Source organism: Eleutherodactylus coqui, chromosome 3 (assembly GCF_035609145.1).
Source record: "Eleutherodactylus coqui strain aEleCoq1 chromosome 3, aEleCoq1.hap1, whole genome shotgun sequence".
Lineage (NCBI taxonomy): Eukaryota > Metazoa > Chordata > Amphibia > Anura > Eleutherodactylidae > Eleutherodactylus > Eleutherodactylus coqui.
The window spans coordinates 16,248,232-16,320,320 of NC_089839.1; the positions used below are offsets into that span (position 1 = coordinate 16,248,232).

Below are 72,089 nucleotides of genomic sequence, written 5' to 3' on the forward strand. Positions count from 1 at the left end.
GACTACCTGTGTGACAGCAACCGTGGTAGAGTGAGTCCCTTGAGAGGAGAGAGAGCATGAGTAAGAGACGGTGCATACGACCAGGCCTAGTGCAGAGGTACTCAGTGATTATTTTTCCTACGAGGCCGTCCTGAGTTAAGGGTACACCCATTTGTTTTCACATCCGGCCATCCTGAAGTCTGGGATAACAAGGCAGAGGTACTCTCAAGTCTGTTTCTTTACCTGCACTGCCAATTTTGTGTAAATTGTACCATTACCTGGAACTTGTATTCAGTAAAGTTTTGCCAGGCCCTGCCCATTCCCAGTGACCTGAGTTACATTATTTTTGTCTGCGGCTCCATTATTTACCACCAAGGTTCATAGCGGTGGGTAACGGAATGGTGGCGTCACCCGTGACATCTGCTATTCTTGTCCTCCAGTTTATGGGGCATCCCTATCCTAGGGGTGTCTGAAAGAGGCCCAGCACTGCTCTGGCAGAGACTACATGTGTCCCTCCTGGAGGGAGCCTGGTAAGTGCCACCATGACAAGTGACCACTCTACTCTCTCAGCTCCTCAACATGCGCGTTGTGTCTGCGTTCACCCTACGGGAAACTGCACAGTGCTGTCCAGACTGGTTCTAGCGAGTGCCAGTCTCCTGTCTCCTCCTCACGGCTGGGTCCTAGACTTCACTAGACTGACTGAGCCGCAGTCAGATCGGCCTAACTACTCCAACTCAGCAAGGGGTTGCGGAGCACCACTGATCCCCCTTTAGACATGGCCAAGTCGGTTCCTCCAGAATGAGTGACACTCTTTGTAGCCATTCTCCTCTCTAGCTAACAGGTGAAGAATCTGAATGGTTGACGCCAGATTATTGACTACAGATTGTAAGATTTCATAGTTGCCTCATGGTGGTCATGTCCTTAACAACGTGAGAAACATTTTCCCTGAAAGCTTTCATAATCAGCTCAAACATATTATCCTATTACACCATTATGGAAGAGTAGATGGAAATTAAGTTTGTTTCCCAGAATTAAAAAGGTTTGTCCCATAAGGAGAACGCCTGTCCATATGCCCAGTTAGGGTCTATTGAGGGGGTTCCTTGTTCAGACCCTCCACTCTATTGGCCAAAGCAGAAGGCAGCTGTGAAGAGTAGCTCTGAAAGACTCCAATGGATGCCATGTAATGCCATGTACATTACTCCTTGAGCTTTTATCACCAGGAGTTACAGGAGATGGACCTGTACTGATCAGCCAATTGTTGTCAAGACCTTATATAGAGAATTGGTTTCCACATAAGACAACCCCATTAAGACCTTATATAGAGAAGATGGTTTCCGCATAAGACAACCCCATTAAGACCTTATATAGAGAAGATGGTTTCCACATAAGACAACCCCATTAAGACCTTATATAGAGAAGATGGTTTCCGCATAAGACAACCCCATTAAGATCTTATATAGAGAAGATGGTTTCCACATAATACAACCCCAAAGAAACACAAAGAAGAAGAAACAATTCCATAAATACACACAGGACATAATGACGGAAAATAAAACTACTCGCCTCGGCCACCATTGACGCTGTTTATTTGTTATATTCCATTGTATAGGCAGGGGTAGATTTACTATTGAAAATGTGACAGTTTGCCAAAAACAGTGTCTTACATGCTTAATATCACATTTGTTAGAGTGCGATGTAGGCCAGCGAAAGACTGATCATATCACCTGTGATCTCACTGAGTGTTCGTTTTCGTAGTTAAAACACATGATTTGTACCAGATATACATCTGTTCTTCACGTGCGAAAAAAAAAAAATCAATAGTAAAATGCTTGAAAAACGCACTCACATGAAAATGGTATGGCATGCAAGTGCGATGCATTTTCTTTCATGTTCCCATAGAAAATAATAGGCGATTCTTGCAGCAGAATTACAGAAAAATAGGAAATGCGACGATTTTTTGATCTCGGACTATTGATCCAAGAGAAAAATCGCTCATGTATATTAACCCATTAAAATCAATGGCTTCTTTTCACATGAGGGCTCCATCAATCTAACAATCAGCAACAATCAACATTTGCGCGGGAAAATCGCCCTTGTAAATTCATCCTTAGGGCTCCTACTCACTAGCGTTTTTTTAATGCCGCGATATAGCTGCAATTTTTAATGCAAGTGTCAATGGGACTTTCTAATGTTAAAATCGCATCGCACAAAAATCGCAAGTTTGCGCTTCGATTTTTACCATTAGAACGTCCCAATGACATTTGCATTAAAAAAACCGCAGCGGTATCGCAGTGTTTAAAAAACGCTAGTTGGTAGAAGCCCCCAGTCCAAGATTGAAAAATCGCAACATGCCCTATTTTTCTGGGATTCTGCTGCAAGAATCATCCATTATTTTCTATGTGAGAGTGAAAAAATAAAACACATTGAACTTGCTTGCCATGTGATTTGCATGTGAATGTGATGCGTTTTCAAGAATTTTTCTATTGGAACAACCTGCCTTTTTTTTCATGCGGGTGAAAACCATGCATTATAAACACAAGTGAAAAACGTATGAACAGTGATTTTGGAAAGTCTTCAGGCCCTTTCACTTTGTTACATTTTGTTAAGTTGTGTAGATTAAAAAAAAATGTCAACTTCCCCCATCATTCTGCACTCAATACCCCATAACAACAACGTGACAACAGAATTTTAGAAAATTCATAAATCCATGCAAACATGAATAAAATCATCAAAGCCCTCCTAAGGGCTTGGCATCCACTTAGTACCTAGCACTGCAATCACAGCAAAAACATCAATACAACAACTTAAAGTATCTGGAACAACTCTGTGACGAGTCTTTGGAGTTGGCGACATCGTCTTCTAGGCCAGTGTAGCACACAGCCACTGAAAAGAATAAAACAATCCAAATCAGTACAAGATAAAGTCACAGTATAGGAACCCAAATAGGCATATCTATCAAACTTTGTACTGGCATACAAAAGTTGCAGTTTAGGTTCATGCATCAAAATTGCAACTTTTATTTTTTTATGCCAATCCTGATACTTTTTTTTAAAGGGGGCATGGCATAGAATCAGGGGGCATAGCCATGTGTGGCCTGCATGTGGCATACATTATAGCAGAAACCGATGCCAGCTACTAGCTGGAGTAGGTTAAAGTCTGGAACTCAAAGGTGCCATCAGACTCGACAAATGTATTGAGGCTTACGCGTCTTCTTACATTTGTCAACACTGCCACCAGCTTACATTTTACTTAGACCAGTGAGTGAAATGCCAGTCTAAGTAAATATGTCCCAATGTCTCTTTAAGAATTTTCCCACAAATAACATTATCTCTCTACATGATAGTTGCTAAATTGTGATCACTGGAGACCCCACCGATGGGACTTCACCAATCACTCGAATAAAGATGCCAGTTAGAGTTTAAACAGCGCATTAACATGCCTGACCACCACTCAATCGGGCTGACAGTAATAGCCAAGTACTCTACTCAACGGTCTTCGTCAGTCTCATAGACTATGGATGGAGGCGGACAAGCATTCTAGTGACGGGGGAAGTCGAAGTGGTTGGACCCGAAGTGATTATACATTTATCACCTGTTCTGTGAATGGTTGATACATGTTTTTGGTGAGAAAACTCCTTTAAGGAGGTCATTTCCATAATTCACAGAACCACAATCTTTTAATTGAGAAAATAAATCATCGATGTACCTCTGTTACGTTGAGTGTAATCGTTTCACTTTTTGTCTTGTCCAAAAGATAAAACACTTCTGTTAAGAAAAGTAAAATGTCAGAATTGACAGCAGATTTATAGAGCTAACGGCCGCGATCAGGGTTATCACCATGACTGATGTAGACTGGTGTCAACTCTCAAAGCTGGCCGACAGACACTCCTTACAATGACACCTGATTGTTCATATACGGTGCACATCAGCAAGGGGTTAATTACAGGTGAAGATTTCCAAATTATCCTCATCATCCACCTTCAAGACAAGCAGGTTTTTGTAGCCAAATTAAACCATTAAATAGTTGTGCTAAGACACCTTTGAGAATGTAGGGCTCGGGGTGATCAGCTAATTGCTCCAGGTCCTGCTATCGAGACCCCTGAAAATAACCTAAGTAGTAGACCCTAATTTGTGATGTCATATGCCCACCTGCATCTTGGCACAAGCCGTTTAAGGTGTGGCCTGCTGGATGGGTGGAGTCTAAGGTGCAAGACAATTTGTATCTATAGGCTCCTGAAATGTAAATTCGATACCAAGTCCTGAGGATTTCTATCAAGCACAAGCAGTAAAAGTACACTTACTCGTTAAGGTGTCCAGACTCCAGATGTATCATGCAACGAATGAAAGAGTCAAAATCGATGGTCAGGCCACTTTTGGAATAGCGCTGAAGAATAGCCTCCTGGACTTTGGTAGTTACAGTGAAGCCTAGGAAGATAAGGATAAGGTGAAGAGCTCATCCCATAGACTGAATGGTTATAATGAAAGGGTTGAGTTATCAACTATTTGCCAGGAGAAAATTCCAATGGCTGCTCATTTTTCCTACAGTGCCCACTACAGGAGAAAAGTAGAATTACACACAGCTATTTAAATGATTGGGTCTGCCACGATTACTGCTATTCATTGGTCATATAGGGGAGTTCCAAATGGGGTCATATAACCGGTCATCTAAGGTCATGTAGCCGGTCATCTTCTGGTTGTGAGATGCCAGATTAAGATAATTATTTTATTGTATAAGTAGAAAAACAATCACCTGCGTCCTTCAAAGCCGATCTCATTTCAAAAATATCCACACTTCCCGATTTATCCTTATCAGTTTTTATGAAGATGTTCTATTGGATGTAAACAATGAAAGCTGGTTAAAATTCAGTAATACCCATAAAACATGGAGACGCTCATTTGCATAAGCCCAACCCTTTTACATATATTTAATGGGAATGTTGAGAGGTTTGTGACAACAAAGAACTGAAGCCATTATGTGAATTAAAGGGCTTATCTTACTATGACAACCCAATTACTATGTTGAAGCTAGCCCATAAATCAGCTTATCAGTATAGGTCTGGCTTCAGAGACCTCTGGTGATAATAGCTGGAAACTCTGGAGACCCAAATATAGGGCTATTCAAATAAATGGATGAAAATAAATATAGTACATTAATGGGGCCAGGTTCATCAAAGTTACTCCTTTTTAGCCTCCCCCCATTTGCTTATAGTTAAAGTCTTAAAAGGGTTGTATGAGAAAAAAAAACAACATTTTAATGGCAAGCGATGAAATATAAACAGAGCCCATACTCACCTCTGGGAACCAAGTTGACTGACTGTGCTACCCCTTCCCTGTCCTCTGCCCCAGACAGCCGCCTGAAGTCGGGTGACCACTGTGGCCAATCAGAGGCTGCAACATCACACTGCAAACTCCTGGCTTCAACACTCACATCCCGAGCGTCATGATGCCAGAAGTTCGCAGAGACCTTTGATCACCTGACTTCTGACAGCAGAGGATGGAGACGGAGCAGCAGGTGCCGGTCAGTTTGTTTCTGGGGGGTGTGGAGGGTTCAAATACAGTTGAGCATGTGCTCTTTTTTTTATTACCTGCCCAATCATTAAAATTATTTTTCTTTTTTTCACACATCCCCTTTAAGTGGTGGGATTTCCATCTATCATGTCCATATGCCTTTTAAGGGCATAAGGATGGGGTTCTCTTCATGTGACATTCCCTTTAAATTAGGGTCTTTAACCTGGAACATATAGGCCCACAGCCTGTACATGTAGTCTATGAGTCACATGATATAGTCACATTTCTGCATCATCCAGTGACTCTGATGTTGGGTGACTCATCAGCGCGCCTATATATTTTCCATCGGGCTGATGTTGTGTGGAAACGGCAGATAAGACAAAAATTTTCAGAAACACTCAAAGGAAAGTGGATTTTTTTTGAACATGTGACAGATTACATTCTGTAACCCTTGACAACTAGAGATGAGCGAACGTACTCGGATAAGCACTACTCGTCCGAGTAATGTGCTTTATCCGAGTACCTTCCCGCTCGTCCTGAAAGATTCGGGACGCGCTGCGGAGCGGGGAGCTGCAGGGGAGAGCGGGGAGGAACGGAGGGGAGATCTCTCTCTCCTTCTCTCCCGCCCGCTCTCCCCTGCTCCCCGCCGCGACTCACCTGTCAGCAGCGGAGCGCCCCGAATCTTTCAGGACGAGCGGCGAGATACTCGGATAAAGCAAATTACTCGGACGAGTAGTGCTTATCCGAGTACGTTCGCTCATCTCTATTGACAACCCTTTAAGCGATGTTTATTACAGCTATCCAGCTTCTATGACAAATCAAATGACTCCCCCCCCCTCCCGTCCCCCATTATATATAATGCACGGATGAGAGAAGATTCTAAGGATTGGCCGTACTATGTATTTCTGCAACTTCAGCCATAGGATTTTGAATTCTGCAAGACTCAGAGTCTTGGTTCCATCCATCTGGTTGGGTTTTAGTTAAGGTGAATTGGTTGACGATTCGCTTCTTAACTCATTCATGATGCAGTCCATTTTTGGATTTTCCTCCCCACCCTCAAAAAAATTATAACTTTTATTTTACCATGGATACAGCTATCCAAGGACTTGGTTTTCACGGGACGAGTTGTATTTTGCAATGGTACTTCTCAACGTACAATATAATGTACTGAACATTTTTTAAAGTGAAGTGAAATGGAAAAAAATACGCAATTCCACCATCTTTGGGAAGTCTTGTTTTAATGGCGTAGAAATGGCAGCAAAAAAAACGCATGATAACCGTATTCTGTGGGTCAGTGCGATTACGCTGATACCAAAGTTACATCGTTTTTTTGTTGCACTACTATTAAAAACTAAAATATCTTGGGAAAAATAAAATAATGTTCTACTGCCATCTCCCATCAATGAAGTTGTGTGAGGGCTGTTTTTTTTGCAGGACTTCCTGTAGTTTACATTTTTTTAAACTTGCAATCATTTGATCATTCATAGAGTATAATGCAATACCATAGAATTGCATTCTACTGCATTCTGACAGGCAGCCTATCAAGAACAGCAACTGAAAGGCACCTCACAATATCACCATGGAGAGGCCAGTCCAGATCTCTGAATACCGATCGGGGCATTAAAATGCCTCTTTCAGAATTGACAGTGGCATTTAAAGGGTTAACAGCTGCTATCATTGTTCATGCTGATCGCGGCTGTTGTGGTTGGGTGTCAGATATCAAAGATGGCTAATACCCGCTTGTATGGAATAGGATCGGCTCCCGATTCCACTCCATGCAAACTGTTTGCAACCAGGAGATTACTGAACACCCTAGGGCAGAGATGGCGAACCTTTTAGAGACCGAGTGCCCAAACAGCAACCTAAAACCCACTGATTTATCGCAAAGTGCCAACACGTCAGGGGGCGGGGCTTATCACGACGTATGATTTTACCCCTGTTGTTCTAAAAAGGACAGGGCTGCTTCAAAATAGACAGGGTACAAATTCTGACTGCTTTTTGGATGCGGAAATACTGCAGAACGTCCTCAGCGGAAATTTCTGTGGAAAATTCTGCAGCATTTCCGCATCCAAAAAGGAGTCAAAATCTGCACCCTGTCTATTTTGAAACGGCCTTGCCCATTTCCGCCACCTATAAACATACCCCAGCGGTAATAGTGACATCCCCCAGCAGCCCCAGCAGTAATAGTGACCCCCACATCACAGCGGCCCCAGCGGTAATAGTGACCCCCACCCCACAGCGGCCCCAGCGGTAATAGTGACCCCCCACAGCGGTAATAGTGACCCCCACCCCACAGCAGCCCCAGCGGTAATAGTGACCCCCCACAGCGGTAATAGTGACCCCCACCCCACAGCGACCCAGCGGTAATAGTGACCCCCCACAGCGATAATAGTAACCCCCACCACACAGCAGCCCCAGTGGTAATAGTGACCCCAGCGGTAATAGTGACACCCCCCCCTCAGCAGCCCCAGCGATGATAGTGACCCCCACCCAGCAGTAATAGTGACCCCCACATCACAGCGGCCCCAGTGGTAATAGTGACCCCCACAGCGGCCCCAGTGGTGATAGTGACCCCCACCCCACAGCGGCCCCAGCAGTAATAGTGACCCCCCCCACCCCACAGCGGCCCCCAGTGCATTAGGGACACCCCCCAGCGGCCCCCAGTGCATTAGGGACACCCCCCAGCGGCCCCCAGTGCAGTAGTGACATCCCCCAGCGGCCCCCAGTGCAGTAGTGACAAACCACAGCGGCCCCCAGTGCAGTAGTGACACCCCACAGTGGCCCCCCAGTGCAGTAGTGACACCCCACAGTGCCCCTCCTGAGACCCACATACTTACCCCCTCCTCCTCCTCCTCCTCCTCCTGGAAGCTCAGCTCCTCTTCTGGTCAGCAATGTTCTCGGCATGCATATTAACTTTTTCTTACCCACTTCTGCCTCAATAGGTAACTCTCAGCAACCTGATTGGTTGTTTGGTGGATCAGCCAACCAAAACAGCCAATCAGGTTGCTGGGAATTGCTGATTGCGGCAGAAGTGGGGAACAAAGAGTTAATATGCTCCCGGAACACACTCTGACTTCAGTGTGCTGCTGGACGCCTGCCCCCTCCCGGCGGAACCAAGTAGTAGGAGACTTCGGGGCAGGGGGGAGGGGGATTCCAGCTGCACACTGAAGTCAGTGTGTGTCGGGATCAGCATGGCTAGCAGTGCCGTTTGCGAATGCCGGCAGGGGAGCCGCGGCCCCTGCTGGTATTCACAAGTGGTGAGCGGCCAATGGGGCGCGTGCCAGTAGGGAGGGCTCTGCGAGCCGCCTCTGGCACGCGTGGCATAGGTTCGCCACCACTGCCCTAGGGTATAAAGGGATTAAAAGGCATGTGCACCCCAAAAAGTTTATTTGTCCTCTTGAAAAGTATGTGCCCACCTGAAAAGTAAACCATGGGCAACATGCAAAAAGAGGTCCACATCTCTTGCTTTGGGACGATCATCATTCTGCATTTTGGGGCTTATTGAATTAGATCAGCATTTCATACGCCGGTTAAGGTAAGCTAAGCGCCAGCGTAACTCTGTAAGCAGGTGTAGGCTTCAGCTATAATTTATGGCAGTTTCTGCAGTAAATTACAGTAAATCTCATGGGCCGTGTGCAATCACATCACCTACTGCTAAACCCACCCACTTTTTTAAAAAGCAGTGGGGCCCAGCTTGAAGAGGTTTTCCAGTTAAATACTACTGATGATGTATCACCAGGATAGTTGATTGGTCGGGGTCTGCCGTGCCTGCAGTTACAAACACCGGCCACTACACAGAGGTCGGCAAGGAGGCTTCCGCTCCGACCTCTGTGTTATTGCGGCACTGACAGCATTCGCCTGTACAGCTGATCGGTCGGGATCCTGAGCAACTATTGATGACCTATCCTGATTATATCATCAATAGTATTTAACTAGAAAACCCCTTTAACCCTTGCCAAAAAAAAGTCACAATTTTGGCATTGGTTACAAAATTATGACTTTTGTACGCCACTATTCTGGCACATATGCCCCGTTGTACCTCTGTCTTGACATCTTAAGGCCTCATGTCCACGGGCAAAAGAAGAATTAAAATCCGCAGCGGATTTTAACTCCTCTCCTGCCCGCGGATCCGCACCCCATAGGGATTCATTGACCACCCGCAGGTAGATAAATACCCGCGGATGGTCAATAAAAGTGATTTAAAAAAAAATGGAGCATGGAAAAATCCGGACCATGCTCCATTTTCATGCGGGTCTCCCGCGGGGACGGCTCCCGCGGGCTTCTATTGAAGCCTATGGAAGCCGTCCGGATCCGCGGGAGACAAAAATCGTATTTTACTCACCGCTCCGGTTCTTCTCTTCGCCGCGGCGCCATCTTCTCTCCGTCGCGGCCGGATCTTTTTTCTTCGGGCCGGCGCATGCGCGGGGCATGTCACCGACGTCATCCTGCGCATCCGCCGGGCCGAAGAAAGTAGATCTGGCCGCGGCGCAGAGAAGATGACGCCGCAGCGAAGGAAGGATCCGGAGCGGGCGGGAGGTAAGTTTATTTTGATTTATTATTCTTTTCAGCGCTCATGTCTGCGGGGCAGGAGGGACCCGCTCCGGATTCTCCATGGAGAATCCGGAGCGGGTCTGATTTTCCCCGTGGACATGAGGCCTAAGGGCCTGGATATATTTTCAATCATTTTTATTGCTTAAATGCATTAAAAATATTTAAAGGGGTATTCCAGGACTGTTTTACATTTTCTAATGATAACTGACGTTTCATCAACAGATGATCATCAAGGTCTAACTACTCGGATCCCTGCTAATCAACTGCTTCTCAGGGCCGCTGTCTCTGGCCCCCAGGATCAGCTGATCGGCGAGGATCAGAGCGGTGGGTCCCTGTTGACCATCTACAGTCGGTCATCAATAGAAACTGTAATACCCCTTTAACCTTTATAGTCTTAATTAAGAGTCTACCACCATTTTGTGCATGCAGCACCCATGCACACTTATGTTTCTCCAAGCTTACAGACTACACTGTTGTATATGTAGTCTCTTCCCATAGCTCTTCTATCTGTTACCTCTATTTTGTGCCAGAGGAGGTAGAGCAATATACAATTGTAGAATCAGACTACACAGAGTTTGTTTGTGGTCTGTAACCACGGAAACGCATAGGTTTCCATAAGATCTGCAGAAACATAACAGTTGGAGATTGTATATTGGGAAGTTTTATTTTTATCTTTATGATAACTTTCTCTTGTAGTCCCAGCATGCTCTGCATTAGCTGCCATTTAAAGGATACATCCATGAGGGAAACCATATCTCTGCATGTATCCAGGGTAAGGCCATTTGATTTCAAGTCTGGATCTAAAAAAAAATAGAAAACCATAGACATTAATGAAAAAAAACCCACCCCCTTAATGCAAATTCATATAAACCCACCCCTTACAGCTTCTGGCTCTGATTTTTAGTGATAAACGCGTTACTTACTATTTGACAGATGTTCGTTCATGATAGTCTGAATATCCTTCGCTGTGACTTCATCTTTCTGCAAAGAGAATTTGAGAACTTTGCATTAGACACTGTATACTCTTAAAGGGCCAGTATGCCTATTAACGGCAGCCTATGCAGGAGTGCTGCAAGGGGAGTGTTTAAACATATTACTAGAGGGTTCCATTACTAGAGCTAAAGTAGTGGTCAGGGATTTTTATGGATTTCCTGTTATTCATCCCCTAGGCACACATAGTGGGACACGTGTAACATTTCACTGTCGATTATTATAGAAATGATGGGAATTTTCATACATCTCCCGCAACTTTTTGGAACACGTCCTTGATTTGCTTGGTCATGGCCAACTCTGAATCTTCAGGCTGAGAACAGAATAAAACTTTATTAGCCACTTCATACTATGAGAAAAAAAACTGTTCATTAAAACCGCTATATTGTCAAAGCCTTTACATAAGAGGTCTGTATGGCGGCACACGGATAGCCTACAGCTCTGTATTATAGTCCTATGGGCACTCTACATGCCTCTGTACAGCACTACATTATACACTAGAAGCTATGCAAATGCCTATTGGGTGGAGAGACAATTTAAAGGCAAAGGGGATCCCAATCAGAAACCCTGACACCTTGTTATTGATTTCAATGCATTGCTTACTGCTTATGTCTTGATAAACTATGAATAAACACCATATATTACCTCAAAGGGATCAACCTTCACCACGTTGCCAACTTCCCTAGTAGACAAAAAAAGTTACAAAAGTTTATCCAATACTGCGATGTACCAAGCACCAGTTCTTAAAGGGGCGTGTAGCTCGCATAAACCACCACTTATTAATTAGTAGAGGTACAACTACCTGAGTCCCAATCGATCCTCAAAATGAATGATGAAGGACCATCTGTCCCTCTAGTTTAGAGTTCAGCGGGAGTCCCAGAGGTCTGAGCCCCACAGATCAGAAGGGCACATCCTAGCCAAAGCATTATAACATAGAAATACCCCTTTAAATGGGTTGGTCGACCTTTAAACAATATCGTATAGGGACAATTTATTTCACAGTGCTTTCAGGTAATTTATTTATTACCCCCCACAAAGTTTGGTGCTCATTTTACCGACCGCGGAAGGTTGAGTCAACCTTGAGCCGGCTACCTGAGCCATGCAGGGATTGAACTTGCAACCTTCAGGTCATGAGCGAGAGCTTAGGACCGCATTTCTGCTGCCTTAGCATTCTGTGCCCCACACATAAGACAGCATTACTCATCCTTCTACTGTGCCTCTGATCCAGGGCCACCAACCTGGTTCCCTCTGCTCTGGTCTCTTCTAAAACAGGAAGCAATGACATCACATTCATTGTTCACGTAACTGCTGCAGCCAAGACTGGATTATGTGTTTAACCATGTGCATCCCGTAGAATGGTGGGCAGATCGAACACATCATATAAAGCACTTTCTAAAACTTTGTCCTCACTTAAGTACTAAACAAGTAAAGTCAGGGCAAAACTGACACTTCCAGTGTGTTTCTAGCCAAGATTGATATATCACATGACACCCTCCCCATTTGGTAAACCTGAGCTGAATTCAATATGGCAGAGTTCAAAATGGACGCTGAAAATGTCTCCACCACCAAGAAATGCTGCCGCCTCCCTCCCACTAATACTTTTACAGATTGGAGGTCCATTTTATTGCAGTTAAATGGGGGTGTCCAGACTTTTGCCTCATCCTGTATTACATGATAGAAGCACTGAGTGGAGTTCATTTATCCAACTTCATCTTCAAGAGTCAAACCGGAAGGACCAGGGACTCTTTCCTTCACAGTTGCCCCAAGATACGGGTCAGTAACGTCTTTTAGAATCCCTCTCCCTCCCTGGGAAGACCCCGTCCTGTTACTATAGATATGCACAGTTAGTCGATCCAAGCGGGCATCTTTATGGGCATAAAGGAAGAGATATCTCTCTAATGCAAAAACATGGCTACATCCTTCCAGAAATAGCGCCATACCTATGCACAGGTTGCTTGCGGCATTGAAGCTCAGCAATGAAGTCGAGCAGCAGTACCAGACACAACCTATGGATAGATGTGGCGCTGTTTGTGGAAGAAAGCACCCTTTTTTAAATTCCCGGACAACCCCTAGAAGAGTCTAGTTATACAAACAATATTCATAAAGTGTGCAGAAACAAATAGAAGAACCAATAATGAGTTTTTTGTCAGGCCTTTTCCCTCATGCATGACGTCTGTGCGCAGTCCTCTTACGTACAGCATTACTACAGATTTCTCTGAGAAGATTCGAAGGAGGAAATCTCCGGGTTTAAGTGGCTCAAGGGTGGAGGGTACAATCAGATAGTCTCCGACCGGTAACTTCATCCGTTTGGACACTTCCCGCATGTTGGTGAATTTGCTGGAGTGAGGCTCTATTCCAATCATCTGGAAGTCTTTGTTGAGATGGATGTCAGGTTTGTTCTGCATCTATACAGGGAAAGACAAAAAGCATTTATCTATGATTTACCACAGGATGTGCCCACCTCAGGGCCTAACAGGAGACAGGGGGTCTTAGCAAGCTAAGGTGGCTAGTAAACCAAATGGAGAGGCGGCTAAACCTATGCTATCTCCATTGAAATCTATAGGAGTTACAGCAGAAAAAGCCCCGGAGTTTTATCAGATTGGAGACATGGCCCAGCTCTTGGCCAAAAGCAGTGTATAGTATGGTAGATTGGCCTTAATTAAGTGAATGCAATACCAGACACCATCTATGGAGGAGAGAGGCGCTATTTTGGGGAAAAAGCAGATCTTGTGTGCATGCTCTGTGATCAGTGCAGGGAGCGAAAGGAGGTGAGCTGTAATTATGCAGCATAAATGACACAATACATTTGTTTTCTGCGGGCCGGTACGATTACAACGATACTAAAATTCTTATATTATTTTGAGGTTTTTCCACTTTTCTGCAATAAAAACCCTTTTTTTGGAATATTTTTTCTTAATCGCTAATTGTTACAGCGATCACAGGCGGCAATACAGGACGCCAGAACTGTAGTGCATTAAAATAAAATTTAAAAAAAGCACAAAAGTTCTTTTAAAAAAATCTGTTTAACATAAAAAGTACATTTCTGCAAGAGGTCGTTTTCTGATTACAAAATCCCTGTTAATATAGTTAGTGCGTTAAAGAGAAAGTGCAATTTAGAGAACCCATTTGCATATCCCCTGTTAGGAAATTCTAGGGTAAGACAGGGGTCTTCTGATTAGGGTCCTCATGCCTTGGAGCCACAGTAGAGAGTGATTACTAAGACCATCTCTCTCTCTCTTGAGGACCTTTCCTGTCCAGCATTGGACTGACATCACATTGTTGTAAATAGACACCGTGCAATGCGTCTTTTCTCCTGCGGTGGCACTGCAGGGAAACTGAACGCTTATTGCCAGGTTTCCCCAGAAACTACAGCTAATTACTTAGGGTCCCAGCAGGAAAACCCTTTATGACCCACTCATTTTTAAAGGACTCTTCGAACAAGAAGGGATTATGCAAAGCGAAGACCCCTTTTATTAACTCACATACCAAATCCAACATTGCTCATCCATTAAATGGATGACGCAGTGAAACAATAATTCTAGGACCAGTAAGTTTATCAGAAAATCATTGAGAAGACCGAGTACTGAAAATCATTGTACCTCTTCGGGAACCTGTGAAACAGAAACAGAATTTTTAGAACCTTCATATCACATTTATTAACATGTACAATATTTTTGTGAAATATGTAAAGCTTCCATGTCTGGAGTAAAAGGGACCAAAGCACCCAAAATGGAATAAACTACTAGGTGCTTACAGCTCCCACTATACAGTTCTCAAAACCATAGTCTGTGGGGGGTGTATACTGTGACTTGTATCCAGCTGAAAAGGACACTTGAGCTGTTGTCTGTGTGTCAAATGCTCTCAGCCAATCACCATTGCTGAGTGCATATCAGCTGATGCTGATTGGATAAAGAACTGGGCCAACAGACACAATGCTCCTCCCACAAGTCCTTTTCAGTTAAATATTAGGAACAGTATAAACCACTAAATAAGAGATTTTAGCACCCAGTAGAGCACCTATTTATGGATAAAGGTATTTTATGTGCCAGCATCTACTTACCCGGAACACGGCGTAGCCGATAGTTAACGTGTCATCTCTTGATTTTTTCTGTGAAAACTTCTGCATTAGTCCCACAATAATTGTACAGCAAGGGGCATCTGTAGGTCCATCATGGTCATGATCTGGATCTGTCAGCCTAATCCAGAACTGGGGATTTGCCCAAAATGTTTCTGCATGTAAAGAAAGTATGAATTGTAAGATAAGATTACTTTTGTCATGTAATTAAAATAAAAAAATAGGTTTGCTGTTCAAATAAAATTTAGAAATATATAAAATATGAAACATTAAAAGGTTATGTCCTGTTATATATAGAGTTAATACCATATACATTAACAACTCTACATTACTTATCCTGTACTGATCCTCAGTTACAACCACTCACTATTCTGCTGGTGGAGTCACTGTGTACATACATTACTTATCCTGTACTGATCCTGAGTTACATCCTGTATTATACTGCAGAGCTGCACTCACTATTCTGCTGGTGGAGTCACTGTGTACATACATTACTTATCATGTACTAATCCTGAGTTACATCCGATATTATACCCCAGAGCTGCACTCACTATTCTGCTGGTGGAGTCACTGTGACATACATTTCTTATCCTGTACTGCTCCTGATATACATCCTGTATTATACTCCAGAGCTGCACTCACTATTCTGCTGGTGAAATCACTGTGTACATGCATTACTTATCCTGTACTAATCCTGAGTTACATCCTGTATTATACTTCAGAGCTGCACTCACTATTCTGCTGGTGGAGTCACTGTATACATACATTAGTTATCCTATGCTGATCCTTAGTTACATCCTGTATTATTCTCCAGAGCTGTACTCACTATTTGACTAGTATGTACATACATTACTTATCCTGTACTGATCCTGAATTACATTCTGAATTATCCTCCAGAGCTGCACTCACTATTCGACTAGTGGAATCAGTGTGTACATACATTATGTATTCTGTACTGATCCTGAGTTACATCCTGTATTATACCCCAGAGCTGCACTCATTATTCTGCTGGTAGAATCACTGGTTGCACATCTAGTAAATTTTTAATGCCAGTTTGGTGACATAAAAAAGTCGTAATTGTTGCATACACGCCCAAATGGTGGGTGGCTCTTAGGACTTTTACACTGGGCCTTGCCACTTTGTCAAAAAGTGGGCATGGACTAGATTTTGGCGGCATGGCTATATGTGGCCCATCACATTTACTACAATATATGCCAGAAATTGGCATACATGGTAGCAGAATCCAACACCAGCTCAAAGCTGGCCTAGGTTTCACTCTGGCACATAGAGGTGCCAACTATGCAAAGTTTAATTAGACTGAAGTACATATGCATTACTTATTGGGTATTAGTGTACCTTGAGGCCACCAGAAGATGACAGGAAGAACGCCACTGTCACACCCCTAGCTCCCGATAGGGTGAAGGTACAAAGGTCCTACCAGGCAGTGGAGATATTTTTGCAGGCTTACGGTGACGGTTGCAGCAGTTGGTAGCCTTACATTATTACCTGTAAATGCTGGCAGTAAGATGGCAGCATTTACATGTAATTATGTAAGGCTAAGAACATTATCCGTCTCGCTAAACCTCCACGGCCAGCAGAAATGTCAGCACTGACTGCAGCGTCTGAGCTCAGTAATGGCAGGCATTTTTCCCATTGCTTGCCACCCGCCCACCCTGGTGGCGTCAAGATACACTAATACCTACTTATTGGGTACTGTACTGCAGAGCTGCACTCACTATTCTGCTACTTGCTTTTAAATTGTAAGCAAGTTTGTCATGAAACACCCCTGTAACAGCTTGGAGGGAGGCCGTAACTTTTACATATACTGGATGACTGTACAATTCACTGTATAAAGACGTCACTTCCTACAATGCAAATTACCAGCAAAGGATTCTGGTAGATTTCGGCTCTGAAGCCTGCAGAGTTATGAATGCAGCTTTGAATGCATTTTTACATTGACAATGTGTACTGACACCGCAATAGGCATATCACCTGGGTAGTCCTGAGACCCTCCTGCTGTAGATCCCCGGATCCAGTTGCCATTGAACATAGTTGTACTCCACTTGTGCTGCTCGTTACTGGTCAGGCTGTCAGGGTGCAAACTGCAGATGTCCAGCTGAGTGAATTCCTTTACCCAGTCTGAATACGCCATCCTGCAACCATGACATTACAGAATCACACAGAGATATGTAGGATATCCCATCCAGCAAGTAGTATCCTTTTACTGTGTCATCCATGCTTGCTGTCAGGGAATGGAACACGTCTTTGTTAAATCCACCTAATACTTCTCACAGCTAAGGGTTTGTTTAAATTGTCAGCAGAACAAAACTGACTCCTGGCTTCATTGTTGTTACAATGTATCAGTGCAAGTAAATGTATCAGTCTGGAGTTCAATACAGCGTATGGCTCCTTCTTCTTCCATGACAAAACAATCCCAGGGATTACGTACCTGGACGCTACAGATATGGCTTCTGCCGCAACTGGAACAGCGAACCCCAGGTTTCATCTTCCAACAGGACAGGGCGCTCCCCATCCCTCCCATTTTCACAATGTAGTCAGAAGTCAGCTCAATAGGCGATTTTCAAACAGATGGATTGCAGATGTGACCTTCTTCCTCGTCCTCCATGTTCCCCAGACCTTACACCTTGTGATTAGAGTCTACATACCCCCCTTACCGCCCATGATGACCTGGGACATCCCAGAAGCCATTGCATCAGTCAGTCGTGATCCGCTACAACCTGTACGGCAGGAACGGGACTCCAGGCTCCATGTGTCCAATGACAAAAGGCGCCGCACTGACACCGGAGGGGGAAACATTTTTGATGTTGTGCAACAAAACCTTTTTGAGTTTTTGTCTCCATCTATATCAAATTTACGTATCTGAGTGTTATTAAAGGGATTTTCCAGGCACAAATACTATTGATGACCTGTCCTCAGGATACGTCATGAATAGTTGATTGGCTGGTATCGGCTACTCCAGAACCCAGCAGATCAGCTTATTGGGTGCCTGCTGTCAGTTTGAGCGCAAGCCATTGTCCGATTACTGGATTGTGGCTGGCGCTTGTAACTGCAGGCTGAAGTCTCATTGAAATAAGCAGGAGCTGCACCTGCAATCACTACACAGGGGGTTTCAGCAGCAGCTTCTGTTTCGACTCCCATGTATAGCAGCGCTGACAGTGGGTATCTGATCAACTGATCTGCTGAGTTCCCGAGTAGCGGACCCCGGCCGAACAACTATTGAGAACCTATGTGCCTGGAAAGCCCCTTTAACACTTTGCAGTCCAATTTCCCTGCCCACCGCACGCTCCACAGTGCTTATTTATTTTGGGTGGGAAAGCGCTTTGTGGATTCCTTGTAATTACATAACAAAAACACATAAGATTGAACTGTTGTGGTGATTTTATTAGCAATATTTTGAAATTTAAACGTGCGTTAATTCATATACTACACTATACATATTAGGGTGCTTCATTTTTCCAAAGATGTGATTTTCATATGACTTTGCTTACGCCCTGAGTCTCAGTGATGTAAAAGATATATATGCCAAATTTCAAGAAGACTGGATAATATTTAGGGCTTGCACACATTGATCACTTTCATATCAAGCTAGTGAAACTTCTAATATTGAAGTGCTTTGTTCTAATGGGCTTCTCATGTATTTCTCTATTTCACAAGCAAGTAATTAATTTATAGCAACTGCAAAGAGCCTTGCCCACAATGTTTCAAAAACTTCCCTATCTCCAGCTACCGTTTACCGAGCTCGGGCGATCAATTTTAGTAAAATGGCAAAGAAAATCGACCTCTTTTGGTCTTGCATTGGAATAGTAAACTGTTGCTCTCAGTTGCCCATGGGAGTGTCAAAACTTTGGAAGACAGAGTTGCAGTTCTAGTGACTGGCAAAGATTTTGAGCATTTGCTTGGCGTACCTGTTGCCCTGAAAGGCACTGGTGAGCAGATGGCTGAAGTAGTCTCGGGAAGTGGACCGATTTGGGCTACGTGACAATATCATCAGTATGTCTTTTGATAGTACAGCATCTAATACAGGACTGATCCAAGGGGCATGTACCAGAATTGAAGGGGAATTCGGACGAACATTGTTGTGGTTGGCTTGGCGTCATCACACCCATGAACTAATATTGAAAGGAGTGTTTGAGGAGTGTTGTGGCATACCCATCAAATGGTCCTGACATCCAGATTTTTTGGAAGTTCGAAAGTCTGTGGGCTTCACTTGATTTGCAATGGGGAGAGGCGGAACGGGGGTGGGGCTTATTATCAGAACTTAGCCCCACCCCCGCCCCACCTCCTTTCATTGCAAATAGTGCAGAGGGGAGGAGAGGAGGCAGAGAGGGGGCGGGAGCTCAGTTCCTGCTCCTGGCTCTTCCATCCTCCCCCCCTGCAGATGAGGACGATGTATATCGGCTTGGCGTGAAAACCGAGCCGATATACGTTCGTGGGAATGCAGCCCAAGTCTGTGATTTCTAGTTTTCCCAATAAAAGTAATTACAATTGAAAAATTTTATTTTTTGCGTACTTTTACAAAACTGATCAAAGTGTGCAACCTCTAAATATTATCCAGTCTTCTTGAAATTTGGGATCTATATCTTTTACGCGTAAGCAAAGTCTGCAAAAAGTTTTCATTTTATTTTTTGCTTTACAAAACGAAACAGCCTAATATATGTGTGTGTGTGTGTGCGTATATATATATATAAATTATTATATCTGTACAATATACACATGTGTATTATGTAAGTATATTACGTAGGACCTCTGTCCTGCATACTGTGATTATATATATGCAGAAGAGACCTCTGATGACGGACCTCTCTTCTGCATGGTTGTTAGAAACATGTGTCAGACCTCGCCCGACATGGGAGCTATGCATGGAAATCTCAATATCAGACAAGGTCAGACACTGGATTGAAAGGGTTAAGCGTGAGTTACGAGTGTTTCAAATTGAAAAGATCATTTGTAGTAACCCTGTATTCCTCTATTTTTTGTTATACTGGATATCATTGTAGCAGACCCTCAGCTGTGAAGATAACTAGTTTAGTACAAGTTTTCAGGATGTGAACACAAATGTTTTCACGCCCGGCCGATATACGCTGCCCCCCGGATGCATTGGCTTACAATGCATTAGTGCACAGGGGTGCTTTCATGCTGCCTGGAGCAGCTACATAGATTCCTATGGGAGCCTATGCTAGCTGCCAGAGAAGGGAGGTGGGAGGGAGTTTAGCAGTGTGACTGCTAAACTCCCTCCCCCTTCTCTTCTCCTATCCGCCCCTTGCTGCTGTTTGCAATGGGAGGGCCAGGACAGGGGCGGAGCTAAGCTCCATCCGCTTCGCCCACTTCCATTGCTGGCTGCGGACAAGGGGAGGGGGTGGGAGCTTAGCTCCACCCCCTCCCATTGCAAACAACCGGAGGGGAGGAGAGATGAGGTGAGCTGGCGAGGGGGAGGGAAGGGGGAATGTCTCCCCAGGGCCCATGACATTGCGGCCTTGGCGTATATGTGCTGGGCTCTTTGCCGTTCAGTTGTTTTTATGGCGCCGGCAGGTGCACGTTAAATGCCTACGGCCGTGTAAACAGGCCCTAAAAGAAACAGATATTAAAAGTAGGAAAGGGAATACTAAGTCTATTACAAAGTTGAAGAACTTTCTGTTATAATATGATGAAGCTTCTTATCTAAATTATGGATCTTCTGGTCATGAGTCGGACTACCAGATATTCTAAATACTGGTCAATGTCAACTGCTCATGTTTAGCCTCCAGTTTCCCCCAAGTGCAGATTGCATTATGCATGTCTACCAACCGTCCTGGATTCAGTGGGACAGTCCTAGATTTTGGGGGCTGTCCCAGGAGGTAGGAGACATTCCCCACAGGGGCAGACAGAAATAGAGTAAAATAAGAAACAGCCTCTACTCCTCTCACAGCTCCTTTCACAACTCCCTTCACATGTGCTCGTTGCCTGGGAGGCCTCTTTCGCACTGGCTACAAAATCAGAGCCCTAAACACTTCAGCCAATTACTAGCTTCAGCCATACCAATGATGAGGCTGGGGGTTGGCTACAGCGATCACATGATCGTGCTACCCATAAATGAGTGGTAGACCTGAGTGTAACAAAGCTCCAAGGGGTTCAAAAGAGGTGAGCATAGGCTGTTTTTTATTTTACTTTATGAAAGGGGACATTATTACTGAACATGGGCATGTGGAGGCATTTGTACTGAGGAAGGGACACTAAGGGACACTATAACTGTAAAGGGGCACTATTAGTGGGATGTGATCACTAGAGGCATTATGGTGAGAGGGTCACTAAGAGGCACTAATACTGTGAGGGGGTCATTGAGGGGCACTATTACTGTGAGATGATCACTAAGGAGCGCTATTACTATGAGAGGTCACTAAAGGGAAGTATTACTGTGAGGGGTCACTAAAGGGGGCGCTACTGCTGTAAGGTTATCACTAAGTAGCACTAATACTGTGAGGGGTCACTGAAGGGGGCGCTACTGCTGTAAGGTGATCACTAAGTAGCACTATTACTGTGAGAGGGTCACCATAACTGTGAGTGGATAGTACCGGGCACTATGGTTGTAAGGGGTCACTGTGAGAGGGTCACTGATGAGCACTATTACTGTGAGAGGATCACTAAGGGGTACTATTACTATGAAATGATCACTAAAGGGCACTATTACTGTAAGGGGTCACTACTATGTACTATTACAGTGAAGGGGTCACTGAGGGAGGGCAGTATTACTATGAGTTGACAGTAATAGCACCATTACTGTGAGAGGGTCACTGAGGGGCAGTATTACTATGAGATAATCACTAAGGGGCACTATTACTGTGAGGGATTACTGTGAGGGGATCACTAAGGGCCACTATTACTGCGAGAGGGTCATTAAGGAGCTTTATTACTGTGAGAGGGCCACTGAGGGTCACTAGTACTGTGTGAGGAACACTAAGGGGCACTGTGAGAAGGTCATTAACAGGCACTATTACTGTGAGGTGATTACTAAGGGGTACTAGTACTGTTGATTGAGGAGCACTATTACTGTAAGGGGGTCACTAAAGGGTAGTATTACTGTGCTAGGGACACTAAGGGGCACTATTACTGTGAGATGACACAAAGAACGTGGCCTCATGTAAAAGGGCATGGCCTAATGTGAAAAAAAACATTAGCTGTGCTACGTATGCCACAGAAATGGGCCCTCTTTAATTGTTTAAAGGTTGGGAGATAAGCATGCAGATGATCGGCGCTCTTACCAGAATTCTCCGTCATCGGCCTTGCGGTTCAGAGCGGCTCTTACGTTTGGATCTACATCATTCCACTCTGAGGATCTAGAATAAAGAAAAGCAGAAATCACTGGATATCTAGTATGTTCTCCTACGTATCTATCCATATTCCTGTAGACTGTGGCCGACATTGCACTATTCTACTTATAGATGCTGCCACGTGGTACTTGCTTAACAGAATCCTTTACCCCTCTGTCCACTGATATACACCTGTGTGATAGGCTGAGTCAAGTGAAGAATACTGTTTCTCCTTGTAGAGAGCACATAGTAGATGTAAGAAGACTTATACACCATGCAACGCTCTCCTGAGAAATTTAGCATGCATATGGAAGATAGTATAATGCCTCTGCAGTGCCACCTACTGGAAGGTAGCTTCCATTTCAGGCAGTGTCTGACCTTCTAAGGGTGCCTGCCCATGGGCGAGTTTGAATTGCGTTCCCCGTGACGATAATCCGGCTGTGGGGAATGCAGTGAAAGCTCTCCATAGCATCGCTATGGAGAGCGCTTCCCCCCTGTCCACAAGCGGAGAATCATTACGATTATCCGCTCGCGGCCGTCAATTCGCAGCATGCTGCGATTGGCCGCGATACTCCGTGGTCAGCCTATCTGTCAGATAGGTTGACAGCGGAGATCCGTCTGCCGGCTCCTGCTCCATACCACAACGCCCGTGGACAGGCAGCCTAAGAGGCCCTGCAATATGACTAAGAATCCTTATATCATATCGCAAGGCCTGTTAGAAGGTCGGAAAGTGACTTATAGGGAAGCTACCTTCCAGTAGGGGGCACAGCAGAGACATTGTACCATCTATTTGCATAATATGAGATATAAAGAGTATGTGAATTCCATATTTACTCATCACTCCAGGGTCCATTCCATTCATAATCTCCCCAGGGATTCCTCATTCTAACCAGCTGCACATTCTTTCCTTTGTAGGGAACCTGGAGGTGAGAAGGCAAGATAAATGTCATATATAATCATTCCCTACAATCATGGAGCTAAAGGCTATAGAAACCTTTGTGCATGAAAAATCAGTACACGCATATCTTAACCCCTTAGTGACCAAGCCTGTTTGCGCCTTAATGACCAGGCCAAATTTTGCAAATCTGACACGTGTCACTTTAACATGGAAAAACACCAGAAAGGTTTTGCATATCCAAGCGATTCTGACATTGTTTTTTCGCCACATGTTGTACTTCATTTAGGCGGAAAAAATAGACCGATAGAATTTGTGTTTATTTATTAAAAGCGCCAAAATTGGGAAAATTTTGAAAAAATCGTCATTTTTTCACATTTCCAACTGCAATATCTTAAATATGTGCAAACATCATATAGAAATTTTTGCTAAGATTTATATTTCCACCCGTTTACTTTATTTTGGGCGCACATTGGAAAACCTTTAGTTTTTTTTTAACCATTTAGGAGACGTACAAATTTAACATTACTTTTTAGCATTTTGAGAAACACTTTGTTTTCCTACACCAAGCCAAGATTGGAAAGGCTCGAGAGTGTCAAAATAATAGATACCCCCCCAAATGACCCCATTTTAAAAACTACACCCCTTAGTGTATTCACTGAGGGGTGTCATGAGTATTTTGACCCCACAGTTTTTTCTCAGGAATTAATTCAATTTAGAGGAGAAAAAGTAAAATTTCATATATTTGCAAATCTATCATTTTAAAGACATATTTTTTTCCTATAGTTTACATGAAAATGAGGATTTACACCCCAAAATGGATACCCCTGTTTCTCCCGTGTGCAGTAATATACCCATTGTGGCCCTAATATTATATCTGAGTCCACAACGGGGCCCAAAACGAAAGGAGTAGTCAGTGTCTTTCAGAACAGAAATTTTGCTTGAAGTCCTTTTAGGCCCCATAGCACACATGTAGAGTTCTTGACCGCCCAAAACCATAGAAAACCCCCACAAATGACCCCATTTTGAAAACTAGACCCCTTAAGGAATGTATCTAGGGGTGTACTGCATATTTTGACCCCACAGTTATTGAATGAATTTAAGCCAAGCAAAAGGAAAAAAATTGAATTTTTGTTTTTTTGGCAATTCTGTCATTTTAAAAACAGCTTTTTTTGTACAGCACACATATGAAGGAAGACTTGCACCCCAAAATGGATACCCCTGTTTGTGCTGTTTTCAGAAATATACCCATTGTGGCCCTAATCTTATGTCCGCATGCACAACGGGGCCCAAAATGAAAGGAGTAATCGGTGGCTTTCAGAACATAGATTTTGCTTGAAGTCCTTTTAGGCCCCATTGCCCACTTGTAGAGTTCTTGAGCGCCCAAAACCATAGAGAACCCCCACAAATGACCCCATTTTGAAAACTAGACCCCTTAACGAATTTATCTAGAGGTGTACTGTGTATTTTAACGCTACAATTTTTGAATAGATCTAAGCAAAGCAGTAAGAAAAAAATTACGATTTTCATTTTTTGGGCTATTGCGTCAATTTAAAAACAGGTTTTTTTGTACAGCACACATATAAATGACGACTTCTACCCCAAAACGGATACCCCTGTTTGTCCCGTGTTCAGAAACATACCCATTGTGGCCCTAATAGACTTACAGGACACATGGCTAGGCCTACAATAAAAGGAATACCCGTTAGATTTCAGGGTACAACTGAATAAATTCCAGGCCCCATTGCCCACTTATAGAGCCATTGAGCGTCCAAAACGATAAAGAACCCCCACAAATGACCCCATTTTGAAAACTAGACCCCTTAACAAATTCATCTAGGGGTGTACTGCGTATTTTGACCCCACAGTATTTGAATGAATCTAAGCAAAGCAGAAGGAAAAAGTTACGATTTTCAATTTTTTGGGCAATTTTTTAAATTTAAAAACAGTTTTTTTGTACAGCGTACATAGGAATGAAGACGTTTACCCCAAAATGGATACCCCTGTTTTTCCCGTGTTCAGAAACATACCCATTGTGGCCCTCATCCACTTACAGGACCCATGGCAAGGCCTATAAAGGAGGGAACACCCGCTGGATTTCAGGGCAAAACTGAATAAATCCCAGGCCCCATTGCTTATTTGAACGGAATAAAAATTGACTCCCTAAAATTTTCCCCCCCGCCCACACCCACTCCGCGCCCTTTTTGGCGTTCGCAAATCTTAGATAAAAGTAATAATGTGAACTGTGTGGTATTTCCGAAGACAGGGGTAATTACCGGTTTTATTGCCTATGGGGCAATAAAACCGGTATCCCCCCTCCTCTCATGCTTTTTGGGGGTCATTTCTTGACCTCAGTAGTGGGTATGGGGTGTAAAAAGTGGCGTTCCGTGGGTCTCCGTAAGCTTGATGAGGTGCAGCGGTCTCACATAGAAGGCGCTCAACAAGGTGCTCCTGGAACTGCAGGAAGGCGAACGTTCCCGGGGCTTCTTGTAAAATACGTATCACAGGTAGCGGTCTGAATAGCGCCAGGCTCACGCAGCCGTAGGTGGAATCTGCTTGCGGAGGCCCGCAGCGGATCCCATCTGTGAGCCCGGCTGTGACCCTGCGTACGGCCGCGTAATGTACTGCGCATAACTGCATACTCACACAGGCGGTCATGCGCAGTACCTTTTTTTTGTTTGTATTTCCCGCACCGTCGCTTAGCGATGACGCGGGTACCCGCAGCCCGTATACAACGTAGTTGCGTATGGGCTGCGGGTATATCCGCGACCATGGAGCACAATGGGCTCTATGCTGCGGATAGCCGCGGTAAAATAGAACCTGCTGCGTTCTCTTTTCTGCGAGTGGATTACACAATTCCGACCCGCTAATGTGAGCGGAATTGTGTAATCCAATGCAATTGATCTGCGTATTACCGCTAATCAAACGCATGCGGAATCTGTAATTCCTATCCGGTCATGTGAGACCGGCCAAAGGTAGATCGCTACCTTTTTATCACGTGAGCGGGGACCGCTCAACGAGGCCACCCGTCACTGCTTTAGGCTCTCGGCCACCGTTGGTCGCTGGGAGCAAGGAGATTTTAAGTTTCCTGGACTCCCCGACTCCTGCGCATGTGTCCGGTGTTTTGCCGGCGGTCGCATGTGCAGAATCCGGGTAAGTTCACGGATGAGGATTGCATCGGGGTTCAAATACGGAGGCCTCCGGTAAAAAGTTTCATCTCCTCTCACCGATCGCATCGGTGAGGGGAGATGAAACTTCAAATTTTTAAAAAAACTTTTACGTGATCGCCATTATCCATTGGATAACGGCGAACACGTGATCAGGAACCGCTCACCGCGGCCCGCCGTGAAATCTCCGGGCTCTTGGCTCAGTTTTGTAGCCAGGAGCAGGGAGATTTTCAATTATCCTGGCAATCCACAGCTTTTGCGCATGCGTCCGCCATTTTGGCGACGGGCGTGTGCGCAGAAGCTGGGGTAAGGTCCGCGGATAAATCTGGGGGCCTTATGTGCGTACTTTGATCCTCCCTCACGGATATGATCCGTGAGGGGAGATGAAACGTACACTTTTTAAACTTTTTGTAAACTTTTTAAACTTTTTGTAAACTTTTTAAACTTTTTTTTTTTTAAACTTTTTCACACTTTTTTTTTTACTATACATGATCACTGTCATCCATTGGATGACAGTGATCATGTTTCCAGTGACATCCCTCTGTTCCAGGCTACACATGGCAGCCTGGAGCAGAGAAATTTTAAATTCCCCGGGGCTCGTGCCCCCCTGTGCACGCGCCCGATGACAATCATCGGGCGCGCATGCGCAGACGGGGATTCGGGCACCCGGGACATTGGGGACGACTTAGGTGAGTATTTTCACCTCCCCTCATGGATCCGATCCATGAGGGGAGGTGAAACTAGCACTTTTTTTTTACTTTTAAAACTTTTTCGCGATCGCCGTTATCCGATGGATAGCGGCGATCGCGGGCCTGGGGACCGCTCACCGCGGTCCCCGGTAACACCTCCTGGTACCCGGCTACCTTCATGAGCCGGGAGCCAGGAGGTTTTGAATTTGCCGGGGGCTTCCGGGCTTCTGCGCATGCGCGTGACGTAATCGTCTGGCGCGCATGCGCAGAAGGCCGCCGGCGGGTCCGGGAGGACCAGATCTCCGGGGGACACCGCCGACAAGACAGGTGAGAATTTTCAGCTCCCCTGATGGTTCCGATCCATCAGAGGAGCTGAATATGTAACTTTTGGGGCACTTTTTTTTACTTTTTTGCGATCCGCACTATCCATTGGATAGCGCCGATCGCAATTCCGGGGGTGGGGGGGTCCCCGCAGCCCGGGATGACAGCTCCATGCTGTCGGCTACCTGCGGGCACCGACAGCATGGAGCTGTCACGTCCTCAGCCCACGGGGCTCTATTCTCTGCAGGACGCATGTTTTTACGTCCTCAGAGAATAAAGCCCACTTGCTGAGGACGTAAAAAGGCAATGGGCTGGTCGTTAAGGGGTTAAGTCTCTGCAAAAAAAGAAATTATACACTTATCTGCTTTTTGCTTTGAGTTTTCATTGTGATGCACAAAGAAAACATAATACTTGCTTTGCCTCAAGTCCTCCACTGAGATTTCTGGCTGGGGGCATTCCCAGCACTGACTAGCACCAGCTCACCTTTCCCTCTCCTCTCCTCTGCCATAGGCTGTGTAGCCATGCCCCCTCAATACTGCACATTGCTATCTCTCAGTTTACTATCTCCTAGTGGAGGCTACATTGGTGAGGGTGGAGGAGATAAGCACTGTGTAGTTGACTACAACACAATGCTATCCCTAGATCAAATGACAAGGTGGTGAGAGATGAGCTCCACTAAAAATGGAGCATCATTTTACAGTACTGTTGTATCTTGACGCCATGTGGTGGGTTTAGTCAAGTGTGAGGCTGTTTGACAGTCAGGTGATGCCCCCCGTGCCCGATTGGCTGCAGATGTCCTGATTGCCTGAGCGTTCAAGGAGTTCGTGCTGTTATGGAGGGTTAAGGTTAGCGGTAGTTTAACAGATAAGCTTACACTTTTATCTGTAAATGCTTCAATGTTCATGCGGGAAGCATTTACAGCAAATTATGTATGTCTAACTGCTAACCTAACCCTAACCCTCCATCCCAGCACAAAGTGCTTCCTTGCTCCTAGCAACTTAGCCGTCGGTGTCTAAACCACCCCTCCCCCGCGCCGCTGCCGGTAGGACCTCGGCGCCCATGTCTAATGTCCCCTGCAGTGTTAACCCCCTTACGCCGCGGCCGCCGCTGCTGTGGTGACCCGGGAGGCCACATGTGGCAGCCTTAGGGTGCATTCAGACGAACGTATATCGGCTCGGTTTTCACGCCGAGCCGATATACGTTGTCCTCATGTGCAGAGGGGGGAGGTTGGAAGAGCCCAGGAGCAGGAACTGAGCTCCCGCCCCCTCTCTGCCTCCTCTCCACCCCTCTGCACTATTTTCAATGGGGAGAGGCGGGGTGGGGGCGGGGCTAATTCCCCTTAGCCCCGCCCCCATCCCGCCTCCTCTCATTGAAAATAGTGCAGAGGGGTGGAGAGGAGGCAGAGAGGGGGCGGGAGCTCTGTTCCTGCTCCTGGGCTCTTCCAGCCCCCCCCCCTGCACATGAGCACAACGTATATCGGCTCGGCGTAAAAACCGAGCCGATATACGTTCGTCTGAATGCAGCCTTAGTTTGACAAGCTGCCGCCGCCAACCCGGCAGCCCACACGCCAGTACATTACTCACAGCAGCACTCTACAGAGAAGTCAGAGGAGGAGGAGACAGGAAGCCGCTGGGCCCCAGCCCGCCGATAGCATTCTCAGGAGCCCAGCAGACAAAACCATGGACGGAGGGGTGAGTTCAGCCAATCAACCCCAGAGTAGTGAGTGTAGCCAATCAGGTACTGGGGGCGTCACCTGCCTGTCAAGCAGCCTCACACTTGGCTACACCCACCACTTCCAGTGACGTCGAGGTATAGTAGTACCTAATTTACTATGGGTAGGTGGGGAAGAGGATGATGCAGATGGAGAGTGTTAGGACCAGCGGGTGTGAACCCACTGTGCCAACTTACTGGTTTGACTTTGGGCTAAACCTGACGGCGTTATCCTAATGGTTCCCCAGTATTAACCATTAAGCCTTGTACAGGGATCGGTCCTTCGCTGCGGGGAACCGAACAGGCCGCTACTCCTGAAATAGTCCCGTTGTAGTTTACAGCTAACCCACGGGGGTCAGCAACACTGAGATAGGTTGAAGCGAACAGTCATGTAGTGTTTTAGACTACTGATGCATACTTTGTATAGTAAATATCGAGTAGTCAGAGAAGTAATCCTCTGCCCGCTAGAAGAAGATTTCTGTTTCTTTTGGGTACCCCCTCGAATATGTTACGGGTTCGCTTTACCTCTTCAGCACCAGTGATGGAATATGCATGTCCTTTCACCAGATTCCGGCTTGTGGTGTCTTCAGTTTCATTAGGATTTGTTATCTGTTTGAAAGAAAATGTGAAAATTTCAAGAAAATGTTGCGACATCACAACCACATTCCTGCAGAATCCGACCGACTGCACCAGTGATGGAATATGCATGTCCTTTCATCAGCCCCTGGCTTGTGGTGTCATTTTCATCAGGATTTGTTTTCTGTTTGAAAGAAAATGTGAAAAATTTCAAGAAAAAAACTAACAAAAAGCATTGCCTGCTAATTGTACTTTTTCCACTAGGGGGAGCCAGAGTAACAATTATATCATATCTGCAATCTATAGTTTGTTCACAAGACCACTGAAGATAATGCATGTCACTTGGGGATAAACAGCAGCAAAAGCAGTTAGAAGGATATTCTGATCCCCCTTGGGCTATTTGGGTGGAAACTCAATACCAGTGAAACAAAACTTTAAAAGAGGTCTCTAACTAGAGCCTTGTGTGGCGCAGAGTGTAAGCTCTTGCCTACGACCTGAAGATTGCAAGTTTGATCTCCACATGATTTAGGTAGCCAGCTCAAGGTTGACTCAGCCTTCCATCCTTCTGAGGTCAGTAAATTGAGAACCCAGCTTGGTGGGGGGTAATAATTACCTGAAAGTGCTGCGGAATAAGTTGGCGCTATACAAATACCAAGATTTATTTTTATTTTATTAACCCTTTCCAATCTACTGTCTGACATTCTGATTGAAGGCTGTACAGCTCCGATGTCGGAAGACTTCCGGCAGTGTATTCTTACTGTATATTACTGGCCGCTCTGTTGTCGGGGGCCTCTCCAGCATGTTCCATACTGCGGTACTGGTTCTAGCCAGCAGATGGCGCTATTGTATAATGGCAGAAAGAGACCCCCCCCCCCCCCCCTAGGAAACCCTGAATCCAAAATTGGATTGCAAAGGGTTAATATGTTGCAAGCACTTTTATTGGTCAATTCCCAAATCTGAGACCAGTATTCATCAGTAAGACTGTTTCCCATATCTGTCTCCCATCCAGAGACATACGTGAATTGTGCACAATAGGAAGAGTGGACCAGTCTGGAATATATTTGTGAGATAAGGCCCCTAGCATGCAGGTATTTAACCCGTTAATGCCACAGGACGTAAGTTTACGTCATGGCTGCAGGGTACTTAATGCAACAGGACGTAAATTAACGTCTTTTGATGGCGCAGGTTCAGAAGCTGACGCAAAACAATCCAATTGCAGGAATACAGCTTTTTGTGGAAAAACTTGCTTTTTATTTTCTTTTTGGTGCTTGAATAATACAGAGAACGCGTTTCGGTTATGAAACCTTGTTCACCTCTGACTAACAAATACATTGTGCAAACCTTAAAAAGGTTTAGTGAAAATAAGTGAATTAAAAACACATGTGCAATTAACCCATGGCAATCTGTTACTTCAATTACCAGAGCTCGTTCCTCCTGCAGGAACTTGCTCTGATTATTTTATATATGCATGACACATTATATGGTACATAAGAATAGCATATTCATATACATATACTGAGCGCTCCACTGAAAAGAGTAAAGTATGAAATCAGTACATCATTGTTATAGAAACAAAAGGAGAATAACCTTTCTGACAGCAACATCAAATCAAGACACAAATTATTAGTATGGAATGTTACTACCAGCGATATATAGTAATCCATAACGCTACACCATACACTTCCAGCATAATGGAATCATGCTGGAATAAATATGTGTTAGTTGATGAATAATATTTATTACACCTAATAAATGTATAAAAGGTCCGTTTTATAATTCATTCCTTTCGGGAATCTTGTATTTAAGTTTAATATCCAGAACGCTTCTCTTTTAAACACTTTATCCGGGTTGATTGTTCCTTTCTTTTTATTTACGACCTTTTCAATTCCAAAAAATGAGAAAGTATTTAAATTTCCTTTATGCTTATCACAAAAGTGTTTAACCGCACCTGAACTGTTCACATTATCCTTTTTGATGTCACGGATGTGTTCATTGATTCGGGTCTTCAACTTTCGTGTAGTGCAACCTATATAATTCAAATTACACTCTCTGCATTGAATCATATATACTACATTAATAGTGTTGCAGTTAATATAATTACAGATTTTATACTCTTTATTATTGTCGCTGTCAGAAAAAGTTTTTCTCCTATCAGTTAAATGGCAAACGGTACATCTAGAATTACCGCAGCGGAAAAAACCTTGAAATTTCATCCATTGCGGTTTTCCCTGATTGGAGGAAAAAGTACTAGGTGCTATCAGATCTCCCAAATTTTTACTTCTTTTTGCAACACATTTAATTCCCTCATTCAATATCTCATCAACAATATCATCTTGTCTTAAAACAGGCAAAAATTTGAAAAACATTTTTTTAATCTCATAAAAATTTCTGCTGTACGCTGTAGAGAAAACCATTCCCTTACTAATATTTCCTTTTTTGCTTATACATTTATCCTTAAGTAGCTCTTCCCTGCTGACTGTTTCTATTTTAGTACATGCTTCATTCAATAATGGTTGTTTGTAACCTCTCTGATACAGCCTATTTTTGATGTCCATTTTTGCTGCATTAAATGAGACATCATCAGAGCAAGACCTTTTTGCTCGTATGAGTTCCCCTACGGGAATAGCTTTAATGGTGTGTCTAGGATGACCACTATTTGCATGTAGTATGGTGTTACCCACTGTTACTTTTCTGTATAAATTGGTCACTATTCCTTTAATGCAATCACCTCTTAGGGTTAAATCCAGAAATGGTACTTCTACATCACTATGTGTTACAGTGAACTGTAAATTGACAGAATTATTGTTGATATAATTTTCAAACTGACTGATTTGTTCGTGCACCCCATTTCGTTCCAGACCCTTATTCCAGATAATTATTATGTCGTCAATGTATCTTGCATACCACACCATGCGACCAACAAAGGGATTATTGTGACTGAAAATAAAGGAATCTTCCCACCAACTCATAAAGAGATTGGCTATAACCGGAGAAAATTTAGATCCCATCGGGGCTCCAGAAATTTGCAAGAAAAATTGTTGATCAAAGGAGAAAAAATTATGCGTTAACAAAAATTCCGTAGATAACAAAATAAATTCCTTCAGCTCATTACTGTAATTACTAAAATTCTGTAAATGAAAACGTACTGCTTCTATGGCCGCATGGTGTGGTATACAAGAATACAGATCCTTGACATCACATAAGATCCAACACAAGTCATCATTCCACTTCATATTTTGCAATTTTTGTATTACATGCTTACTGTCCCTCAAAAAACCCGGGGTCCTATATACTAACGGTTGCAGGGATCGGTCCACCCACGAGCTTAGATACTCCGCTGAATATTCTGCTGTGTAAATCCCAGCTTGGTGCTTTGAAAACCCTTTTTTCTCCAACCAATATGAACTCAGAAGCAGACCAGAGACTGGCCAAATTAGCTGAACTATTTGGCTCCACAACAGGCAATGTTCCTAGAAATAGTAATGTGGAACAGCTTCTATTTGAGTTGGAGAAGGCAAAAAAGAAAGAAACTAAAATCTGGTGGGATATGAATAGTTTGGATAAATATATACAACTCAATATGATACCAAGAGGTTTAAGATTAAAAAAAGAACCTACATTTGAATATTCCACCGAATTTAAAGAAAAATGGTATGACATATTATCTGAGTGTTCCATTAAATTAATGCAATTAATAGTAAAATTTGAAGCAGAAAAATTGAAGCAACTGGAAATTGATATAAAAAGTATAGAGGAATCACTGATGAAAATGGTTGAAACGGAGGAATGGTGTCATATGGATAAAAAATAAAAAAATAATATTATAAAGATGGAAGAGAACATCATGTATATAAAGAAAAATAAATTGGAAAGAGACAGAAAGGATTATGACACAAATAATGTTTATAACTGGACCAATAAACGCATGTATAGAGGAGAATTCAGACCTATACTGAAACGTAACAACAAAGATAAAAAAAGAAAATATAACAAAGTCACATTTTCCACAACTGACACTGAAGGACACACTACAGAAAGAGATTCGTCCAGCTGTAGTATGTCAAGTCCAGAACCCGGTACATCCGGTATGAGCATGAGAAAGAAAATGCAAAAAAACGAGGCAACCATAAGCAAAAGATATCCCAGCAGGAATCGGAGGATGTGAATAAGAATGTTATTGTTCTAACACCGTTTATTGTTTCAGAACAACAAATATGTCTTTTGAACAAAGGTTTAAGTTTTTCTCCCGAAAATGACTTTTCTTTATTTGACACACTATTGGATGTAAACAGGTTTATTAGATCCTTGACTGTTAAGAGATATTTCTCCAATAAGGTCTGGAGCACAAATATGAACTCACAGGATATCTCTTCTAACTATCAATATATAAATGAATTTGAAGACTGTACCTTTAAAGAAATTTTGGCAACCAAGGATTTAACAGAGTTGGAAAAAGAAGGTGGAAGCGGATTGGATGACATAAAAAATGTGAATAAGATCAGTTTCCATGTCCCCAATCCAAGCTTTTACCCCCTGAGTGCTAGAACAAAACACATGGATGATTTTCAACTGGCCATAGAAAAAGAACTTTTTAAAATCAAAGAAACCAACGCACATAGAAAAAAGAAGAAAAATAATCTCACTGCTAGAGAAAAAATCGGTTTGAAGGAATTTATGGAGAATAAAAATTTAGTGATACGTAAATCTGATAAGGGTGGTAATATAGTTTTGCTGGACTCTGACCTCTATGCAAGCCTTGTTAAAAATATATTGAATAATACTGATATATATAAAAAAATTGATACTAATCCGCTACAAGGTTGTTCAAAGGAACTTAACAAGTTGTTGCATATGGGAAAAGAGTTTGGCATATTGGATGATAAAGCTATCTCATATTTGTCTCCCCCTAATCCAGTCATGGCTTTATTCCATGGCCTTCCTAAAATCCATAAGGGAATATTCCCGCCTCCATTGCGACCGATAGTTGCAGGGATCGGCTCACCCTGTGAGCATCTAAGCTCGTGGGTGGACCGATCCCTGCAACCGTTAGTATATAGGACCCCGGGTTTTTTGAGGGACAGTAAGCATGTAATACAAAAATTGCAAAATATGAAGTGGAATGATGACTTGTGTTGGATCTTATGTGATGTCAAGGATCTGTATTCTTGTATACCACACCATGCGGCCATAGAAGCAGTACGTTTTCATTTACAGAATTTTAGTAATTACAGTAATGAGCTGAAGGAATTTATTTTGTTATCTACGGAATTTTTGTTAACGCATAATTTTTTCTCCTTTGATCAACAATTTTTCTTGCAAATTTCTGGAGCCCCGATGGGATCTAAATTTTCTCCGGTTATAGCCAATCTCTTTATGAGTTGGTGGGAAGATTCCTTTATTTTCAGTCACAATAATCCCTTTGTTGGTCGCATGGTGTGGTATGCAAGATACATTGACGACATAATAATTATCTGGAATAAGGGTCTGGAACGAAATGGGGTGCACGAACAAATCAGTCAGTTTGAAAATTATATCAACAATAATTCTGTCAATTTACAGTTCACTGTAACACATAGTGATGTAGAAGTACCATTTCTGGATTTAACCCTAAGAGGTGATTGCATTAAAGGAATAGTGACCAATTTATACAGAAAAGTAACAGCGGGTAACACCATACTACATGCAAATAGTGGTCATCCTAGACACACCATTAAAGCTATTCCCGTAGGGGAACTCATACGAGCAAAAAGGTCTTGCTCTGATGATGTCTCATTTAATGCAGCAAAAATGGACATCAAAAATAGGCTGTATCAGAGAGGTTACAAACAACCATTATTGAATGAAGCATGTACTAAAATAGAAACAGTCAGTAGGGAAGAGTTACTTAAGGATAAATGTATAAGCAAAAAAGGAAATATTAGTAAGGGAATGGTTTTCTCTACAGCGTACAGCAGAAATTTTTATGAGATTAAAAAAATGTTTTTCAAATTTTTGCCTGTTTTAAGACAAGATGATATTGTTGATGAGATATTGAATGAGGGAATTAAATGTGTTGCAAAAAGAAGTAAAAATTTGGGAGATCTGATAGCACCTAGTACTTTTTCCTCCAATCAGGGAAAACCGCAATGGATGAAATTTCAAGGTTTTTTCCGCTGCGGTAATTCTAGATGTACCGTATGCCATTTAACTGATAGGAGAAAAACTTTTTCTGACAGCGACAATAATAAAGAGTATAAAATCTGTAATTATATTAACTGCAACACTATTAATGTAGTATATATGATTCAATGCAGAGAGTGTAATTTGAATTATATAGGTTGCACTACACGAAAGTTGAAGACCCGAATCAATGAACACATCCGTGACATCAAAAAGGATAATGTGAACAGTTCAGGTGCGGTTAAACACTTTTGTGATAAGCATAAAGGAAATTTAAATACTTTCTCATTTTTTGGAATTGAAAAGGTCGTAAATAAAAAGAAAGGAACAATCAACCCGGATAAAGTGTTTAAAAGAGAAGCGTTCTGGATATTAAATTTAAATACAAGATTCCCTAAAGGAATGAATTATAAAACGGACCTTTTATACATTTATTAGGTGTAATAAATATTATTCATCAACTAACACATATTTATTCCAGCATGATTCCATTATGCTGGAAGTGTATGGTGTAGCGTTATTGATTTCTATATATTGCTGGTAGTAACATTCCATACTAATAATTTGTGTCTTGATTTGATGTTGCTGTCAGAAAGGTTATTCTCCTTTTGTTTCTATAACAATGATGTATTGATTTCATACTTTACTCTTTTCAGCGGAGCGCTCAGTATATGAATATGCTATTCTTATATGCTATTTAATATGTCATGCATATATAAAATAATCAGAGCAAGTTCCTGCAGGAGGAACGAGCTCTGGTAATTGAAGTAACAGATTGCCATGGGTTAATTGCACATGTGTTTTTAATTCACTTATTTTCACTAAACCTTTTTAAGGTTTGCACAATGTATTTGTTAGTCAGAGGTGAACAAGGTTTCATAACCGAAACGCGTTCTCTGTATTATTCAAGCACCAAAAAGAAAATAAAAAGCAAGTTTTTCCACAAAAAGCTGTATTCCTGCAATTGGATTGTTTTGCGTCTGTCAGAGCCAGGAGTAGCTGGATGGCAACAGCTTATGAGTATACTTGCTAGCGGTACTGAGGTGTGCAGCACATGAAGACAAGGTGGGACTTTCCGCAGTGTGAGTCGGCTGTTACCCATAGCCGGCCTCCAGCTGCAACAGTGGGAAAACATATGAGCAGTGATCCATGCCGTTAACCCTCTGCATGCCGAAATCTATCTAGATTGCAGCATGTAAAGGGTTTACAGAGGGAGTGTGCTCCCTCTGTGACGTCATTGAACCCCTGCAATGTAATGGTGAAGGGACAATGGCATTCCAAGGCAACAGGACACAAGATACTGGTGATACTTGCCATTGCCTATGATCGCTATTGTAAGCGATAAGGCATTGCAGTACAGAAGTCCTGCAATGCATTATCAGAGCTGTTAGGGTTCAAGTCCCCAACAGGGATGTAAAAATTGCAAAAAATAAAATAAAATTAATGTGCATTTCCCCCTATTTGTATTAAAAAAAACAAAAAACAATTTGGCATCATTGTGTCCATAATGACCTGTAAAATAAATTGAACACACTATGTATCCTGCACGGTAAACCCCAAAAAACTGAAAATGCCTATTTAGTTTGTTTTGCCTCCCAAAAAATGCAATTAAAGCAGACAAAATTCAAGCCCTCCCAAAACTCTGACCATGGAGAAATAAAGGAGTTATGGGACCTTGAATGTAACTATGAAAAATAATAATTTCCAAAAAAATGGGTTTTATTGTACAGAAGTGGAAAAATCTAAAAAGTCTAATTATTTTAGTATCGTAATTGTACCGACCTGCAGAGAAAATGTATCACGCCATTTAGGCTGCGCGATTAACGCTGTAAAAGAACTATATATAACAATGGCAGAATTGATGCGTTTTCTCTCCCTACTCTCAAGAAAAACATTAAGAAAAGTTTTACAATAAATTATTAGATGCACCCAAAAATGGTACCAATAAAAACTACAATTTGTAATGCAGAAAAACAAGTCCTCATACGGCCGTGCCGACGGAAAAATAGAAATGGCTTATGGCTTTTGAAAAGTGGAGATGGAAATCCCCCCAAAATCATTGCAGTTTCATTGTAAAAATAGACCAGGTCGTTAACGGGTTAAGGTAGAAAGTCTCAAAGGGCGTTAGAGTCAGTGGGGAATTCTTATTCTTAGGCCGCTCTCACACAGGCGTTAGCAAAACCGCGTTCGATGATGAAGTGCTAAAACGCACGAAAATAAAGGTGACATCCTCAGACGTCTTCAGGCAAGATGGCGCCCGCCTGTCTCCTCATCCACGTGCCGTCTGGAAGCAGGACCCGTCCTGTTAAGTCCTCTCAGTGCCGGTGAGTCCCCAGCGAAGGCAAAGAGGCCCTCACCAACCGGGTTGTACTCACCCAGTAACTTGGGGGAAGCACAGGCTGCACTGGCAGCGGACACGCTCTGGGGTCCCAGTTCTGATGTTCGGGATTCAGAGGCTCGCCTCTGATCAACCGCAGTATGGTTCCGAGGAGAGTGGACGCCATGTAATTACAGAGGGAAAGACTAAACTACCTGTGGCAAAACATTTTTGTGGTCAGGGACACAGCATAGAGCAGATGAGAGTTATCATACTGAAGGGCAATTTCAAGTCGCAGCATCACAGAAGAATTTGGGAGTACAAATGTATGGTCATGTTTGTCACCCTTAAGAATGGATTGAACCTCAGCCTGGGATTCTTGCATAAATGGAAAATATGAAAATAAGGAGGTCAAGAGGGATGTCCTCCTCCAAATATATATTTTTTTCATTTTGCTTTAAAACTTCACAAAAATTCAGAACTTGACTTGTAATAATGTTGCCATCCACTAGGTGGTGCTGCATCTCCTTCCATGTGCAGGTTAAAGGAGAGATAAGACACATCATAAAACTGTCCTGTGTTCAGTGGACTGATTTACGCTGTATGTCTCCACTCTCTTTGTTTGTTGTTTTAGGTTTTGAGTGCAAAACAGTCACAAATTTCTATATGTGAACATTTATTTAGATCAAGAGGAGTGTGTTCCCCTCCCCTCTGCATCTGTATGTTATAATTATGTGCCATCCAAACTAGTTTCATTCAATAGCCTGACAAAGGGGGCGAGATATCCCCGAAAGCTTGCTTGCTGTAACATCATGCATTTTTATTAGCCATTAACAGGGAATCATATCTACAAGATTATGTGGTTTCTCGCTCTAAGAACAATCACACATTGCTCTACTGGCTAACACGGTACAAAACCATTTTTTTTTTCTTTTTAAGCCTGGTACTGTTACTGAGCTTGTGATTGGCACTGTATATGGGCTGCCTATGCTGCACTTGTAGTTGGGAGTTGTTTTGCAGTATACTTTGGGGAGATCTATATATTAAGGATGTCTTCCATTATACTGTATATTATATAATTCCTTCTTACATTAATTGAGCATCCGAGCAAGGACTCTGCCTTCGTAGCTTTCAGCATAATCTGGTACAGATCATCCGGTGCTTTCTTCAGGTCATAAATCTCGGAGATTCCTCCAGTGAAGTCTTCCATAGCCTCATTAAGGGTTCCTCCTGTCAGAACTTCATAGGATCCATTCAGTCTGCCAGCACAACACATGGACAGGGTTAATGAAGGAGCAATATTTTGTTCTTTAACTCTCATGCTGTGATTTATCTACATTGTGCCCTACATTCAATTCTCCACTAGATAGAGCCATTGAGTTAAATTATGAATTACTGGTTGCCTGCAGCCACCACTAGGGGGAGCTGACTGCATATGGAAATACACAGAACTCACCAGTACATCCATATTCATTGTATTCCCCCTAGTGGTGGTCACCACTTCATGTAACTCTGTGGTTGGTCATTTGGATCTCTCTAAAAAAATGGAGCTCTGACCTTCATAAAGACACATAAGATTAATCAGAACTGAATCTTGGACCTAACTAACACAGTGTTCACATCTGACGTGTTATAGTAGCTGTACAGCGATGTGTATATATAGGGGGTATGTCTACTCATCAAATACATGTCCTGCACCCACACTGGTTGGAGGTTGTGGACTTACTTGGCATAGGCCTTCTCCAGCAGAGGACTCCAGACCTCATTCTCCATGTCTGAATAGACAAACTGCAGACTGCCCTCTTTTGTGGGTAACAGATCATCCACGACAACCTCCACCCACTCACCATATTGCCAGAACTAGAATATGGAAGGACATTGCAGTAAAATGAACAGAATCCTAAATCTTCATCTATGTGAGTAATGATGCTCAGACTTTGCTTTATTTATGTGCATCCTGATGAATCCACCTCCCCTGGCATAGGTCCAGATAAATTACATCCTACGATACTAAAGGAAGCAGCGGAGGTAATTGCTGAACCACTCGCCATAATCTTTGAAACTTCCTGGAGAACAGAAGTCCCAGAAGTTTGGAAAAGGACAAATGTTGTTCCTATCTTCGAAAAAGGGAAGGAGGTGGATCCAGGAAGCTACAGGCCTGTGAGCCTGATTTCTATACCGGCAAAGTTTCTCATACCATACTTATTGAAAAAATGACCAAATATGGTATTGATAAGGCAACTGCTTGGTGGATTCACAACTGGCTGAGTGATCGTACTCAGAGTGGTAAGAAATGGCTGCACATCCAATTAGAAGAGTATGTCAAGTGGGAAGCCACAAGGACTGTCCTAGGCCCAATGTTGTTCAACATTTTTCTAAATGATCTGGAGCAGGAAATTGAGGGGAAACTGATCAAATTTACCGATGACACAAGGCTAGGAGGGATAGCTAACAGATAGAGAGAGTATTCAAAAAGATCTAGAAAAGCTTGAACAGTGGGCAGCGACTAACAGAATGGTATTTGACAAGGAGAAATTCAAAGTCCTACATCTGGGCAAGAAAAATGAAAAAAGCACATACAGAATGGGAAGGGCTAAGCAGCAGCACATGTGAAAAAGACTTGGGTATACTAATAGATCATAGACCGAACATGAGTCAACAATGTGATTCAGCAGCCAAAAAGGCAAACACAATTTTGGGATGTATTAAGAGAAACATAGAGTCTGGATCACGTGAGGTCATTATCCCCCTCTACTCCCCCTCTACTCTTCCTTAGTTAGACCTCATCTGAAATACTGTGTCCAGTTCCTGGACGCCCCAATTTAAAAAAAGACAGACAAACTAGCGCAAGAGTTACCAAGATGGTGAGCGGTCTGCAAATCATGTCCTATGAGAAACGGTTAATGAGAATCTCGTAGCTCCGCCCCATCACGTGTGCCGATTCCAGCCTCCTGATGGGCTGGAATCGGCACACATGACAGGGCGGAGCTACGCGATGATGCGTAGAAGGGGGCGGAGCCAGAACGCCGCTCGTGCCGGACCGAACAGAAGGCAGAAGACCCTTCTGTGCAAGCGCGTCTAATCAGGAGATTAGACGCTGAAATTAGACTGAGCCATGGAGACGGGGACGCCAGCGCAGGGAAGGTAAGTGAATAACTTCTGTGTGGCTCATATTTAATGCACGATGTATATTACAAAGTGCATTAATATGGCCATACAGAAGTGCTTAACCCCACTTGCTTTCGCGAGACAACCCCTTTAAAGGATCTGGGAATGTTTAGCTTGCAAAAAAGAAGGCTGAGAGGAGACTTAATAGCTGTCTACAAATATCTGAAGGACTGTCACACTGCAGAAGGATCAGCCCTATTCTCATCTGTACAAGGAAAGACTAGAAGAAATGGGAGGAAACTGAAATGGAGGAGACACGGATTAGATATTAGATAGTGAGGGGGATCAATGAGTAGAACAGCTTAGCACGGGAGGTGGGGAGTTCTCCTTCAATGGAAGTGTTCAAACAAAGGCTGGACAAATATTTGTCTGGGATGATTTAGTGAATCCTGCACTGAGCAGGGGGTTGGACCTGATGACCATGGAGATCCCTTCCAACCATTCTATGATTCTATGTCTTATACTCCATTCAACTTCACTGCTGCATTTAAGACTCTGCTAGTCTGAGGGGAGATTTCTGGCTGCAGGATACCACAGATTTGTGCAACCCCACCCCCCAACCCCCGGTCTGCTCATACACACTACTTGTATTATGTGCTGCTGCTATTCCTTCACACAGCTTGCGATATGTTCAAGTTCATCTTGATGACTCCTCCTCCCTTGGCAACGGTCTCAGCCCAGGTCTCAGAACATCAGAGGGGAGGAGGATTCATCAAGATGCACATGACGATGCCGCACGCTGCACCGTGGAAGTTTAGCAGTGCATAAAACAAGTAACTCTGGTTTCCTGCACACGAGCGGATTTGCATTGCAAAATCCGGAGAGGGATTCCGCCACTGGATTCTGCAGCAAATCCAGCACATAGCATGCTATGAGAATCCGCGATTTTCTGCCCACGAGTGGAAATCGATTGCAGATTTTTGCTTGCGAGTGAGAAATCGCAGTGAGCACTGCAGAAGTATCGAAGGACACGCGTCATCGCAGAGCGCCAGCGGCTACTACGCATGTGCAACGGAGTGCTGGCCAGCACATCCGCCGCGCTGAACAGAAGACACCGGACAGGTACGCAGGGGTCACCGGCCAGGCACCAAGACAAACTCTACTGTGGGAATCTCGCATGTGGGGCCTGAGCCGCCCGTGTGCAGGAGGCCTTAAAGAGAAGTTGTTGTGGTAGTGAGTTCCTGATGTGGTTCCACTCATCTTAGGTAGCGAAGATGGCGGTCCAAGGGTGACTAAACCTCCAAGTTCTTGCAGCATGCAAAGAAGCAATATAGCCTAATGTGGCCACAAAGTGGGCACCATTACCCAGTGGATATACGAAGAGGCCCTAGTACCTAATAAGGGCACTATTAGCTCATTGGTACAAAGGGCACTATTACCTTATGGGCACAAAACAGCACTATGACCTTATAGGGGCACAAAAGAGGCACTGATATGTATGGGAACGCAAAGTAGGCACTATTACATTGCAGGGCACAAAGAGGACACTATATCTATGGAGGCAAAAAGGCGGCACTAGCAACTATTACCCTATGAGGCACACAAAGGGGACACTGTTACCCTGTGGGTTAGTTTAACTTTGTGACAGTAAGGGGAATTATTACCTTGTGAGGGGCACTTTAACTGTGGGGCACTGAAGGATCATTCTTTTACTGTTTAGGAGGTGTGGTCTTTGGAAAGGGGTGTGCTCTACAAATTTAAAAAAATTCCTCTCTCTAATGCTACTGTATTAGCGGGGCCCAAACACGATCCTGTTACCTTGAAGTGGAAGATTCCGGCGTAGTCTTTTTCAAAACTCTGCTTCTCTGGAACAACACGAGCCAAGAGGTCCGGTTTCATAGTGAGAGACGCAAAAGCAGCCAAAAACCAGCAGTTCCCTGTATGGAGAGGACATTAGATTCACTGTCTGACTTGCAGCTACATCACAATGCCAGGCAGCTGCACAAAGCCGCAAACCCTTTTGAAAGAACATTCCATTCTAGTTTCCACTCCATAAACTAAAGGATTGTGGCCCTATTAAAATGTAAAAAGTAATAGGTGGTGAATTCACATGCCATACTCCTTAGGCCGCTTTCACACGACCGCGAAAATGGTGTGTCCAGTCTCACCTACCTGACTCTATTCATTGATATGAATGAGCTGTACTGTATCTCCACATGTTTGCCTCTTTAGTTTGTCCCTTCGGGTGGTAAAGCTCCTCTCCTTCCTCCTGCTAGGGAGTTTCCTGTCTGTAGTCCACGTGTTAAGTCTCTACTCCGTGCTTTGGCTCATCATCATTCTTTTTACCTACTGCTGAACGTCCATTCTACAAGATTTCTACATGAATAAACCCTGGAATCTTTTCACATGGCTCCGCGGTCGAGTTGATACTTTCTGACAAAATATACCTGGTGTGAGTACTGGTACATAACAACAAGAGCAGTTTCCTCAGCCAATACGCTTGCAGCCATGTTATTGAGTCAGAATAGTGTGTTGCAAGACGAACAAATCTCGCATGGGGTCATATACATGAGCAATTTTTTCCAGCATCGCGGAAAAAAATTGCAGCATGTCCTATCTTTGGCCACTCTCTCAGAACGCATCGCCCAATGTTTTCAATTGGGCCATAAAACACATCACATGGTGGGAGATGCAAGATTTTCCATTGAAAACAACAGGAAACACCTGCCGATCCTAAAACGCGGCTGTAAGCCCGTGCAAAAAAGCACGCTGGCGAGCGCGATATTGGCGAGGCTTCAAGGCCCGTGTGTAGGAAGCCTAGGTATTAATTTTCTAGCACAGTCTATACGTCCCTGTGTCATTGATCATCAGGTATTACCCAGCAGCTAATTTCCTAAATATACACCTTTATGAACCCTTCATTATAGACAACACCCGGCGGCAACAGCTCCAATCAGGCGCGCAGCTGTTTGGGGCTGTTAACACTTTAAATGCCACTGTCAATTCTGACAGCGGCATTTAAATCCCCTGAAAGATGCTCATGGTCCCGTATGGCCCCCCGCCATGAGATCACAGGGAGCTGTGTGGGTGTCATGGCAGCCGGGGGCCTTCTGAAAGGCCCCAGGGCTGACTTGGCAGACTGCCTATCAAACCATTCCTGTGGGGTGGCTTGATAAAAGGTCTTTCAGATTGCAGTATGATGTAATGTTTTAGCATTACATCATATTATAGGAGCAATCAAAGTATCACAAGTTGTTGTCCCCTCTGGGGACTAAAAAGAAAAGTAAACATAAGAACAATAAAGTTTTACTAATTATAGAAAAAAAGTACTAAAAGTAAAAAGAAAAACTTTTGCCATATTTGTGATAAGAGAATCTAAATAATAAAACAAAAATTCATATTTTTTAAGTCATCAGAAAAAAAAATAACGCCAGTAGTGCACTTTTTTGGTCACCCTGTCTCCAAGAAAAACTGCAAAAAAAGCGATGAAAAAGCCCTATGTATTCCAAAATGATACCACACAAACTACAGGGCTTCCCACAAAAAATGAGCCCTCGCACAAGTATATCAATGGAAAAATAAAAAAGTTATTGCTCAGTAGTGGATAAGAAGTCAGTTCCGAGGCGGTGGAGCCTGCGTCAGGGATTCTCTCTTTGGTCATCTTTGTATCTCCATCCTCCGCCCCCTAGGGGCATAAAGTTTTGCCAAAAATGCTCTTACACTTGATTTACAATGATTTCAACAATATCTACAACATCAGACCCGCGATCTTCTCACTCACCCAGTTTCCCTTGGCGGATGTCTGCATGTGTTGCTCCATCGATAATGAATTGCGGTTCATGATAGATTTCCTAGGAAATGATGAAGTAAATGGCCAGTTATTATAAAGAGGTAACAACCACTGCACAAAATATAGTAGAAAACCCCGTAGCTACGGGATCTGGGGAGCAAATATCTAACGTCTATGGGCAGCCGAAATGGGAGGTAGCAAAGATCACTACTTCCTTACTGCAAACATCGTTCATATCAATGTGCTATATAGGAGTTATACTGGATGATCTATAGGGTTGCTGTGTATAGTCTATAGGGTGTCCCTTCAGCTCCTTTACCACTAAGTCAATTTTCCACTGTTGACCCGCCGTTGGCTGCATAACTTTGGGATGCTGGACATTGGCAGTTTAGTCTCAGGCTATATATAAGGGGAATGTCTACGGAACCCTCCTGAGGTGGTATGTCATGACAGCGCACCTACCCACACTCAGCACTGTAGCACATCTGCATGCAAAATCTGCAGCATTTACAATGCGTTGACATACGTTGCAGTTTTAAGATCCACAGCATGCCAGTTGTTTAATGCAGATGTGTGCAGATTTACCCGTATGTAATGCAGATCCCGCATTCTGTGTAGACTGCAATAACCCCGTTAGCGTGCATTAACACGTGGCGGAAAGCAGAAAATTCAGCAGCATTTCCTTTTTAGAAACTCAATGAAAATCCGCCATGCTTTCCACCATGTGAACATACCCTCAGCTCTTTTTAGTTTCCACATCAAGAAGTGTCATGTCACTTTTTGACACTGAAAATTGCAGAGACCTGATTTTCTGTGTCAGAGTTCTGTCCATTGACTGGGAAAATTCAGATTGCAGATCCATATCTGTGCCAAAAACCACAGCAAAAAGCCGCTGATTTTGACACGGTTTTTGAGGCAGAATTCACTGTGGAAATTTCCATGGATTTTCAAAATCTTGTCCACATGATGGGGCCATTACGGTAGTTTGGAATACGCCAAGCCCTTGTCATGGCCAGCGACTGGTAGAATAGCCATGTCATGTTGCGTCTTGCGGTAGTAATGTAGGTGCTAGGTGATAACACGTTACATAGAGTGGGAGCGCGTTCACTGAAGCCCAGGACATGGTTTGGCTGGTGAGACCCCTGGACTGTTATATTGATAGGTGACACTATGCAGGCATCACCCTTAATAGTTGTCGTCCAGGGATTGCTATCTTCTCTGTTGGCAGCACTTAACTCATCCTGAACTACTTCTCCTAAAACCTGACAGACTAAATTCTTTTATTTCCACACCATCAATCTCTTCCTGTGCCGCCGGACTCATCAAATAGCAGTTAGCTGTCTAGAGATCTTAGGATTTTTGGTCACAGGGGAAGCACGCCATTTACATTGTCGTCTTTAGTGGTTACTATTAGTTTTTTAGATTCTAAAGGCTTTCTCCCACCGTAGACATATACAGTCAATCCAAGGGATAGGTGGGCATCAAGAGAGCAGAGTTCCCCCAGCACGCCCAATTCACCCAGGAGTCAATATATATTTTTAGACAGCTTCCATAGGAGTGTGGTGCTGGGCTACTTTTTCGTGGCCCATACTATAGATGCTATGGTGATGTGAGGCATAATGTGTAGTTGTACATAATCTAATATATATATATATATACACATCAACAATTTACACACATGAGTTCCGTCTGATTGCGATACGGAAAAAACTCACAAAAAATAACCCATTCATCTCAATAAGTTAATTTACATGAGCAATTTTTCAATTGCACCGATAGTGCAAGATCGAAAAATCATGGCATGTTCTATTTTTATAGTTTCATTCCCCATTTACCATTTTCTTACTATTGGAACATCAGATTTCCAGTCAGTGGCCCCAATAGTAATACCGCCCCTCTCAGTGGCCCAAGTATTAATACTGCCCTCTCTCAGTGGCCCCAGTGGTCATAATATGTCCCTTTAGTGGCTTAAATAGTAGTAGTGCACCCCTTTAGTGGCCCTAATGGTAATAGTTCCCCCAATAGTAGCCCCAATAAAAATTGTTTACCCCCAATATTGGCCACAACAGTAATGGTGCACCCCCTTAGTGGCCCCAAAAGTCATACTGTTCCAGTAGTGGCCCCAATAGTAATAGTGCACCCCCTTAGTGGCCTTAAAAGTGCAACCAATAGTGAAGCCAAAGGTAATAGTGGCCCCAAAAATAATAGTGCATCCCCAATAGTGGCCACAATAGTGGCCATTGATATGGCCGGTAAAAAAAAAAAAACGGCATCGGCCTAGGAACTTACTTACTAGTCGGGTGACAGCACTAGGTCTACACTGTACAATAAACTTCATGCCTCACATCATCTGCATTCACTCAAGCAGTGTGAAGCTAACTCTCTCAATCAAATATACAAGCCAACATCCTAAAATGTACTCTTCTTCATCACACTGAATACTTTTCCTGAGCATGGATATTTGTATATATAGATTGCAGTCGCCAATATACATAATTAGTGCACTGTTTCTCACCGAGGGTCTCTTCCACTCAATTCCTTCAAATTGATCAGAGTTTGGTCCTAAGTCCTTGTAGCCCAGGGCAGAGTCACCTGCAGGAAACTTGTCATCTCTGAAGAGCGTCTTGGATGCCAGGCACTTTGCCCGCAGTTCTTCGTAGTCCTGATCTAAAAACTTCACTGGGTTCTTGTTAGTACCAAGACCCTCAGCTACAGCCCTGTCTTTGGCAACTTTAGCTGCAACCGCTGCCATGATACAAGCACTGAGTGTCAGTTTTAGTGAATGTGACTGCTGATGAACCGGCAGCCGAAGGTATAAATAAGGGATCGGGCGGGACGGCTCTGTAGTACTAGGTGGAGACAGCAAATCTGGGAGCTTAATTACAGCAAACCTGGGAGCTTAATTACAATAGTGTAAATATGTACACAAGACAGTCAGGTTGGAAAGAAAGTTACTATCACATATGACATAATATAATGTAGTTAACTGTTTAGACTCCACACTACCTGAAAATAAATGCAATTAGCCCATAGGATTATAAATGGTAGCATAGTTCAGGTCTTATGGGGGTATGGTTATGGCGGCATCATCAATTAGTCCCTAGCAACTACCCATTCTGGTTTGCCCAAGGAGGCAAGCTGATGACGTCATCGCCAGCTTGTCTAGTCTGCTAAAACTGCATGAGACTCATTGAGAATTGTCCAGTTCTTGTGCATTAGTCGTTCCTATGTGAAACATGATCAGTCTTTAAATGGCACGATAAGTGACCGAGACGGCGCTGGTTTTTATGCCGGCTGAAACCAAACGACAAGCGAGAACCCCACGATTCTTGCTCGTCGTTCAGTTGTTGCCTGCATTTAAATTTATTGTTCAGTTTCGCTTGTATGAACGATTTTCTGAAGAATAATCTAAACTGATTATTATGCATACAAAAAAACAAAAGTCAGCACGAACAAAACATTAAATGTCAGTGTGTGCCATGTAAGCCATGGCTGCAATAACTACAGTATCAGAAACACACACCTCAACACTCATACATAGTAAATATCTGAATAAAATTGAACAACTCTTGTCCATACCAACCACATAACAATACAAGATTCTTAGCACATGTTTTGATCAAAGTATGTGGGCCCATCTGCCACATCCAGGCGAATCTTATTGGAGTTTGAGCCCATATACTTTGATCAAAATATATGCTAAGAACATTTTATGCACTTAATATAAAGAACAAGTTGTGTCATTTTATTCAGATTATTAAATATGAGTATATAAGAATACTTGTATTTATGAATGCTGAGGCGTGTGTTTTTACTACTATGATACAACTAATATCCCTAGAAAGAATCCTCCTTCACAGGGTAAAGCAGAGAGCAGCAATTGAGTTGGAGGCTCACACAAATGCACAGGATGTATTACATACAAATACTATGGCTCATGCTTTGGTTTGCCAACCATATTGGCTGGTTGCAGTTTTTGCATATTTTTGTACTTTTTTTGGTTGTGATGCACGGAACCTCTTACTTTCAATAAGTGTACAATAGCTTTGCACACAATAAATCATTATACACATAGAATTGACATCAATGTTAATATTCTCGACCTTGTTCAAGACGTATTACCTTCCTAGAGGTTGTCGATAACCAAAAGTAGATTTCAAGTTAAAGAAAGCTCACGTCAGGTGATGTATCATATATCTGTTCAAATGCTACTTTTTATAATGTTTGCACTCTCACAGTTATGATGAACATAGAGATGGCAAATTGATTATTGTCCATTAATCAATCACATTACTTGTGTTAATGGCTAATAAAAGACAAGTAGCTTTTCGCCAAAATTTTGATCTTTTCTGGTGGTAGTTGACCGCAACCTAAAATTATGATACAATTATGGACAATTAATGACTAAATGGATCTAATAAAACCAGATATGGTGATGGCCTAAGACCAAAACCAGAATATGGTGAAGAACTCAGGACCAAAACTCAGTGATGGACCTAAGACCAAAACTTGAACATGGTTTAGAACTCAAAACCAACCAACACTTGGTGATGGACTTAGAGCCAAAACAAAGCGCTGGACCTAAAACCAAAACCAGAAAATACTAATGGACCCAGAAACAAAACATGGTGGTAGAATTAAAATGAAAACCAAAACATGATGATGGACCAAAGACCAAAACTACTACATGGTGAAGAACGCAAAACCAAAACATGGTGATGGTTTCAAAAACAAAATATGGTGATGGATTCTTAACTAAAACTAAAACATGCAATGAACTCAAGACAAAAACATGATGATAGATTCAGAAACAAAACAAGGTAATAGCTGCAGAACTAAAACAAAAATATGGTGATGGACTCAGGAATACCACCAAACTTTTGTAAGGACCTAGGACTAAAAGAAACACACAGTGATAAACTCAGAACCAAAGCATGGTGATAGACTCAGGACCAAAAATAAAAAATGGTGTTGAACTCAAGAGTCAAAATTAAATTATGGTGAAGGACTATGAACCAAATTGAAAACATTACGAAGGACTAAGGACCAAAACCAAAGTAATGAATTTAGGACCAAAATTAAAACACAATGAAAGACTCAGGACCAAAACATGGTGATTGGTTCAGAACAAAAAAGCTAAACATGGTGATGCACTTAGGAACAAGACTAAAACACGTTGATGGACCTTAGACCAAAACCACTACATGATGAAGAACTCAAAATTAAAACATAGTGAGTGTAACAATCTGATTCTGGGTTGGATCCTCTTGTTGCAACCAGTATGAGCCGATAGCATAGTCAAGGTAGCCAGTGGTTGGTACACAGGTGTAGTGTACTGGAGTAGTACACTCTATGGAGCAATGTATGTATATTTCTTTAAATGCTTTATTTGTTTGATACTCACATGTGCCCCTGCAAGCCCATCCTGTACACCTTACTGATTGTTCACAGTAGTATGTTTACTAGTCTATCAATCACCCAGCCCAGGTATTTCCTAGCTAGACAGTAAGATGTTAGTAGACCTGTGGTTGGTGGATAAGCTCTTCGCGTGGGTTGGCTTGGGTAAAGCAGATAGAACAGAGAGGGGGTGGTCTTGTGTGAAACAGTCTATAGAAACATGTAGACAAAAGAGACAGAAGCAAGAGAAAAGGAGAAAAGAGAGTGCGGTAAGAAGGAGAAAAGTGTGAGTACAACAAAGAGTATTGAATTAAGTAGAAAAAGACAGTTTATGGAAAGATTGAGGAAGAAAACATCAACTAGAGAAATAGTAACTAAAGAGAAGAGAAAATTCTTGTTTAAAGAAATAGTAACTAAAGGAAGAAAGAGAAACAGAAGGGCAAAGCATTCCGTATAGGAAAGATTCCCATGCTGATTTCACTATTATAGAGCCAAGTGTACCAAATGACTACTGTACTTGAATGCCTGCATGTTAATAGATATGTGTATCTATCTCAAGTAACGAAATAATGATAAATGTAGTCAGGGCATAGTCAGGGTGAAGCCAGTTGTCGATACACAGGTAGTATTGGTTGCAGTACAATAGAAGCAGACTACAGGCTTGGAGCACAATAATCTCGCAAGGAGAGAGACAGGGCCAGGTTTATATAATGTAGCTAATCAAGGGACAGGGTGGGATCAGGTATTCAAAATGTCCATATCTAGTTCTAAAAGAGGTCTTCCATTCTTTCCCTGGGCGGATCCATATGAGTTTATAGGCCCCTCTTAGATTGAGTTTGGTAAAGATCTTGGCAGAAATGAGAATTTCCAGCAACGAGGGTAACGATTTTTGACAGTAACGTAATTTACTTCCCTATAATCAATGCATGGCCACTAGGTCAAGCCTTGTTTTTCTACAAAGAACAAAGGTGCCCCAGCTGGTGATGAAGAAGGTCAATTGAAACCTTCCTTTAGATTTTCATCCATGTATTCTCTGAGTACCTTTAATTCTGGTTCGGAAGGATTGTAAATTTGCCCAAAATGAATGGGAGCAATTTTATTGGTCAATCATATGGCCGATGAGGGGGTAGTTGATCTGATTTTTTCTTACTGCAGACATCATTGAATTGCTGGTACTGAGGTGGAAACTTATCAGGATACCCAAACCTCTGACAATCCTCAGGGGTTTGGGTATGTTCGAGGGCAGGTAGTGACATCTGACATTTTTCTTTACAGTACTCAGAGGGGAAGGTAATGGTCCTTAAATCCCAGTTGATGGAAGGATTGAAAGCCAAAGGTTTCCTAGAATAACTAGAAACTTGGGAGAAGTGATAAGATGGAAACTAATCAATTCATGGTGATCAGGTTCAATAATGATTTCAAGTTTGATTGTCTCATGAGTTAACGGGCCCTGAAGACAACGGTGATCCACGGTTTTCAAATCGATGGGTATAGTTTTGGTCCTGATTGAAATGTTATTATCAAGAATGTAAAGTCCATGAAATTCCCTCCAGCTCAAGAACCTAACATAGTGGAGCATTGTAATTTTTGGTCCCGATTAGGACCTGTATGAGAATGACAAAGTGAAAAGATGGGGGACGTATGTCATCTTTATCTTGAGTTATCGATGGGATGGCCTGTGACACTGAACCCGGCTGTTTAGGAATGTCTGATTTGCCTATCGTCTTAGCACTGGTAAAGGCAATAGTTTTTGGAACTTGGGGCAATTAATAGCATAATGTTTCCCCACAATAGAGACATAGATTCTCTATACGGCGCCATTCTCTGCTAAGGAAAGGTGTTTGCGGGTGACATCAATCTGCATTGGCTCAGGTTCACTTTCAGTCCTTTGTTAAATGCTGGTTGACTGAAAGAATAGGCAGGATCGTTCCCAAAAACCCGCAGCGTCTCCTTTCATTCTATGAGTTTCTGATCAGTTCGAATACATAACCAAATAAAGTCTACTGGCTCTGATAATTCTCGTCGAAACTCACTCTTTTGGGCGGCTAAGTTCCATGTGGTATCAGTCATTCAGCGACCAAATTCTGCCATATATTCAGCAAAAGAGCATCACGCTTGTCATCGAGACTGTTGAGGTGGTTACTGTTGGTTTCCACATACGGCGAGACCCATGCAAGTGCCTCCTCTGTGAGGAGATTGACGATAAAAAATACCTTCTTCCTGTCATTGGTAAATGGAGTAGTTTTCATATGGAAATAGATATGCACTGGTTAAGTCGATCCTGGCAACGATCTCCACTGAATTTTGCTGGCAGTGGCATGTGGACATCTGAACCAAAACCAGAACATGGGGATGGACTCAGAACCAATACATAGCGATGAATTCAGAACTAAAAGCAAAACATGGTGATTGACCCAAGACCGCAACCAATCATGGTGAAGGACCCAGGACTAAAACAAACTCATAGTGATAAACTTAGGACCAAAACATGGTGATAGGCTCAGACAAAAAAACAAAACATAGTGATAATTTCAGAGCGAAAACCAAATTATTCTAAAGGACTCATCACCAGTCTGCCGGATCCTCTTCTTCCTGGGACGTTACGTCTATTCATACGTAGTCACCCTTCTGCGGGTCAGGGAACGCTATGTCACTAGTGATGTAGTGTTCACTGCCTAGCAGAGAATGACGAATCCTATGCTGGGCTAATGCCAAGACTGCGCAAAACTCAAGACAGTGTGTATGCGCAGTCTCGCAGTAGGCCAGCATTCCCTGCTAGGTAATGAACGTTACGTCACTGACCTGCAGGAAGGAGAATGTCGAGAATCGACGCTTCATAACAGGAAGAACAGGATCCAGCAAGCTGGAGGTGACGTGACCCGGGGGACTGTAAGGGCAAGGAGAAGATCGGTGGGGAGAAGATGTGGTAAGAAGACTGACGGGGGAGGAATAGGTAAGTATAGATTTTTTTTTTGATGACTGAACTCCTTTATTTAACCAGGTGCCGGCTGAATTTACAGACTTGATCCTTGACAGCTACTAGAACAGGGCGCTGAAGTTGCACTGCTTGCAAGACAAGCGCCTGCTACAAAGGTCTATTGTTCTCGTTTTGCAACGTTAAACGCAGTGTACCTCCGATTATGGGCGCTTGTTAAATGAATGGACAAGGTCTTCTTTACTTGGCACAAACCGCTCTCCCTGCTGTTTCAAAGTTTTGGTCACACAGCCTATGCTTTCTGTAAAAAGTTAAGTAGAGAGACCATATTAGACCTGCTGGACTCAGCCCTGATGGAGGAGACCTTTCTGTAAACCTTACCTGATGTTGGGAGAGGGAGGGGCGTTGTGATCTACCCCTCAGCAGGCCCTGTATTATCCAGAACTTTAGAGGGTCCCCACTCCCTCTTGAGGAATCCTCCTCATTGGGAGCTGTTACTGGACTATGGTCCCACCCAACATAAACACAGGTCGACCAGGAGTACAGGAGGAACTGTCAGTGGAACAGTGGTTGAATGGAGAAGTATGTGGGTTTTTCTTGTCTTTTTATATTATTCCTCCTCACTGCCATCAGTGTTGAAGATGTTGGAAAACCCCTTTAATGTCACATTTCAGGTCTGTAAAGTGATACTTTTGGTCTCTGTTTTAGAGTTTAGAAATATGAGGAAGTCTGGTTTTGGTTCTGCAAACAGGGCGACTTTGACGTCTGTTAAAACTTATATGAGGAGTGTATATGAATTCAGTCATTTGCTATGGGAACCTGTGATATTTATGTGTGCCAATAGATACAGCTCAAAAATGAGTAATTTTAAAAAATTCGGATTTCAACAGAACATGTGTAGTGACCTGGACTGGCACAACAGAATAGAAGTACTTTACCTGCAAGTTAAGAGCAACTGTATTAACTGCCAGTTTGTTTAACAAAGGGTAGTTACGCTGGAGCTCATTTAATAAGAAGAGGGAGAAACTAAGTAGTTTAGGTTGTTTAGGCACCATCGTAAATCATGTAGCTGCTGAGCTGTGACAAGCTCCCACTCCAGAGTGAGGAAAAAGGGAGAGGGTTTGTGTCTCATTTCGTGTTGCGCAGTTAGAAATTATAAGTCTTGGGAGACAGAAGTCAAGGGGGAGTTCGGAGGGAATCTGTAAGAAGTTCAATTAGAGTAGAGAAAGATGGAGAGTGAGAAGCAGGGGGGAGGAATGGCCGCAGCTAGGCTTCCTTCTCCTCTGTCCTGCTGTAGTTAGAGATGCATTATGTAAACATTCAAGAAATCCTGTGTGTAGCAGCTAATACATCGCCCCGACGCTGAGAGAAACTGTTTTGTTTTTCCAAACCTGATGTCCGTTCAAGCCAACTCTGCTTTCTACCAGACAGCAACATAGACACAAGCTTCAGACGAGCAGTAGAGACTCTTCATTGGATTTTTGTGAGTACTAGAGTAATATTAGACAATAGACGCAGGAAATTTATAAAAATGAGATTTGCTAGAGGAGCGCTCAATCCCCAAGCATGGAATATTATCTCGTTGCCAAAGGAAGGGAAATTCAAGCTGGAAAGATTTTTAAGTTCTTCTATAATATTAATGCCAAAAATTAATGATTTATTAATTATTAAGTCTATAATAGGAGATTTGACTAAAGTAAGGCCAGGCTCACATGACCGGGTCGGATTTCGCATGCAGAAGACCTGCGTGGATTACGGCTGTGAACCCGGCCTTACTTGCACTATTGTATTGTGTATGACCACAGAGGCATGCAGACGATCATGTGCAGTGCAAGGCTTTTTTTCTTTGTTTGTATTTCCCACTCCACTTAGTGATGACGCAGGTTTGTTAGTTGGGACTGTACGCCCCGGGTCGCATGCAACCATTGACATCAATCAAGGCCGTCCATGTGTAATCCATGGTGAAATAGAGCATGATGAGATTTTTCCTCCGTTAACAGATTCCGCAATTCAGGTGTAAAGGAAAATTCAAAACTATGTGCATTTCATTGCCCGTGTTTTACTATGGATCGTCAACTCAGATAGCAATTGCGGAATCTGCAATTCAAATCTGGTTGCGTGAGACCAACCTAAAACAGAGTTATAGGCTTCTCTTAAAGAGGGAAGGGGATCTGAAAGAATCAGTAGAACATAAACTGCGAAAAGGCTTATTTTATGCTGCCTAAAACCGGCCACAATTCCATTAGTGTTGGAGCTTGACCTGGTCATTTCTGCAAGAGGATATATTATTAAGGAGAATAATAGAGGAGACGGGTCATCCTTGCCATGTTCTATCAGTGATTTGGAAGGATCTGGAAAAATCCCAATCACTAGCACCTGCCTGAGGGGGTACTGTATAAGGCCTGGAGGGCCTTAAAAATATTACTGTAAAAGCCAAATTTATGGAAAGTGGCAAAAGTGAAGCCCCAATGGATTCTGTCAACTGCCTTCTCTGTGTCTAAGGCCAGAAGCAGGGCAGGCAAGGGAGAGCGTCCGGCCTCTGAAATTAAATTTATCATTGTCCTGGAGGCATCTAGGGCCTTAAAAACAACACCTGATTTGCAAATTTGTGCTTTTATGAGGGATTCAGTTCAGGGGATTTAATAATCATGAGTCGCAGAAGTCATTAAAGATGGCATTTTATGTTGAATGCAGAGGAATCACTTGTTTTGTTTGTTGTGTTCAGCTATTTACATTGTTCTTTTATTGCTTTTTTGCAAACAGCTGAACATTTGTATGTTTGGCAAATAAACCTAATTTACTGTGGAGCTGAATAATTTGGATTACAACTGTAAAATCCTAATTCAAATAGACTTCATCTACCCAGCTCATGATGTATGACATAATCCTTCTGGGAAGCCCCAGACATATGAATATTTTACTTTCCCAGGACAGAAGGACTAGGTCACCTCTCTGAGGATGAGCCTTCAGTAGACCATGACCTGGCAGAGGACGTCACTGTGCATACAAATTATTTGTTCCTCCCGATGCTAAAAAACCTTTGGGATTGAAGGTGGTATTATGGGTAATCTACAGGAATTACACAACTGCAGATTATGTTTAGCTTGAGATGTCTCTGGCTACAGGAGACACGAGATTCTGAGTCACTATGGACACAAATTCCAATCTTTGGCCCATGGTCTTATACTGTCCACATGTAAATACTAATAAAAAGGGACACAAAAACATGTGAACAATTAACATACACCCAAAAAATAAATAAAGGATCATCACTCAATAAACTTAGGAAGCACCACAGAGACAAAAAAGTCACAGTCAACAGGTGAAATGTTTTAGTTATAAATAGAGATGAGCGAGTATACTCACTAAGGTTAACTACTCGAGCGAGTAGTGCCTTAGCCGAGTATCCTCCCGCTCGTCTGTAAAGATTCGGCTGTCGGCGCGGATGACAGGTGAGTTGCGGCGGTGAGCGGGGGGGAGAGAGGGAGAGAGAGATCTCCCCTCCGTTCCTCCTCGCTCTCCCCTGCCGCCCCCCGCCGGCCCCCGAATCTTTACAGACGAGTGGGAGGATACTCGGCTAAGGCACTACTCGCTCGAGTAGTTAGCCTTAGTGAGTATACTCGCTCATCTCTAGTTAAAAAGTCAAAAGGTTTAGAAAGTCATAAATTTAAAAAAAAGGTGAGAAAGTTAAAATCAAACTCAAAATGTTGGACATAAAGTTATAATCATAAGGAAAAAAGGTTCCAATTTTGTGGAATTAAAAACTTGCGGACTGGAGGCGCAACACTTATAAAACAGAGAGAATGTTGAGTTATTAACCCAGTTTTTTTATTAGATACATAAAAACAGCCAATATTAATGCATTTCGTGGACACATCCCCTTCTTCAGAAAAGGCTGTGAGAAAGTCGAAGTCTGTAAGGAGGGAAGTTTCCTGCCACACTGAAGAACCGCGGTTCTTCTCTTTAGCGCGTCAGGAAACCTCTCTTATTACAGAGTCCACACTTTGTATCAGAGCTGTTTCTGAAGAAGGGGCTGTGTCCTTGGAAATGTTAATACTGGCTGTTCTTAATCATCATCATCTATAGTCCTAGACTTTTTCTTCCCCTCATTCCAGATGCTACGCCTTGTTTCATACGATAAGCAGTCAATGGACAAGCAGCACCTTATCTTGTCTTTGCATGGTAGATTTCTTCCTCTACCCCCCGCCATAGCAGAGGTTGCTCCATTCCACTCCTTCTGTTTCTTATAATTTTGTGGAAAAAAATCAATATTTTGAAAAAATAATTATGGCAAAAAATTATTACTCCAATAAAAGCTAAACATTTTTTTTAAATCAAACTTCAAATAAATCAATATTTTGAGTGAAAAAAACCCTTGCAATTTTGAGATACCAACATAATTGCATGAAAAAGTTAAAAGATCAAAAGTTAAGAGGAAAAAGGCAACATTTAGAAAAGAAATATTAGAGGAAAATGACAAACTGTGAGAATTAAAGTCACTACTTTGAGGAGTAAAGTGATAATTGTTGCTTAATTCTGACCCCTCATAACCTTTTATTTTTTCCATCAATGGGACTGTGTGAGGACTTGTTGTTTGCAAGGCAAGCTATAGCTTTTGTTAGTACCATTATGGGGTACGTAAAACTTTTTGATCACTTTTTATTGAGTCATGGGGTGAACAAAAAAAATCTGCATTTCTGACAAGGCAGTTATTTTTTTTTACAGAATTCACCATGATTAATAAATAAAGCGATATTTTTATATTTTGGAATTTTATAGTTATGACAATACTGAAAAAACGCCCGTGTGACTAAGGCCTAATTGGGGCCCCAACTATAATGCTTTATTCATAGTACTAGGCTTACTCTATGGAGAAGTAGGGCCTTATGGGCCCCTAAGGGTCCTGGGCCCGGGAGCAATCGCATCCCCTGCATCCCCTATCGTTACGCACCTGGTGGGGAGGGTATGGGTACACTATATGCTTTTTTTCAAAAACAGCGTTACACTTGTCATTGAGCGGGGTCTGGTAGAGCAGCTCAGTAACCTCCACTGGAATGCTATAATAACAGACCCAGCTCATGAACCGGACAGGTGGTATTTCTGGATGAAAAAATAGACCTTTTTATCTAAACTGTCACTGCACGGTTTCACTGTGGCTCACCTGTCATTGGAGATGCGCAGGGATGCCAATGTTCTTTGCGGCCTGCAGGCTCCATGCCTTGTTGTTTCTGCCTTTTCCCTGCATTCAGCCTATAGGGCTCACGCGCATTCCTGTCCAACCACTTAAAGGGCCAATGCATGCATTCCCATCTGGTCCCCCACCAATCACTCCCTGCGATTTTAAGCATGGAAGGTGCCTAAACAATTAGTCATTTGTAGCCATTGTGACATTTGAGTATTCTGGTATGTGACTTCTGCCTGATCCTTGACTATTCTGACTTCTGCGCTTCATGATCTTGGTTCTGATTATTTAACTATGCTATTGCTGCCCCGACCATCTGCCTGGACTTTTTCTCTGCATCTGCGTCTGTCAACCGTCTACGCTCCAGTTTACTCCATCAGATCCCGCGCTTTGGCCCTGTGCAGTGTCGGCAGCCACACCACTGGCGCTATCTGTGTGAGTAATGGCTTGGAGACCACGCAGAAAATACTGTATCCCGCTGGAGGGTTCCTCTATTTCTGCCTCCACAGATAGCCCTAAGCCGAATCGGGTTGTGGCAAGATGGGTTCGCATCCTCCTGCCTCACATAAACTCAGACAAAAACCACTTTTTATTAATCATCGGTTGGCTCCATATAGCTGATCCTCAGTACTCCAATAACGTTATGCAGATGATACTTTTTGCCTGCGGCTCTATCTGGAATAACTTTGGTAAACAATTATTCACAACAGTTCAGGTACAATTCTTTGCAGTGCAGGTAAGAAAAGAAAGATCAGAGGTCAGGGAGGATGCACAGGATGAAACTGGTCCTACAGTCTGCGTTATCTGTACGGTACCGCTCCTGGACTAGGAGCACTCCAGAGGAGGAAGGTGGTAGGGGTCACTCCACAGACAGTCTGGCAGCAATTATTTACTGTTAGGATTTGCACCCCGCACTAGAGATGCGTGGGTGCGATTTAGTACCTCTGCACTGGGTCTTGACAGGAAAAGTGATTACTTACAAAGCTCTCTCTTAGACCTGGGGCTCACTCCACTCTCATTCAAAATACAGTCGCTACGGGAAGTCTCTCTTTCTCCTCCATCTTCACCACAAGGAAGCTGAAGGTGCTTCCATGTGGCTCTGTGTTAGCGCTCTCTCTGAAGATGGACTGGTCTGAACACAGATTCAAGACGACCACCTCTTCCCGCTCTCAGGCACTCCTATTTATACCTTCACTCACACCACATGACATGACTGACTGATACAGTTACTGGCAGATTTTGATTTTATTAGAGTTAACCTCTCAAGTACTGCAGCTGTGAAGCACACACATTGGAAATGACAGGACAGGCTTGCACAGTGCATCTACATGGGACAAACATGTATGACATTTATGGAGGGGACCAGGATGATATTCTAGGAGTATTATTGTATCTTGACACCACCAGAAGCTCGGGGTTTGACAGGGTTTGGCTGCAGTAATCCCCCTGTCACACCCCTAGCTTCCGATTAGCTACCTTCATGCAAGTCCTAGCAGCAGCGTGTGGATTTCATTGTGCCTGGCCTTGGATTCCTCTTGCTGGGGAGCATACACTTCCCGGTGGCACTGCTGGCAAACTACTGGGCTGCTGAAAGTGCGTCTCCCTGCCGCTCTCCACCGCTGCCCGCTCCTGCACGGCCACCGCTGCCATGTGCCAAACAACTTTGGTGCTACCACTGTAGCTCCCCGACTCTCTGCAGCGCTGACTGCTCCTGCACAGGCACAAACTGCTGTGCTCATGACACTTGGTCCCCCATCGCTCACCGCTCCTGCATGGCCAGCGATTCCATGTGGCACTGCAACGCTCACAACTCCCGACCCCGTCTCTCACCTCACTGCCGCCGAATGCACCTGTGAGCCTGAGGATGAGGAAGACAGCCGGAGAGCCCTCAGTGTATTCACCGCTGCTGGGAGGCCGACGCCGTGGCCCAGGATGGGGGGGGGGGGGACAGCTGGAGACCCCTCAGCTTCTTCAACGCTGCTGGGAGGTCGAGGACGGGAGAGACTGCCGGAGACCCCTCAGCTTCTTCAGCGCTTCTTCAGGCCAACGCCGCTGGAGACAGATGGAGAGCGCTTAGCTTTTTCAGCGCTGCTGGGAGGACCTGTGAGGCCGAAGACGGGGGAGACAGTCAGAGAGCCAATCATGAACAGGGGGCGTGAATCCCCTGTCAAACAGCCTGTATCTTGTCTCCACCACTACTTCCAGTGGCGTCAAGATACAATAATACCTATTCTGGGAGATTACATTTATATGCTGTCCTTTTTGCATTATATCTACTGTATTTCATACATTTATACTGTATGTCACTATACACACAATTACATCTACCGTGTTTATCCGAAAATAAGACAGTGTCTTATATTAATTTTTGTTCAAAAAGGTTTAACTTTTTTACATGTATAGCTGCCTGGAGACTATTTAAATTGACTTTTTAAATTAACTGTTAGCAGGGCTTAATTTTGAAGTAGGGCTTATATTTCAAGCATCCTCAAAAAGCCTGAAAAATCATTTTGCATCCTCAAAAATTCTGGAAAATCATTGTATGTCTTATTTTCAGGGTATGTCTTATTTTCAGGAAAACGGGGTATTCTATGGCTTTAAAGTTTCCAGTCTCATTATCAGATATTAATCAATCAAGGAATTCTTCCGTTTTGGTCAGTACACTGCAAAATGAATCTTTCACAAGGAAAAAAAAACAACTTGCAACGAGGATGGGATTCAAACCCATGTGTGCAGAGCACAATAGATTAGCAGTCCATCACTATAACCACTCCTCCCCCTTGTAGTCTGCTCATGGAGATGTGGGGGGTCAAACTCTGACCGTTGAGCGGATGCTGCCTGCTTCCAAATTAGTCTTTAGATATGGGTACCCATAGACGACACAAATGGACAACCACATGCAGGATGAGATTGCCAGAGTGAAGTAAGTTTATTCAAAGAATTTACAGATGATATAGGAAAGGTTTGCTGACGTATTGATTTGATTACTGCGCATGCCACAGGCATGCATAACATCTGCAGATTTTTAATTAGCATTACACATCTTTCAAAGGAGTCTCCTACATGAACAATGTATCAATGTCAGGTGACACCTGTAATAAAAACAAAACATTCCTTGACGCTTCTGCTAGAAAGGAGTGAACTCTCTCAAGGGAAAGAATGCATGAGAAAGAGGGGAAGCTGATAAGGATTCGAAGTCATTATTATAATTGGGTCTAACATTTTCTAGGTATGAGAGGTGAAATTAATACAGATACATGATTGAAGCAATACAAGCAAAGAGATACAAAATGGAGTCGCTGTAGTCTATTATTAAGCGTCGGCCCTTACACGTATAAGCTTAGACCTTTAGCAGAAGAAGACGCAAATTATAAACGCATAAGTATTCTGTGAAATACACTTATCAATTTAAAAGGCATAAACGTGAATTAACCCCTCACATTCCCCCGTTTTGGACATGGAGTCAAGACAAGTATGACTCCTAGTCCATAAACACGTGATTCATATCGGCGAAAAGAAAGCTTTTTCAGTACATTTAGAAATACATGAAATTATAACCTTAATTGCTCTATAAATGCATAATAAAATCATCACAACTTGTAATATACTTTGTAGGATCCCCATAAACCAACCTCCTAAACCAGAAAACCAATTGGCAGGGTTCAAAGAACTAAATGTGTTACCCCACCAGCTCTCTCTGGTTTCTGAGTTTTCATTTGTCCATGCAAACAGTTCTTTTGACGGAACAGGAACAGCCAAGAAAGGAAAACCAGTGGCACTAGGTGTGTGTACAAGTCCAACAGTACTTGGTGGTGCCTAACAAGGTGGTTTTGGGCATTGTCCCTTTGCACCCTCTCACAAGGGCGAAGCATGGAGTGAAGAGTCCAAAAGTCCATCAATAAACAAAATGTCCTTCATTTTCCTTTCATGGGGGGGGGGGACAAAGGTAGGGCGTGAAAAGTCCCATTAGTCTTAAGACAAGCAACAGTTCTTTCAACTTTACTAAAGTAGGTGTGGTCAGCAGGACTTGACAGGGCCCTTTGACTCTGGGCCCTAGGGATTTCCGGACACGTCTCTTTACGACCACCCAATCTCCAGGTAGTAGGGAATAAGATCCCTCTAGGTTGTCTGGGCCTGGAATGGGAGAAAAAGACTAGATTCTGGGTTACCATTAGTTGGTCACACAGGTGCTTTACATATCCGGCTACTATGTCATAGCCCTGCTGCAGGGCCTGTGGATGATACAGCCCCAATCTTGGCATAAAGCCAAACAACACTTCTTTTAACTTAAGCGTACCATTTAGTCTGTTAACTTTGTCTAAACTCTGCAGGTGTGAAGTGTGTACCTTTGAGTCAATCACTTCCGGTACCTCGTATCTGCGGATTACCTCATTCATCAGCTCCTGTACGATTACCTGCTTATTTACTTTGGTAACAGGGTAGATCTCCGACCTGGAAAGACATCAACAACAACAAGCACGTATTCATACTTCCCAACAAGTGGGAGCTGAGTGTAGTCAAATTGCAATCCCTGAAATGGGTAGAGTGGTCTAGGCAAGTGTTATGTGGCAAATTTACTTCTGCCCTGTTGCTTACGGCAAAGGTCATGCAAAATTGGACAAGTGATGATGCAGCAACTACAGGAAACCCAGGAGCCACCCGTCCTTGTTCAAGCGTCGACATCATTGCTGCTTTGAACGGGGTGCTGGATGAGGCAAGCATCGCCACCATGCTGAAGGAGGTGCTAGAAGGCCTGGAGTACCTGCATAAGAACGGCCAGATCCTCAGGGATGTTAAGGCTGGAAACATCCTCCTGGGTGAAGACGGTTCCGTGCAGATCGCAGATTTCGGCGTCAGTGCATTTCTAGCCACAGGAGGCAACATTGTCAGGAATAAAGTCAGAAAGACCCTTGTGGGCACGTCATGCCGGACGGCACCGGAGGCGACGAAGCAGACCAGAGGACACGACCTCAAGGCGGACTTCTGGACCCCCGGTAGGTGTGTCTTTCCGTGCATTCGCTGGGCCATCATGGGGCACAGGGACCGTGGTGGGCAAGTTCTGTTGACTGTTCGCCATTCACCGTCCCATTTCTGCTGCTCCCCTATTTAGTCCATTTGTCTTTTTCTTCATTGCTGGCTTGTAACTGTAAAGTCTTTAGCATATCAAAGTCCAAGTTCATATCAAAGTAATCAAAGTCCAAGGTTTATATCAAAGTCCAAAGTTATTGTTAAATTCTTCTTTTCTTCTTTTCTTCCACGGCTTAAGAGCCGCTGCCTTTGCTGTGTGATCTGTGATGGCGTTGCCTCTTGTTTCTCTGCTGTAGGAATTGGTGTGAGCTTTCCACTTTGTCACCGCTGCACCATTCTTAACAAGCTGTCTGGCCTTCCATGTTAGGCCGTAGTCATGAGCTATGCCAAATGCATACCGGGAGTCAGTGTAAATGTTTGCCGTCTTACCTTCTACCACTCCACACGCTTCAGTGAGGGCCTGTAACTCCGCTTCCTGTCCTGGGACATGCGGAGGCATTCTGCTTTTAGGACATCTTGTTGCGTGACCACTGCATATCCAGCGTGGAGTCGTCAATTACCCTGGTACCATCTACAAAAACAACTCAGAATATACATTATTAACAAGGGCTTTCAGTTAACATTTATTATGGCCACCTGTTCTGGCAACATGATGCCTTCCATTAGTAAACTTACAGCTTTTCTATTCTTGATGGAGGAAACACAAAAGGCTTAGTGATACATTGAGGTAACTATTTGGGTCAGGAGTACATAAAAAAAAGTAAATCATCAACATATTACAAGAGGGTGGTGCCCTCGGGAATTGGCCAGGCATCTAATATCAGCTTCATGCATCTGGTGAACTGGTTTTGGGCTATTCTGTGCCCCTTATGGCAGCACTGTCCAACAGTACTGCTTTCCTCTGAAAATAAATGCAAACAAATACTGACAGTCTGGCTGGCCCTTTAAACTCTTTCTGTTAATGGGGAACAAAAAGGGGTATTGGCTGGGAAGACACATTTCTTAAGGGCTTTAAATTAACATAAAGAAGAGACAGTGTCTGCAATTGCATCTTCCTGGACATGTGCCAGGGGGTACTGACGGACCAAGGGGGCTAAGAGCTTGTTCCTCTGCGTACGTAAGAGTGAGGACGGGTAGAGGTGTCGCTTGGTCTGCTGCCATCCGACATAAGGTCGGGTGACTTTCAGACCCGGGGTGTATACAAGCCTCACCGGACAGGTGAAGTTTGATACAACCTCCCAAGGGTCCCATCACGTCAATTCTCAATATGCTTTCAGGACCTTCCAGCATAAGGAAGCGAGTGAGGTATCGTGACCCTTTAAATATTACCTCAAGCGGTTCAGTTTCTGCCAGCTGAATTGGCACTTCTGAAGCCCCTTGTACCGATTACCGCTAGACAATCAGGCTGGTATTCTATTTCAAATAGATCATAACCTTGTTGTAAAAAGAAAAAGAAAGAAAAAAAAATTTAAAAATTAAAAAATAGCTGACCTGCAATACCTAGATCACCTATATCTTCTCTCCCCCCTTTTGAACTAGTAATCTTGGTATTTGCAAAATAGGATACCGCGCTCCTAGGGATATACACACCCCAAACAGCTGTATATTTACTTCACCTTGTTTATTAATCCGTACTACGCGTTTCGTCCTATGGACTTCCTCAGGTACATAATCTAACATATAAAAAACACTCCTATATATACACATGTAATGGTTATTACCTTAGTTGATCAGCTGGGCTCGGGAGTCCCGTTCCCCTCCGGCGTCCGGCGGCGTCCCGCCCTGCATCCTGCATCACTAGTGACGCAGGCACACATGACCTAGACGTCGCTCCTTGGGCGCCGCCCCTAATGCGGGGAGGTACTAGTGACGCAGGCACACATGACCTAGACGTCGCTCCTTGGGCGCCGCCCCTAATGCGGGATGCAGGGCGGGACGCCGCCGGACGCCGGAGGGGAACGGGACTCCCGAGCCCAGCTGATCAACTAAGGTAATAACCATTACATGTGTATATATAGGAGTGTTTTTTATATGTTAGATTATGTACCTGAGGAAGTCCATAGGACGAAACGCGTAGTACGGATTAATAAACAAGGTGAAGTAAATATACAGCTGTTTGGGGTGTGTATATCCCTAGGAGCGCGGTATCCTATTTTGCAAATACCAAGATTACACTTCAGCGGCTCCCTGGCCAGGGAGACGGAGGATCCGCAGAAGCTCTCCTGCAGTCTAGCCCTGAGGGATTTTGAGGGATTTACCAGCAGCAACCGTTTACAGGCTTTCCTGGATATTGGGTGGTGGCAGAGATCCGTGCATAGGTCTCTGCCATACACCGGGTAAGTGTGTGTTTCCTATTTTTAACACACGGAAATACCAGCACCAGCGGTGTTTATCGTTCAGGAGCGCTAACCTATTTGTTCTTTGATTTGCCCTTTTGAACTAGGGTACTTAATTGGAAGGGTAACCGAGTTCAAGGTAGAAGAATGACAAGAGCACATTGTAGCTGGATTTGACGGGCCAGAAATAAGTGCTTGGGTTGCACTTGCGTGTATATGCTCTGGGTGTCATGGGGGGGGGGTGAGGACCACTAGGGGGAGTTGGTTCAAGACCAACTCCGAAGATTTGTTAACCATTGCCTGTACTGCTGCCACCGCACAAACACATGGGGGAGCTCCTCGAACCACTGGATACAGCTTAGTAGCATCCAGGTGGCCGTGGTTGTCCCCTGGACTTTTGTGTCAACACTGTCACCTGGCCAGAAAATTCAGTACAGAAAAGAATAACGGATGAAGTATAAAAGAAAAAAAAGGGTGAGAAATGAGCTTCAGTGGAGAGAGAGAGAGAGAATGATTGAAAGACAGTCATAGAGTAGTTGTACAAGAGCGGAAACAGAGTGGACCAATGGGGGCAGTATGAAAACAAGGCCCAGAAAGGTGCGGAGTTTGGCAGCAGGTGTAAGTACAGGTATGGCCGCCTGCACATTTCTTCTATAGAGCATTCTCAGAAACAGTATAATTATGACTTGTTGGCAGGCTTCCAAATTATCAGCACACAGCACCTACATCACACATTAACTCTCATCCGTTCATGCAGTCAAGTCTCATTCAAATATTAGTAAGAGTTCACACAGGACGTAACGCGTATGATTCAACTGTCCTCATCTTGCAAACAAATGCATTCAATCACCGCCAGATTCCACAACAACCACTTTGCAAAACTAATGAAAGGAACACACATTTAGCAATTATGCACACGTCCGACCAGTGACAGAACTGACATTTACACAAAGAACAGCAAAAACAGTAAGATTCACTGGATTCATTACGGGTTTCATTCTATTCAAGCAAGCAGAGTTACTCGTCCAGTGTTCTCCGCTCTAATCTTTTTGGCCTTGAGCGGCACGCATTCCTTCTCTGTAAACTCTTAATATACCCCCCCCCCTTTTGGAGACAAGGGGTGGGGGCGACTTGCAGCTGCGGCTTTCACAAGAAGCACACATTCCTCTGTCTCTCTTGTACTCTTCCATTTTCAAAACCATACAATTCACACAATACATTCAACGTCTGTCTTTCTTCTCTGACTTTGAATTTTTCATCTCTCTCTCTGAAACAGAACAATCTTATATTTTTGGCAAACAGCCAGAAATATCCAGGCTCCAAGCAACAAGAAAAACCTAATATTTCTCTGCACAGACTATCAAACCCAGACAGCAGAGGAATAGTTAAACACATAAAAGAAAGGACAAAAGACTAAACGTATAACAAAAATTAGATGACATAACATGAAGACACACAGACAATATTGGTTATTTGACACATAATTATTCACAGATTCTACATGAACTTGCTTTATGTCCCAAAGGAACACAAACTATAAAAGAATTCTCTTTCTCTGATAATTACCGTATCTACGCGTTTCTTAATCCATCTATTCTAACATACTTTCCCCAACTTTTGCTTATCTCTGAATCTTTTTGAGACTTTGTGGGTCTCAGATCCACAAAATTCTAACTTGCTTTGTCTGTCCTTTGTTATTTCTCTAACTTGCTTTTCCATATAGGCATACTCCTTGCCTTAAACATTTCTACTATATTTGATTATGGCCTCTACTCCTTTATCTAGACCGGCGTCTTTGATAGCTTTCGTGTGTTTTGTTCTGTACTGCCGCCAGAACTCATAGTTGAAAGTTCCTGCTCTTTTAAGCTCTATCAGCTTGTAAACTTTACAGGCTTGTTTATAACTGTCCTCCCCCTCTCTCTCCCTGATTATCTCAATAGGGGCCAAGAAAGTCGTAGACTGTCTGGACCCCATACTAATAATTGGACTTGCCATTTTTGATTCACCGGTAAATCTGGCGGGTCGCGATGACCTTTTAAGTCCCTTCTGCCAAGCCACGGCTGGCAGGACACGAATGTTTACTATGGACTTGATGTCCGCTGTTTCTACCTCAGTCCTTCGGGTAGATCAGGACAGTCCCTTCTGCCAAGCCACGGCTGGCAGGACACGAATGTATCTTTATTAGTAGACCTTTTTATGGAGAGAGAGGAGACCACGTCTCACCTCTATACGCGGCCTTTGTAATCTTATAACAAATGACAGCTAGGAAAATGAGTGCGGCAGTCAAAGTACAACAGAAAGTTATCAGTTCAATGCTTCCAGCAGACAGCATGGCAATATACACATGTGGGTTCTTCCGTCTAGCACGGTTATCAAGAACACCGTAAATAACACAGGCAGAAATATCCTATAAACATACAGCAACAAACCTTTCTGTCGACACGTGGCTTTTGAAGACAGGGGGGCTCAGATCTTTGAGTGGTAAGTCAAATGGCTTACCTTACACCGGTGTTTTGTAGATCTGAGGTCCTGTGTCCCCTAGTCCGGATGGTCGGCAGGCAGGGTTGTCAGATATCGGCTGCAGGTAAGGAGTTAAATTCTGCCCCACGTTGGGCGCCAAGTAATGTGGGGGGTCAAACTCTGACCGTTGAGCGGATGCTGCCTGCTTCCAAATTAGTCTTTAGATATGGGTACCCATAGACGACACAAATGGACAACCACATGCAGGATGAGATTGCCAGAGTGAAGTAAGTTTATTCAAAGAATTTACAGATGATATAGGAAAGGTCATAAGTTCTCACAGAAAAAGCTATCTCTCTCTCTCTCTCTCTCTCTCTCTCATATCTATCTACTTATCTCATAGCTAATCTCTCTATCTCATATATGTCTCATATCTATCTATCTATCTATCTATCTGTATCATATCTATCTATCTCATATCTATCTAGATATCTATATTTTAATATAGCCTTAATGGTAATCGCTGCTTTTGCTCCACTAGGTGGCAGTATAAGTAAAATATGCAATGCATATCTTCCCAAAAATCTGGTAACAGAAACACAGAAGTGCAGTGTCACAGAGAACTTATATAAGTCCTAGTGATTTCTCATTTGTTTACTTATGTATTTTTTACATGTTTTTTTTAGCTACCAGAACGGCCTCTTTTTGAAAGACAACGCTTACATCAGACTTGCCCCTCACTTGCTAATGTTAGTTTTCCTCGTAATTTTGTTTCAAAATATTTTATTGGGCGATTCGTCTTTTAGTATACTGAAAATCTTAAAAATTCCCCCACAGCGGGGGTACCTTAAAAATGTTACAAAAATGACAAAACATTTGATGTCCACACATAATGACATATAATACTGTGTTATCCTGGCAGTTTTATCTTTTCTTCCTTTCCCTCTCCCAGAAAATATTAGATACGTTATATTTACTATTTTTATTATTTCTTCCCCTTATCTCTTCTTCCCGACGGCTTTGCTTCCGTTATATGTTGTGCCTATGGGAACTTCAACTTTCAATCCTCGAGTCCAATCTAACTTTCTCAGGTGCTAAGTAATCGATGTAGACCAGGTATTTCCAGGAAAGAAGTCCATGGTTGCCAGGTTTTGAGGAAAAGTTCCATCTTTTCTTCCCTCATGGCTGACAGCTTTTTGTACAGCCATGACTTGACAAAGACCCAATTGGGTTGAAACTAGAGATGAGCGAACATACTCATTTCGAGTAATTACTCGATCGAGCACCGCGATTTTCGAGTACTTCAGTACTCGGGTGAAAAGATTCGGGGGGCGGGGGGAGGTGTGGCGGCGCGGAGGGTAGCAGCGGGGAACAGGGAGGAGCCCTCCCTCTCCCCCCCACTCCCCGCTGCAACTCCCCACTCACCCACGGCGCCCCCCGAATCTTTTCGCCCGAGTACGGAAGTACTCGAAAATCGCGGTACTCGAGCGAAAAAGGGGCGTGGCCGAGTACGCTCGCTCATCTCTAGTTGAAACATTGTCATTTCTCTGCATGGAGCCAATAAAGAATCAGTGATTTTACACTGCACCATATATGCTGCTGTGAAGGCTGCAGGCCTAAAAGGTGGCCTAAAGGGTCCATGATGTGTCTTTTGCTTGTCTGTTATAATACTTAGCTACACACACACACACACACACACACACACATATATATATATATATATATATATATATATATATATATTTGTATGGCTTTCAACTTAGATATTTCTTGCCAAAACTTATTAACGAGCTTACAGGAATGTACCTTAAGATTAACACCTGCAGAGAGGAGGACACATTGATAAGAAGCTAATATGTATTAAATCACTATATGTGCATATTAATTTTAATTGTATTTGGCATAAAGCCACTCGCTTTTAAAATCCTATAAGGATTGAACACATGACACAATAAACCAGAATGCTACACAGATAACACCATCTCTGTGTGTGCGCATTGCTCTTGACCAGTCAAGTCATATCACTTTAATTTGGAGTTCGGCAGCATATAAGGAAACCGTTGAATTTCCCTAACAAACTTGACGCCCAACTGTGGGGATCAAGATGACAAAAGGACAACCATTGTACCCCAATTCTCGGATCATGGAGCAGAGCAACCTGGAACCACAGACTGAAAACAGCGCTTTACAGTAAGACATTATCTTGCAAATCTTATCTGTGTTTCCTGGCTGAACTTTTTGGGTGTGCATGTTTCCTTGTAATATCTCGAGTTTATAAGAACCTATGGGCTGAGTATGCTGTCTGGGTGGTCACCAATTTGCATGATGGTGGGTTTTTGTTTCTGGTTTTGTTTAGCCTGTAAAGTATGTGAAAAGTCAAAGTATAGAGACTAACCATTTTGCCCTTTAACCCCTTCCCTCCCTATGACTTAAGGGTATGTCATGGGAGCAGGGTACTTCCCGCAAAATGACGTACCCTTACGTCATAGGGATAGCGAGACAGATCTCGCGCTATCTGGCAGATGCGCCCCCGCTGTTAGCCCCTTCTCTGCCGCGATCTACGTAGATCGCGGCATGGGAAGGGTTCGCAGAGGGAGTGCGCTCCCTCTGTGAAGTTGCCGGGCTCTCACGATATAATCACAGAGAGCCCGGCTGGTTGCCATAGCAACAGGAAGCCAGATACTGGGATCCTGTTTTGCCAAAGTCTGTGATTGCTGTATAAAACCGAGGAAGCCATAATAAAAGGGGAAAAACAATAAGTGTAGGAACCCCTGGGGAGCCTCTTATAGGTATAAGGGAAGTAGTAGAGGCGGAGGGAAGAAGGGTGGAGGCTAGAAGAATAGGAAAGTTAAAAACTAAACAGACTAAATATGCTTCCTCACCGAAGGAACAAAAGGTTTCAGTAAGGACTTACGAAAAACCCTATGAACCCTCCATGTAGCTGGCAAATCAAGTTCATAAGCAAGCTGTCTGGGTGGTCACCAATTTCCACGATGGTGGGTTTTTGTTTCTGGTTTTGTTTAGCTTGTAAAATATGTGAAAAGTCAAAGTATAGTGACTAACTATTTAGCCATTTAACCCCTTCCCTTCCCATGACGTAAGGGTACGTCATGGGAGCAGGGTACTTCCCGCAAAATGACGTACCCTTACGTCATAGGGATAGCGAGACAGATCTCGCGCTATCTGGCAGATGCGCCCCTGCTGTTAACCCCTTCTCTGCCGCGATCTATAGAATAAGTATGATGTCTGCTGAATGCATGGATATATGGAGAACACCCACAGTTAACTGTAACATGGGAGTCCTCCATTGTACAACACCTGCAGACAGAGGGGTAGAATCAATACTAGTGAAGCGTATGGGAATCTAAAACACTGAGAATTCAGTCATCAGAGGTCTGACAAAACTTAAACTAATCAAATTGGCGGCAGACGCCGAATCAATAAAAGCTTGACCGGACCGAGTGAAATTCTGGAAGCCAATCTGGCAAGGCACCAACAACTTAGGGAGTACCTGTGATCCTAGGCGATCCTCCCAAAAATCGCCTATGATCTGAAGTTTTCCGCCGGTTCAGACTGCTGTTGTAGACGCTTCTGAGGACAGGTTGCTACATGA

The 72,089-nt window shown here is 43.3% G+C and overlaps 1 protein-coding gene across 1 annotated transcript; it reads right to left on the bottom strand.

Moving 5' to 3' along the window:
- Positions 1-872: 872 nt before the first annotated feature.
- On the bottom strand, positions 873-47,890 carry LOC136620081 (calpain-8-like). Its single transcript, XM_066594809.1, has 21 exons — positions 47,654-47,890; positions 45,130-45,199; positions 43,167-43,285; positions 39,967-40,100; positions 39,331-39,499; positions 29,714-29,797; positions 23,241-23,326; positions 22,359-22,433; positions 17,095-17,255; positions 15,088-15,257; positions 14,627-14,638; positions 13,224-13,432; positions 11,673-11,709; positions 11,275-11,340; positions 10,961-11,018; positions 10,773-10,837; positions 6,383-6,451; positions 4,729-4,807; positions 4,295-4,403; positions 3,685-3,751; positions 873-959 (listed from the first exon to the last, which is right to left on the bottom strand). The coding sequence occupies exons 1-21, from the start codon at positions 47,888-47,890 to the stop codon at positions 873-875; spliced, it is 2,163 nt and encodes a 720-aa protein (XP_066450906.1).
- Between the last annotated feature and the right edge of the window lie 24,199 nt (positions 47,891-72,089).

What these genes read in the sequence shown, in the direction of transcription:
- LOC136620081 (XM_066594809.1), bottom strand. Translation starts at nt 47,890, where the DNA reads ATGGCAGCGGTTGCAGCTAAAGTTGCCAAAGACAGGGCTGTAGCTGAG. An exon ending in GCCGATGACGGAGAATTCTG is followed by an intron (nt 17,256 to 22,358) that starts GTAAGAGCGCCG and finishes TCATGGTTGCAG; the next exon opens with GATGGCGTATTCAGACTGGG. An exon ending in TGAAGGTTGATCCCTTTGAG is followed by an intron (nt 11,341 to 11,672) that starts GTAATATATGGT and finishes TTCTGTTCTCAG; the next exon opens with CCTGAAGATTCAGAGTTGGC.